Here is a 72089-nt window from a genome sequence, read left to right on the forward strand (position 1 = left end):
AAAAAACAAAAACCTGATCACACAATAAAAATCAATAACTAAATAATTAAAATTGAGTATTTGGTAGTTTGTAAAAAAAAATTACATAAATAAATAAATGTGATGTGGTCAGGAGAATTCCTTGGTGTAGCACTAGTTTGACATTGACACAAGTAGATAAAAATGAAGACAACACATGTATAAGGCTTCAATTGTCGACAACACTAAATAATAAACACAAATTCCAATAAAAGGAGTACTCCAAGAAAATTTTAAGGAAATAGCTGATCAGCTGTCATATTTAGACACTTTTGACGGTAGGTATTACCGTACATTTAGGGTGCATTCACACCAACTGACCGTTTGCTCTGAGAGTTTGCCTTGTTTTGACGGTGTGAACGCGCAAACGAAGTCTAGAGCGGATCAAACAAAATTCTTGAGTGATTGTTTCTGCCGTTCGCAGAGTTTCCAATCAAAGTCTAGAGCGATTAGGTTTGCCTTAAACACAACGGCGCTTGGCACAAAATAAAAACAGGACGTATAGGGGATGACATCGAGTGCACGGCATTGTGGGTGGTCAGGAGAACCGGAGCGAAACATGGCAATAAAACCACCAAAAGCACGGCAACGTGTTGCTGCTCCATTGTTGAATGTTGTGAACGAACAAACGGAGGAGGCAGAAGTTTCTGCGCACACTTAAGCGCTCGCTTTGACCCACTGTTGTGAGTCTCTTCTTCGGGTTTCTATTTTCCTGCTGAGAGAAGTCTCTACTGCAGTAATGCCGCACTCAAGCCATTAGCTCATGCAACTGCAGCAGAGGCTGTTTGGTGTGGATCAGATTATACGCTCTGAACGCAAACCGAGCCAAACTAAGGTAATAAAATGATCAGTTGTACTCCGTACTAAACCGGGGTGAACACACCCTTAGTGCTCTTGTGCCTTTGCGCGTACCACAACATTAACTTTTAGGTACTACATCATGGAAAGCACAACCAGTCTTAAATCAAGGTGTAAATGTGTTGTGTTGTACTATGTGATTATTATAACAGCTTATATAAAACAGCTACGTAAATAGACATGACACAACGTCCTTCATAATGAATAAAGCTGTTTTTCCCCCAGAACAGGTGTTTTTCTGGAAACACCTGTAAACATTTCCCACGTATACAAATTCCCTGTGGCATGTGTAAAGAAAAAAAAACAACACTCTGCCAATGCCTGGTTACCTTTTCTTATAATTTCATCAGCACAAACAAACACTCACTATGACAGTTTGTTTGTGAAAACAAAGATGCAATGGGAGACGTATTTATTTGCAGCAGATGAAACAATTAGGGCCAGCTGACAGGCAAATAAACACATTGAGGCAAAACATCTGGGGTTTTATTGTTGCTGTGTTGTTTGTGAGGGGGCTTGCTGTGTCTGCTCAGACGTGTTCTGTAATGGCAGGAAAACAAATAAAAGATCTGACACCTAATAATGCACTTGTTTGTGAAGGAATAAAAGAGCAATGGTTTTGAGTGAACTATAATGAAGCCTTGTTTTGCATCTGTTTGAGTGTTTTTCCCTTGTTGTTTCGTTGGTGTGTGTAAATGCGCGTGTGTGTGTGTGTGTGTGTGTGTGTGTGTGTGTGTGTGTGTGTGTGAGTAAAGCTTTGCCTGTCTGTCATGTTAACTCAATGTGAAGAGGCTGCACTGAGCAGGAAGTCGAGTCCAATACATGGCTGGTGTTTTTGTGACCTTGATCCGTGTTTTCTTTCCGCACTCAGGGAGTGAAGCGAATGGTGACTTTCTTTTTGTCTGGGTGGATTAAATACATATTCATACACATTTTTTTAATTTGTGCTTATTACCTCAGCAACGGATATCATATTTTCACCAGTGTTTATATATTTGTTTGTTTGTCTGTTATGAGGATTATGTCAAAAGTTTTAATGGATTTTGACAACATTTTAATTAAAGATAGACCTTAATTCCATACAATTTTGGAAGGAATCTTGATCAGTATACTGATTCTGGATCAATTTCAAATATGGAAAAATTCTTAGAAATCCATGTCTAGTTCGTAATTGATCGATATTCATGAGATTTTAGTCACTTATGTCAGGTTGGTTCCTCAAATACCCCACTGCATGTCATCGAGATCACATCCAGATTGTGTAATTCACCACGATTTTTCCCACAGAAAATGGGGGCGCCCATACGGACTTATACTGTATTGTTATTAATGGGGATATGAATGACTTCCAAGCCTTTAAAATGTGAAATATCATGGTACCATGATCAGGATCACTGATCACCTCTGGCAAAGAGGAAATTTGGATATTTGGCTGATTTGGAGGATATTTAGTTTGCTCTTTTGTTTTACTACATTTCAGTAGAGTAATAAGAAAAAAAGTAATTAAAGAAAAACAGAAGTAAACATTTCAACTGCAACACACAAACAGAAACCCATCTCTAAACACTGCTGTACATCCCCTCAATGGAACACATTAGTTGCCCAAACAAACTGGCAGCTACTCACTACATCTAAACAACTGCAGGCCAGTGGGTTTCCAGTTCGTTTAAGTGATGTTAAGAACAAACAATCAAAAGTGCCGCTCTGGAGGCCGCAACATGTCCACATCAGCGGATGACATGCAACGATGGTGACATCTAATTTATAGCTCAAGGAGCGTGTACAAGCAAATAAACAGGCATCCCCGATTCCACACGTCCCTCTCAATTTTCCTCTCCTACGGTCCATTGCCTTTCAGACGGAGAGGCAAAAAGAAAACAGAAGAGTTGAAAGTGCACAACTTGAAGCTGATGTCTTATTTCCAGCACCAAAACCCCTCTTTTACAGACATTTTCAGCAGATATCCAAAACGCACTTTAAAAAAAAAAAAAAACAACAAACGCACCACACATACCAAGACCTCTACTAAAACATTTCCCATTGCTTGTACAGTTCCACCATATCTGGGAGCAATGATGGTGGTTCTACGAGATCTTAAGGAAAGGAAACAGTTGATCTTTGTGTCTATTTTGCTGCTATCATTTCTGTCATCTTTGTGTTCTCTAAGGCAAATTTTGTAGCCGCCGTCTTCTTGTCAAACGGCGCATGGCAGAACCTTTGAACCTGACTGTGCCCCCATCCAGGGGTTTTTAAGCTCAGAGTCTCATGATCTCACTGAATGCTACGTTATCTTTGCAACACTGCGGTGATGCCTCCAGGTATCAAGGAGATTAGAAGGAGTCAAAGGCCCATGTATCACAGCAAAGCTTGAGCAAAAGGGGGTCTTTAAATATTTAAGGTGTAAGTACGATCGCATGTTGCTACCGTGCGAAGACGCAGAGACAAAGAACACAAATATACTAGGGAATCATTTACATACCCCCTGTGATCCACTTTTGGCCCAAGAAATTGTATGAATTTGAGAAGAAAAGCAGCATTAATAGCATTATTATAACTGTACATATCGGAAATAACAAAATCCATGACAAAGATAAAAGAAACAAACAATCTCTACAAAGCGAGAGAAGCCAACCTTCTTCGGCCTCTTGTCAGAGTCAATTAGAGTGCTCAGGTAATGACCCTATTTGCATTGTAAACCAGACCCATGTGTGAGAGGGCTAATGGGGCCACTACCTGAAGAGATTAATTGAAAGTGACATCAAGTGAACCCTCCTCTTTTTATTTTTGCACAGTTCTCTGAAACATCATCCCATCTTATTATAATGTCATGCCACTAGTCGAAACACTGAGGTCAAATCTTTGCCAAGGACACAGATTCCGATGTGTGCAAATCCTGCTTCATCTTTCTGCTTAAAATGTAATTCTCAAAATCTGCCAAGCAATTCTTTAAAAGGTTTAACAATGTAGATGTATCTTGGTTCAACAGTGACAAAGTATTGAAACAAATACCTGGAAAATATGTCTAAAGGTATAGTAAATTATATTTAAATTAATACAATATAATATATTTCCAGATAGAAGATGCACCTTAGTGTTTCTATTTATACACTTTACCCCTTAAAAGGTACATGTAGTGAAACATTATATGTTTAATATATTACAATAATATTTTACCCGGATATGACAAAGTTGTGGATTCCAATGCAGTGTTTACATGGGCTCTTCCCTGATTTGATTTTCCATTTTATTTAGGTTTTTGTGGTTCGTTTCCCCACATTTTCTTTGACATCAATGTATCTATTACTACAGACAACACAAGGATGTGTGTTGGAATTGTGTTGGAATTACTTTGGACGTGTATTAAACCTATCAATGTGAGCACTTGCTGCGCATCGTAGGAGCCACAGTTGGAAGTTAGCTGCACTGTATGCATATGAGACGCGACGGGATAGCGCTGCATGTCACCGGTGAGTAGGAAAGAGTGTGAACTTACTGTGGGATGAGTTTGGGAGGACAATGAAGCAATGTTTTTATATCAAAATAAAGCCTCTTAAAAGAAAACATTTTTTTGAGGCTTTTGCATGTCTTCCAAAAAAGGTTCAAGAACAGCCTCAAAAGTAGTGTTTTGCTTTTTTCAGCATTCATTCTTTATCTCTGTTGATGTCCTCCACACATACAGTATGCACACACATGGCCAACAAGTGTACAGTAATGTGTACTGGTTTAGAGGTTGGCTTCAATAAATCTATGCCAAAGGACACAAATGTGACCAGTTTTTTTTTTTTAGATTTTTTAAAGAAAAAAGCATGTCTGGAATAACGGTCTGCTATGATATTCAAATGGAGGGTCTGTTATTCTGGAGAGATGGTGGATATTAAATAAGTTTAACTCCGCCAGGGAAAACCCTGTTTGTCTTAAACATGTACTTCAGGTTTTGAAAGGTGTGGCCATCAAGATATTTGGGGAAATTCTTCCAAGACATACCAGCATCCAGGACTATGCTTAGCTATTTCTGCCTACTCAAAGTCTTTCGAAATGCATGTGTTCAAAAAATAGCCAAGGAAGACATTTAACAATGTGTTTGGCAAGAATCTAAATCATATTCCAAAATGTCCACATTTTACTTTTGTTGCAGAGATGTTTGATTCCAAAGTTATTCCGGTACCTGGGTGAGAAAGGGTGCTGTATTTTCTACTTTGAAAACTCTTTGAATTGGTGTTCCATATTTAATGTACACCCTCTGTTGCCCTTTTTATTTTATTGTTTAATTAGAATCATATAAGCATTATCACTTCAACATTATATCACACTGAGGTCTACCCTTAATATGTAATTACAAGAAACTAGAAACACCATTACGCGCTCATCTGTTTTTCGTTCTTTAAATCAACCAGAGAAAAAAACTGCAGCAATTTGTTCTTGTGGCCAAGGGCAGGCGACTTTCATTTTCTGAGTGAAAGAATATCCAACTCAATTGAACAGGAAGACGAGACAGCCGGTTGGACAGCTGGATAGATGAGCACAGTCAGTGGAAAGAAGCGACTGCGGCCACGCTCTGATTTACTTAATAATGTAAAAGAAATGACCTTGAGATCAGAGGAGAGCAGAAATGTTCCCCAGACGGCAAACAGAAACAATTGAGCAGTCCTAATTGTGACATTATAATCCAGCACAGGAGGTGATCAGAGGGGGATTGATTAGGAGTGGAAAGGTGGAAGACTTTGTGAAAAGGTCATCGCACACTCCACCTACACTATCTCGGCAAAGGTGGAAGAATCAAAGGAAAAGTTAAGAAAAACTATAACTACCGCATGATTACAGACTTTCAGGCTTGATATTTTCTTCTATGACATTAGTCAAATAAGATGGTGATTTCTCCATAGCTGAGGTGTACCCAGGCAGAAAGTAATAAAGGGAAATAAAGGCAGAATAGACACTCGGAGTGTTCTCGGGCAGAGGGACTGATGTGGAGGTTAATTGAAGGGCGTTGGTGAAAGGTCAGGTTGCTGTTCCTGCCAGCAGGAGGTCCTTGCTCCCTGATGGCCTTACTGAGTGTTGTTGGCCTTGTTCCCATGTTAATGCTGATTCAGTTCCTCTGTTAGCAGCCTGTCTGATAGGAAAATGAGCAGCGGAAGAAAAAGACTTTAAAACACAAGACATGAGGTGAGGGCAGAAGTTACAGATGTGCCAATCACGATCCTTCTAACTTCCTCTAATAATATTGAAAAGACAACATGAATAAACTATTCTCAGAAAGGAAAGGTGGAACTAAGAGGGGAAATCAACTTAAAAATACATCAAGTCAAATACATCAATGTAAATCTCGGGTTAAATTATGGAAAAGCCAAACAGATTAAATAAAGTAAAACCATCTGCAAAGTCAAAAGAACATACAAAACACAAATAATGGATACATATATAGATAAAGAGCAATATTAACTATATTAAACGAGTAATATACAATGTATATTTGTATATAAATAGCCTATAATTTACTAGTTACTGTATATATAGAACCATGTGTCCCTGTGTAGATGGTGAGTGATGTAAATGTTATGGAGAAATTAAACTGGATTGTAATGTAAGAAAGGGTTTATGTAAGTATATGTAAACTTTCTTCTATTTGTTTTTCTTGTATTATTTTTTACACATGGGCAACTGTGTTACATTTATGGTGACTTTTTAATTTTTTAAAATAAGGAAATTCAATTCTGCTGTTTCAATATGAACAAGTCCAAAGAAAGGCGATATTGTTTGCTAGTAAAGTTTGTTACAACATGTAACTTGCTTTATTTATGTAGACACGCCTAACCAAGGACCAACTTACCTTGAGCCACAAGAGGAATTTAGTTTCAACTGGTACCAATTATGACACATGAAATACACATGAGCGCCAAAGACTGAAGTGACAGAGACAGTTTGGAATACAAATACAAAACACATTTCAGTTTGATGATTTTTTTAATTTTTTTAATTTTAGAGCTGCTTTTAATCTTTAAGGATAATGTACAATACTAATACAATAATTGAAACACTAAAGCAAGCAACACTGAGAAAAATGCAAGCGATCAAGTCTCAAGAACAGAGTGGACAAAGCAGACCGTTATAACACAAAAATATACATTCTTCACATTATCTATATAGTAATTCATGACACACTGTTGTGTTGTTTGAGTCAGAAAATGGGTTTGGCTTTTTGTGCATTTTCAAAACTTTTGACTAGGAATGTACCGATACAACTTTTTCACTTCCGATACGACGCCGATACCGATATTGCAGCCTTGGGTATTGGTCGATTCTGGTATTGATCCGATACAATATCGGCACGAATCACACATACTTTCATTACTTATTTTGTAGCGTGGAATGTTAGAAAAGGCTTGATCAAGTGATGTTACTCAAACAGAGAACAATAGTCAACAATTCAAGTTCACTTCAGTTATTTTTTACTGTCAGTATATGGTGGGAACAACTAAGGGCGGGGTCAAAAACAACAAAAACTTATCAAAGCGCTTATATCGGAAATTTTAGATGCTGTCCGATAAAATCCGATATTCGTTTTCTGGCTGATATCGGACCGATATCAATATCGGATCACCCCTACTTTTTACATATAAAAGAGTGTAACAGATGGGCTGCACATGACGGCACAATATCGTAAATGGCATTAGGATGGGACGGTTTGTTCTTATCATTTAGTAAGCAGTGCTCATGAGGGCCATCAATAAGCATCAAATGAAAAAACATCAAAAACTATTTCAAAGACAAGCAATGAATTTATTTCACCAATAAGTCATTATGCAATACACAGAATTAAAGGGGGGAAAGTAAGAGTAAAGCAGCTTCTCCCTGCATTATTTTACTGCATGACAGCTAATGGCGCCTTTATGATATTGTGAGTCACTAGGCTTGATATCCAGAATCCACTTAAATAGAATGTAATTCCTTATCACAGCCCAGGTGAACTGAGTGCAGTTCATGCATCTACAGCACGGGATTGAAGTAGTATAGAGTAAGAACCTGAATCTAACTTTAGGAGCATGTACTACGAAGCTGGATTTCCTCATATTGCGCCAAATTTTGGGATTTATTCTGTGTGCTGTACTACGACTATGTTAATTTACGTTGAACGGCTAACTTGATCAGGAGTAGGTCTTCTTCTGGCTAAGATCTGAGCGAGTATAAAAGCACCATCTCCTGACCAATCAGTTCTCCTAGAAAATGACCTGTCCAAACAGTGTTATTTTAGTCTGAATTATGAATTTTAATTCTTCCTATTTCCCAAGAATTGATCCTCATGACTCTGTAACTTCAAATGTTTAGTTAAAAGAAGCCCACTAATGGAGAGACATCCTTGCTTCGTAGTACAGGCCCTAAGGGAGGGCTTTTGTGAAAACATCGGCATCCTTTGTACACATTATATATCTTCAGGCAAATCATTGAACACTAAGCTGGTTAACATTCTTGTTTGCAAGTCTGTGCAAAAGTAATCAACTTCCAGTAAATGCTTGATTTAAAAAGAAATCATATCAGGAGGTGTGAGATGAGATTAAAGAGAAAAAACACAGACTTCATAAAAATTCCAGCAAGTTCATATAACCAGTCTATTCCATAAATTTGTGCAACTGATACTTATAACTATGTGCTACATCTATATGAATAATAAAAATATACATTTCTACAAATAAGCCTTACTTTGGAGAAAGAAAAGCAAAACACATTGTGGTCTTGAGTCACCTTCAGTCATTTCACCAGTTGAAACTGTTTTACAACACTACAGTAGTTACATCTGATTGGAAGTCTGCTGCAAAACAGTATGGAAAGAGGAATGTTTGGAAACTATCACATAATCTGTTTACAGTGTTGTACAGAAGCTAGAAGCAAACTTCAGTTTAAAGGAATAAAAAACAAATCAAAGTCCAGGAACCAACAACAGTATAGTTATCTATGTTTAAATTCAGCATGGCACAGAAGACACCAGTTATGTAACGTAGTTAAAAACACTATGGGGATGTAAGCACAACTGGATGGATTCATATACACCAGTCAGCCTTTAGATTTTGACTAACAGCCCAGAGAACGGAACACTTTAATATTACCTCAGCTTGTCTTCATGCAACTGGGCATCATGGTACCATGTAGAGGAAACCCATGTGACAGCATTCCCAAGACTAATCACTGCAGACAAGGTGCAAACCATAAACGGTGCAGTTTTGTAGATACTAGGGGTGTAACGATTCGATTTGAATCACAATGCATTGTCGCCGATTCAATTCATGGATATTGGTTAATTAAGAAAGATTTGATCCGAAACAATTCAGTGACTTTAAATCGATTCAGTAACTTTTTTAGCCAAAATAATAATTCAACCAGTTTGAATGCATGAATACTGGACAGTGCATGTGAGCTTTCCTAGATTCCTGTTTATTGTAAGAGAATAGTCTATCAATTAAACAACACTTAAGCTTAAACTAACAGGATGTTAACTTGTCGGCTTTTATTGTCAATAAGTTTTCAATAGAAATACATATTAGGTTTACCTAATATGTATAGGTGTAACATAAAAATAATACAATATTAAGATAAAAAATGTAGTATGTAACTATGACCTAGACAGCAAAAAAAATAATAATTTTGAAATCAAAAGCCGGGTCTCAGTGTTGTTTTTGTAATTTTATAGAAGGAAACTAATGTTGAGGTGTCACTAAAGCAAAAAAAAAAAAAAAATGCTTTAAAGTCACTTCAAAGTTTTTCAGAAAAAGCCTTTTTTTCAGCTTTCTGTCACAAACTGGCGATTAAGTCTGCTGTGCTTAAATCTAATGAGTTATTTCTTTGTCGATACAATCAACTGATTACCTTTTTAAAATTATTTTTGATCAATTAGTGTCAACCAGAAGGCCAACCTGCAGAGCATGGATCGATGTAGTTGAATAAAAATCAATTAATTGATCTAATGGATCAATCATTACACCCTTAGTAGACACTAATCCTGTCATCTAGCCTTCCTTAGGCTCTAACTTAACCGTAACCTAGTAAAAACATCTTCTAGCAGGTACCATACCAGATTTTTAGATGCGTTACTAACCATTATTTCTCAAGTCCTGCTGGGCTGATGCTGGTGGAGAAGCCCAAAGTCTTAACATTTTGTAAAAAGCATGCAATACGTTACTTCACAATGAAAAGGTCTGACACAATTAATGACCTTCACAAACGGATGTGAATCACACCGTCTAAAATCTATGTAGGGAAGCAGATGCCGCAGCACTCCATGCAGATTTCCAGGCAATCTGAGGACTCGCAGCACGCGTCCATGATCCCACAGTCCATGTCGTCACACGAGCAGTTGCAGTCCTCGCCCATGTCGTCAGTGCAGCAGCAACAGCAGCAAGCCTCCGACGTGCAGGCGCCGCATGAGGCCTGTGTCACCACCATGTTGCACAACGTCAGGAACTCACAGAAAAGGCAGGCCAGGATGCAGTGAACGCAGCAGTCTAAGAATAGGTGTCGGGTTGCACAGTTGGCAAAATGAATATTAGATTACCAGAGAAGAAATGCTCAAAAAAGGTACACAGTTTTATAAACACTTCCTAAAGTTTTTTTTTTTTTTTTTTTATGCAAGATGATGAATCAAAGTATATTTCTATTAAACATTAGTATAGCGGAATGCAGAGCGAGTTAGTGGGTAAGACATGCTCAGCAAGAGATGGTTGGACCAGTCAGTGTGCTGCAAAAAAAACAGACAGGAGGTCTGAAGGAAACAAAGGATTCAGTGATGACTTCCTCTCCTGCAGGTTTGATTAAAATCATTAAATAATTGTGACATCGTCATCACCATCAAAACTGGAAAGTTTATCAAACCGAGAGCATTTCCCAGGTCTAATTGTCACTCTTCATCAAAAACCGGAATAACGCTGCTAGTGCTTACATCTTCGATTACCATTTATTGTTGCTGACCTCCTGCAGATATTCATATAGCTGCTAACTTGCTGGTTGTGAACACAGAAATGAAATAGAAGGTCAAATGTTTACCCACATTGTTTAATTCAGTGTTGACTTAAATTATGCCTACACGTTACTGTTTTAATATTTCACCATTCAGTTTATAAATTGAATTTGATCTTTTCATCTGTATCATTATTACACAGCAAGTACAATGTTTAGGATGGAAGTAAAACTGGTTAGAGTGAGGTCATCCTTGTCTCCTGAGTTTTGCTAAGATTAGCTTTAGCTGAGGATCAAATTATCTCATCATAGCACTTTAAAAATAAAATACTAGAGTTGCAAAGGGAATAGGAGACTGGCTTTGAATTATTTTTGGTTTGTTAGGTAATGTAGCCTTGGCCAAAATGTTTAAAACCTTTTGTAAATTTAAGCTTTATTGAATACTTCAGAACTAAGTTAGCCTTATTTTTCATCAAGAATTCTTAGATTTTCAGTAATATATCAGGTGTTGCTATGTTGGTGTTAAAGTGGAAAATGGTGATGTTTTACAGCATTACTAGAAAGATTAAATTACCAGGGTAAATGGTAAGATTATCAAAAATTACTTTAGTAAGTGCAGATTAATAGTAGATATTTAACTTCCTCAAAAACTGTCCACCAACCGCTTCACACCCCAACTTTTGTGAACCCCCATCACTAACATTCACAGTTAAGTGCACCTGGCGTGCGGCTCCTTGCATCTGTCTCCTTTTGAACCAAGACAAGAGCACCGCTGCTATGGCGTGTTAAAGAGACATGATGTGGATGGATGCAGGAAAATAGCATTACAAATATGGGCACATTTGCATAACTTTCATCACCCCATCTGCAGCCTTCAGAGGGGGCTGTTACTGATTGGGTTAGAGGGGAAGCGAACTGAGCAGAGTGTGGAGGATGGAAAGGGAAGGCAAGCTGAGGGTCGCTGGATGCTCATGTTTGATTAATCAAAGTACAGACGGTGCTTTTTTTTTTCTTCCTCTCTCCTAATTTTACAGTTCTGAAGGCTGAGAATCTGACCAGAAGGGCTTACTGACTGATACAAACAAGATGGAGCTCTACATTAAACAGGTCAGCTTGTACATACACAAGTGTGTGTGTGAGTGCCTCAAGTTTGAAGGCATTTCATCCTCCTTATCAAAGAGGCCATAACATAAGCAGAATGACCCTTTAATCACTGAACTTCTGAAATGGATGAGATTCAGTGGCTTTCAAAACATTTCCCTGTTTACAGTGAAACTCGCAGGAAAGTGTGTCCATCAAAAGGCCCAGTGAGATCACGGAGCTCAGCCTGATGTGCAAAACCTCAAAGTCCAGCCTAACAAACTCTGAAGGACCCAGAGGGTAAAGCCATGGCAGCATTGGAGAATGTAACAGCACGCTGTGAATAGCATATAAACACAGTACACAGGCATTAAGCAATGGCCAGCACTATCAACTATTCACTTAGATGTATAATTCAACAACAGCGATTAGTCTGGATCATACAGAAGCCAGTAAAGGGGGGGTGGGGGCTGGACTTAAGGCACATCGCCATAAAAACACAGCGAGATGGACAGAGAGGCCGACAGAGACAGAGACGGAGTGAATCCAACCAACAGACAGACTGAGCAGTGTGCGCTGACAATGCTCCTGTTTAATGTCAGCGTGCACAGATGAAGCCCAGAGTTTGCGCTCCAAAAAACGCGTTGGGGCCGTCTCTCAGGAAATAGTGTGAGACATCTGGAAGTCTAACATAAAAAATAAAATAGAAAAAACAAGGAAGGGGCATGACACAAAACAAGCAGGATGGGCCTCAGAGCAGCAAGCTGTACAAAACATTCACACTCAAAAAACGAGGGTGAGAGGAGGCGAGACAGCTAGTCAGTCAAAGATGAAAAGAGAGAGAGAGGGGGGGGATGGAGGAGTGGACTGATCAGACAAATCCATGGTGGCTACGGCAATGCACAGAGGACGCAGGGGTAAAGAGGGCAGAGGATGTGGGCTGGATGCTGAAGGTCCACCACATGCACTTAAAAGGATGTCTGTTTATAATGTATGACTGAGGAAAAGCTCATCACACACACAGACAGAACACACACACACAAGCACACCGAGGTTTTTTGGCTGTAGGCAAAGACCTAACAATGTGCTCACTGCTCAACTTGAAGTCTTTCAATGAAGCTAAAAAGGCCTTAATTGATTACACGTGATTAAAACAAGGATGCAAACTAGATGACAAGCATAAAACAATCCACCCTAGCAGAACAAAAGCAGTGTGATGAATGCCTTCCTCTGTAGCTGTGCCTTTATCACAGATTGGCTATGGTGCCAATGGCACGTGCCAAGAAACACAGACAGCTCCCCAGAGCTAGCTCCTGCTAGTTTATGCCTTTTTATTCCATGTGTTTAGGGGCCTGTTTAGGAGGCTAATTTCACAGGCAAACAGATTATGTTAATCCGTGTAAACATTCAAACACAACAGCTTGGCTGTTTTCCGAGGGGAGATAAAAAATTGTTGAGAGCGAACATATTGATTCAGAGAGCTCTCGCATCTGCAAATAAGCAACAAAAAGGCTGTAAACGAGGCTTGTTGAAGAGGCTGCTTTCATGCACTCTTTACTGATTAAGATGTCAAAAAAAATAACACGTAGAATATCTCAGGTGGGTGTATCACCTTCTACTGCAAAATGATGGGGGAAATGCAGTATCTTGTTTTGTTGAGTTCTTGGTTTAACTGCCTGTTTATTTTGTCTCGTTTTGTACTGCAGCAACAACAACAACAAAAAAAACACCTGCAAGCAAGACTTTCATTCTATTCAGCATTGAAATAAACTAACTTAACATCTATATGATGTAAAAGTTGACTTACCAACAAAATCTTAAAGGACATACCATGAAAATAACTGGCAGAAGTTGACTGTTTACAAAGAAGCAATGTCAACAGTTAACTGGATCCCTTGAGAATGACTAAGAAGGAAAATGCACTGAGGAAATGCCCCTGAAAATGTTAACCTTTTGTTAAATTATTGTTTGTTTCTTTTTGTTCATGTTTTCTTTTTTACATTTGTAATTTGTTGTGTATGTATGTTATAAGTTGCAAATAAAATAAAAAACAAAGCAACTGTAACTAAGACTTTTTTAAACTTGGAACACATTGGTGAGTGACAAACAAGAGCCTTGGTTGGAATAGGAAATATTGCTCATTTTACTTGAATGTTAATGCAGAAACTGCTCAAAGGGAGGTATGAGGGAAAGAAAGCAGAAGCAATTGCACAAACACATGCACAGTGGTTGGAAGATAAGGCCATATGGCACCTCTAATGAGGGCCAAAGCAGTGCTGACGGGGTGTAGGGAAAAAGCCAAAAGGGCCCAGAGAGGTGTGAGGGTCTGTGTGGGGCCCAAAAAAGGCTGGTCACGACTTTTAATAGGCACCCCATGCTCTCAGGCCTTGTTAGATGGTTAAAGCCATCTCCCCGACTGAAAGGAACCGGCAAACTGTCTTCATTACAGACCTCACCTCGGCCTTACACCTGACAAAGTGACGGCTTCCCTGCATGGCAAACAGACCATCTGACTTGTTGTTAAAGAAAATAAAAGCCACAGGGGCGAGATGAGACATCATTTGCTTGACGGGAGTGATAAATATGATAGGTCATCCACTGCTATCATTAAAAGGTGAGAGACGGAAAAAATATATCATCAAATGGTACTATTTCAAGACCAAGCCTTTAGAAGATTACGGTTTGTAATTTTATCTTCATTGATTTTTCTGCACAACATCTCAAGTCACACGAGATATATACGATAATGTATGCATTTCACTATAAAATACTACAGTATTCAAGTCAAAGGTATTCTTTGATTATTGTTCATTTGATATAACCTGAATCTTGAGAGAAACCAATGTTTATAGATGTAAAAATCAGTGGTTCTCACTGGGACACAATATGATCCTCAAAATATGTGTGAATGTTGCAGTTTTAGCCTAAACCTTAAGACATTGAAAGAGTTTGATGATATACCTGAATTCTTTGAGGAAGATAATCTCATTTTACACAACATTTTAATTCAAACTAAATAAAGCACTCTATCTGTATGTACATTATGCATGTATGTTGTCTAGAAATGCAAACGAGAGGTACTGCCCCCCTGCTACCTGTGTGCCGGTGTAGTTAGCATCTGGTGATACCTAATGATGCGTTCACACCAAACGTGACTGTAACGACTGCAGTCACTTCAATCGCCCATGATGAGTCGCTTGAACATAGTGGTGCTTTTTGGTCACTCCATGACTTCATCTCTCCAGTGACGTGATGACCACGGAACAGTGTGTGTGTGTGTGTGTGTGTCTGCAGAGCCAGTGACAGGAGAGAGAGGGTTGATCACTTTTTCTCCAGCCGTACATTTAAAGCACTTATCATAGACAGCGCCGCTTTTAGGGTTTAAATGATGAACTTACAGAGTTTCTAAAGGATGAGTCAACCCAGAATGTAGGCTCATTCAAGAAATTAACTGCTTTAATCTTGCCCCGGTAAGTTGAGGAAGTGTACAGCCTCCCGCTACAGCCGTCTCTCTGTAGCGGGAGGGAGGGGCTGCTGCTTTGGCACTACAGACAGTGACGGCCAGGGGAGTTGTCGCTTGAAGTCCCTTTAAAAGTTCAAATTTTTCAACTTTGAGCAACTAGGTCACGCAGGACCTAATCGCTGGAATTGCGCAAGTCGGGTCGCTTGAGATCGCGTTGTTTACATTGATTTGAATGTAATTTAGTCGCTTCAGTCACGTTCGGTGTGAACGCACCTTCAGTGTTCCACAGAACGGCCCTGAAGATCTTTAATTCCGGCAGCAGTCCATTATTTAATGAAAGCCTGTGAAATTGTTGCTACATCTGTTCTGTGGAAACTATTAATATTGTCAATAGCATTTGGTATTTGTATGAACTGTTAATGTCATGTTGTGGCCTGTATGTGTGAACCGTGCGACTTGGTGGCAAATGAGTTTCCCCATCAGGGATTAATAAAGTTTCTCTGTTCTAATCTAATTGCAAAATCAGTCTTAATTCATCTATACAGTGAGGTGGTCTTCCTGCAAGATCCAAATATTTGTTTTTATTTTCCCAACCAACCAGGTGAAATTCCCCACCTTAGATGACCCTGGTTAAATTTGGCCAGCTTTACAACAGTTCAGTGATGAATTAGTGCCACAAAGACTCAAAGCTGTGACAAATTCATGCCAGAAAAATTAGTAAGCGCCCGATCCAAGTGTTAGTGCTTCTAGTAACGGTCTGTGATACTGTGATGTCAGGTGGTGTTACTCACCCTCAGGTAAAGGAGACTTCTGTGAACCTGTAGAGCTGCCTTTGCTGCGTCGGCTGATGTCGCTGTTGACCGACAAGCTCGACCGCAGCTTCTTTTGCATCCTCTGTGACACGGGCATGGACGTCTGCTTCTTGGGTTGGTCAGTGGTCGATGAAGCTGCTCTCGAGCCAACGGCCATCCCACTGGAGGCGGAGGTTGAATTGGCACCACAGGAGCATGTGCACTTGGCCTCGGCTCCTCCAATGACAGGGTGAACTCCGTTGCTGGTAGTCAAACGAGTTGGGCCTATGTTGGAACAGTGCAAGCCCTTTTGGTCTTTAGTGGAGTCTCCCTCAACATTTTCTGATGGCAGCGGCTTTAGGACCAAGTCAGATTGAGGTTGTGCTATAAGGAAATTCAGAAAAGACAAAAAAAAAATGTTTTTAAATAAAAATTCAGTAACAAAAAAAAAAAACTGTAAAAAGCAATTTATCTCGTATTTGTATTTTTTAAATAATGTTTTGGCTTGACAATCGGATAAATCAATCTTAAAATTGGAATTTCGAAAGTAAACAACTGATGAGAAAAAAAAAAATACTATTATAAGTTAACATTTCTCTTTACATCAATATTCCTAAAATAATGAATGTAAAAAGTAAAACTCACGAGTATTGTTGAACAATTACATATTTTGTTAAAGTCTTAAAATATATAATTCCAGCAAGTTCATTTTGTCTTCTTTTTTGAAATAATATGTTCAGGTTTCAACTTTTTTCAGGAAATGTACTTTGATCTCCTGACATATTTTGACTGCCAACTGTCAGGATACATCAAAGCAATCAGTGGATGCCTCTGAGGAAAACTTATGAGTTATTTACTAAGGGAAGCATCTACTGATCGTTTTTCATGTGTCCTTATGAGAACTCTCAGTTTAGCCACGCCCAGAAATAACTCCTAGAGAGACAGCAAGGCAATCAGTAGATGCCTCTGAGGAAGACTGAATGCTGGCAGTCAAAACAGGAGATCAAAGTAAATTTCACAGTAAATTTCCTAAAAATAGTTGTCTGAATAAATGAAACCATAACATACCTTTTAAAATATGATTATATTTATCCATGTAATTTAAAACATTTGTGTGTAAATAGGATATTTTTTTCTTTATAAAGGAAAACCGGAATACAATGAACTCTGTTTTATAGCTTTTTCATGTGAACTTAAACCAGACTGCTAAACTTGTATTAGGTAAAAAAAAAAAAAAGCATGTAGCTAGTCAGTATAAACTTCCAACTGAAGAAACTTTATCTGCACCCGAAATTCGACATGTTCAATATCAAGTCAATGTTGCCTGTGATGTTTCACAACAGCAGACACGTCAAGTTAAGGCAAATCAATGTCAGCAAATCGCATTACGATTTCAACATTATATTATTGATCGTGTGGGGAACAAAAGACAGAGGCGGCTCATATTTGACTGGATCAAAAGTCGTTGCTGTAGGCCTACTGACAAGTACGTGAAGAGTCCTGAAAGAGAGATTATTAATGCGAAAAGAGAACAAGTGCCTGCAATAGGGTACGTTTTCAAAATGGCTGCAGTCTGCAAGTGCAATGATCGTTTTCTTCTTAAAGAGAGTGAGTGAGTGCTCCGCAATGGTCTGAACAAGAATTATAAGTGCATGTGTGACAGGAACAGAAAGTAAGGAGACAGCGACCTGTCTGATAAGAAAGAGGAAAGGGATGCAAGTGAGTAAAGGAGGTGGTGTTTTCCTGAGAGGAACACCTGCACATTCAGCTCTACTGGGACCTACTCCTGCTTTACCTTCCCTCCACATCAGAGCCACGGTGCACGTGCACAGGCTGCCAGCTTCTCTGAATTATTCATCTTTTCTCAACTTCGTCTGTGAACCACGCTTATTTTTTTCTCTGTTTCAATACCTTCTGTTTCCAGCTTCCAACATACAATATAGCGTCTTCACAACCAAACTTGAACCGTACCTTATTTAGCAGTTGCTACTAGGTTAAAAAACTCTGCAAGCTACTTTCAGTCAGTCATTCACAGCAGTCCAAAACCTCATGAAGCTTATAATGTTGCCCCATCCACAAATGCATTTACCGTTAATAAGAGAGATGGGGAAGGAGTTGGGATTCAGGCCTTGCACTTAACACACACATCACCCTGGGAAAGACTAGACAAGAACGTGGATGTAAAACAATGCAATTAAATGCACGCAATAGGCTTTTCTTTTTCCCTCATGCTGCTTTGATAAACAAATACAGACAGTCGAGATCCAGACTGTATGCATTTTGAATTAAACAACTGGGTAGCACACAATCAAATTAATTATGCAGAGATTTAAGCACTGGTTGGTGGATTTGCTTCGCCAAAAGAAAACACTATGCGAGAGGCGAGAGTTTATGGATTAACAAGGATGCTCAGCGGGGCCTATATGCTCACAATGTTATGTTTAATCTTTTATAGACTTTAAAACAACATGTGTGTACACAATTCTTTTAGTGGGTGGCAAATAAGGTTTAGTTATAGTGTGTCACTATTTGATTAGGGTTAGAATACCTGGAGTGATCTAAAGTATGTAGATACAGTCACATCATCAACAACATGCAAATAAGTTTGTTTCCTGAATCATTTTGAGTCAAAACCAATCAGAAACCTAATACCTACATATATACATACATATACATATATATATATATATATATATATATATATATAAAAATATATATTTATTTATTTTATGCCTGGGATTTAAAGGTATTTGTATTAAAGTTCCTGATCATGATACCGTGATCATTCACACTTTAAAGGCTTGTAATGAATGGGGATAGAAATTTCTTCCGATACAATAGGTCCAAATGAATCGGTACCCCATTGAAAAAAAAAAAAGTGGTAGAAATAGTTCTGCCTACATACACACCTGTAATCTGATTGTGCTACTTACTTACTGCCTCTCACTAAAATACAGACATGTCAAAGTACAGTCAGTCACCCTGGCCATTTAATGCATCAGCATGAATTGATATCTAATGATTAGTGATTCAAAGTCTGTCTCATTACTCAGTCAAAAAACTGTTTCACGGAGTGCTGCATGGGTTTCTTGTGCTAGGAAGTTGCTTGAAAAAATGTGTTGTCTCCCTGGTGCTCTTCAGTTCTGGGATCCAACTTAGAGTTTCAAAAAGATCTGATGCACTCGGAGAGAGCGTAGTTAAAAAGCCTTTATTCCATGAGGGCTATTTAATCATAAAAACCATGCTAACATGTTTCAGCCTAACAGGCCTTCATCAGGGCAGTGACAAAATGGCTGCCGAGCTACTTCCTTTAAAGATTTTCAACAGGTCACATGAACAAGTGAAAGGCTACACAATTACAATCTGTAGAGCAGTTCATTCAGTGATGTTTAAGAACATGAAAAATGCATTATACAGGATTGATACATAGAGATGTTCTAAACATGTATTAAATTAGAGCCCAGAAAAAGCTGTAAAAGAAAAGCCACAAAAAAGGAGAGAAGTCCAGTTCACCATTTAGACCTGGAAATTGTGTTGCTTTTAATGTATATATCCAGAAAGACTCTTTGGAGGAGCGATTTATGGCTACCATGATTAGCCTCTTTGTAATGTATAGCCATAGGATATTGTGGGTTTTCTGTTTTAATGGGTGGGTTTTCGGTTTTCTGTTTTTCTGTTTATGTTCAGCCAATCTTACTTTTAGTTGACGCTTAGTTCTCCCGACGTAGAAACACCCACAGGGACATTGGAGTCTGTAAACTACATAACAAGTGTTGCAGTTTGTAAAATGATTGCAATTTCCACATTTATGATAACCTACTCGAGAGTCAGTCCGTCTCATTACTGTTGGATTTTGTGATTTGATATAAGATAATCGTGATACATATCTTTGGTTACTTTAATGAATGGATACAGATGCATATACCCTGTTTAAAAGCATGAAACAGCCACAAAGTGAGGAAATAAAAAAGACTGTTGATATCGTAATAATCGTTGATTAATCAAATCGTAGCACCCTGAATCAAAATTTAATCGAATGGTCAGGTCTCATAGATGGCACACCCCTAAAGGTAAGGTAGTACCAAAGAGAAAAAAACAACTTTAGCTTTAGTTCACTAATTTTGGCCCTCCAAGAGTTCCGCGCCGGCAGTTGCCCGTGCGCCACGCCCCCTATGCTGTGAAAAATTCCTGGTGAGAACACATCAAATAATAATCAAGCAGCATACAAAAAATTACTAAATATTAAAGAACAATAAAAAGAAAACTGGATGCACGATTATTCACATGAATATCACTATTCATATAATGTTTTTATATATTTATATACTAACTATTTTCCTGAGTTGTCTTTCGATGTGATGAAGAGAAACACTAGCTGACAATATCCGGCATCCATTCAAGCAACAACTAATTACCCCACGGGGATAAATAAATTTTTTCTGATTTTGATTTGTGAACCAAACCTTTCATTGTCTTTGTTGTGAAAAGCCATCTGCATGTTTGGAGTATTTTACTGTTAAATAATCAGAGTAACATGCCTATTAAGAATCACTTGAACTCACTTTAAGTTACACAAGATATTCAAGTGGACTGTCAACATTTAAACACATGCACCCATAGTAGGCCTATTGGACTAAAGTAGACTGCAAGGCATAATTACTTTTCCTTTTGAGAAGGTCAAGCTTTCAATTTGCTAGTTATGGAACCACAACGTAAAATCCCAGTATATATGCGGTTATTGGGGTTGCTGCTCCAAAAGTGAAAAAGAGACAACGTGCACTTTAATGGCAGGTTCTTTGATCGCCTTTATTTTTAAACTTGGTCACATGGTGACCAAGATTAATGGACACTGTGAAGTAGTATTCATAATCATTGATCATAATAATGATGTTTCTGTCAGAGATGGCAATGACAGACTCGTACAGTCACTAAAAGACAAATGAAAAGATAATGAGCTAAAGACGAAATACATCATATCGTGTACGAATGTAAGCAGAGCGCAAAAACTCTTATCGAGCATGTTCAGGATCTACTGCAATCCTACATTCAAAAAGGACCCGAACCTAATCACAAAAGTAAAAGCAGATATCCTGCTGAAAAATAAAGTATCCATGCCATTTCCTTTGATAATTTCATAAAGTTATTCAGTAATGAAGTTTTGCCCGACTCCCTACGTGAGAATAAATCTGATTTATGCAAATAAGAGCTCAGCCTGATGATAAATCCTGACAGAGCCACTGCTACTATAATGTTCCTATAACACAGCAGGAAACACGGACAGCATCGAAATATTGTATTTGGAAAAAAACAACAAGTTTTGTGGTTGTTAAGATGACTGTACGCAGCCCTGACAGGTTGCATTAAAACACCACAGTGTGGAAGCAGTACTAGACATTGCAGTTCAAATTGAACTTATTAAGGCCCTACTTCTAGCACATCAACAACTGTTGAGAGTGTACATCTGTAGTTGAATAAAACATTGAATTTCCCTACACACGCTGTCACACACATCACAGGAGAAACTAGGGGGTGAGTGGTTCTTGACTGTCTAAGCAGCATCCCAATTTGGTCCCAGCTACTAGTAGCTGACAGCCTGAAATATCTGGGGAGCATTTTAAAAGGCCAGTGTTTGATGGTTTCATGAAGAACACACAAATATAATTGCCATTTGTCACCGAGTCTTCAGTGGCTGCGCCACCCAGGGACCGAGCGGCAGAGTGCCTGGAGAGAGCCGGAGCTGCACCAGAGCTGTGCAGGGATCGCTCTGTATGTAAAACGGAGTATATAAACACCTTCAATTTTTGTCATTGAAAATAGGTCCTACAGGAGGGAAGTGGAAATTGCACCCCAAAGACCGAGAGAAGAAAAGGGAGGGTGCATAGCACACATAAATTTAGGCAGACCTGCCAGGACAAAATATGCATACATGCATGTGAACTAAAACAAAGCTGTATCAACAAGACATCTAAAATAGCCTGGAACATGAAAATAGAACACAAAGGTCAAACAGGGCACGAGGAATGTACTCATTTACACACAAATGCATCAAGAGTCACAGGTAAAGCACGAAGCGGAGTGAACTACCACACAAACTCAGCATTTACAAAGCTCACTCCTTTTTAATATTAATGCTCATGAAACACGAGAAACAGGAAGAAGAGAGACAAAAGGTGTTTACCCAGGCTTATTAGAATGTCCATCATGGAGAGCATACAGTTATTCAAATGTCATATCAATCCCACCAAACAAACAATCAAGATCTGCTAGCCATCCCCTAATAGCGATCATTACACAAAGCAGTGAATTTGTGAGTTAACATCCGAATGTTAAAACGTGACAGAAGATACAAGTTTAATTTCATCATAATCCACAAAGATGCTGAATACTCCGTGGCAGTAACAGACATAGCCTCTGCTTTGTTTATCTTTTTGTGCCTCGTATCAGGGAAACATGTATATTTTCTGCTCAACTGGCCATGTACCTGCATGATTGAAATGCTAATTTGCAAATGTGCAATGACCTAGCCACGCTCCTCTTCCCACCTCCACCACTCGCTCCTCTTGCTGCCAAAACAGCCCCAGGTATCATCTTTCCTCCTAACAAACAGCAGAGTGTGGAGCAGCTCCTGCCTTTCAATCCAAAGGGATATATTTTCTCATTAGAAATTGTACATATTCCCTGTCCATATTTATATATGCAAAACCAGGAGCATAATACTACTGAGAAAGTGAGAGGAACATACAGAGAGAGAGAGAGAGAGAGAGAGAGAGAGAAGGAGAAAAGTACAAAAATGTTATTACAAAAGAATGCGATTCCTTGGACATATCATAGGCTTCGGCCCAGTTACCATTTGACCTTCTGAAATACTTTCTATATTGTCAAGGTTTTGGTGTGTATATTCAGTCACCCATTTATTGGGTGGAAAATATTGTTGGGATGTGCAACATTGTCCCAAAACATATCGTTGGGGGTCAAGTCTGTCATATAAGAGTAGCAATTTCAAATTTGTAGGGCTAAATTTTGTAGTGAGATTTTGTGCGCGATTACACATTTCAGCCTAATTGATACTCATCCTATCAGCCTGTTACACCAGAAAAGAATTGTAGAAATGTGAGATTTTGTCCTTAAATGTGCATGTGAGGGTATATTCAGTGTCCTATTGATGTTTCATGTTTCAGGAAGTTAATTCCATATTTTCCATTTTTTTCTCCGTTTTCTATGATCACAGAAAATTTGAGGCCCGAGACCAGCAGTGGGCTTAGGGAAAGAGAAGAGAGCTGAAGGCTAGCAGATGAGCTAGGTGGGAGTAGATATGAAGAATGAACTCCATGTATACATTTAAATGTGTGACTAAAGAGGAAACTTAAATAACACAAAGATGCTAATTAAGGAGGAGTGGCTCCCAAGGTTGAGTATTGCACATATCTTATAAAGTTACCTATCCTGTAAAATATACATCCACAAGGGGACATATTGTGCTATTTTTCACCCATTTCCATTTGTTATAAGAACCCCAAAAACATAGTATTTGAGGTTTATTTTCCCAAACTCACCTTTTTCCCCAGAGTTTTAGCCTCTGAAAAGTGACTTTCTGAGCAGTAGGCTTAACACTGATCAGATCGGCTATATCGGATTGGCCGATATTATGCATTTTATGCAATTAATGGATCGGCTGTAATGTCTTAATTTGCTGATCCGATAAATTACGTCATTGTCGTGATTAAACTTTCTGTAGACAGTCCCACTGCATTGTTTCATTGTCTCATTTACACCAAAGAGTTGTTTGCTTTACGTGACAGCTTTATTTCACTCGTGTGTGCACAAAAGTGAAACTCTATGAGCAAACGACAAAAATGTCTCTGGTTGGAGCAAAGCGGCTGAGCGCCCAGACTTATTCCCCAGTCTACTGGCTCTGAAAGCAGGGACCGCGTCTACGGTTAGCGCCTGTGTGTTTTTGTATTGCTTATTCAGCGCGAGTATGTTAAAAGTGAGAGTCCTAAAGCAGAGCGATGTGCTCCCATTTACTTTCGCTTTCATAGCAGGCACTTCTGTCCATTTCAGGGCAGTGGTGGACACAAAAGCATGTGCGTGCGAGCCCCACCCCCGCTGTGCACCTGTGAATACCAACTATAAGCAACCGCAGGTTTTGCGATGCCACAGTCAGTAAATATGCATTTGCTGCTAATGGAGGCTTCACGTAGTTCCAGTGTGGTCTGCCTCAACAGCATTATCTCCATCTCCCTTATAATTGTTTCACAGCAGTCAATGAGTATGACATCATGGGACTCCAGTTTAATTCAACAGCTGCAACGTTTATTTTGCTAATCACTAAAAACGAAATACAGCCTATAATTGATCTGCTCCGGTCTCACACGCTCCCTCACTCCGTACATGGTCGAGCGACTCGGGCATTAATTCGCTGTTATAGGGCCATGCACCCAAAGACACACAACAAATGTTAAGTTCAAGTCCTGCATGGAAATTCTTCAACTCTTCCACTCCACACAGTCACAAGGCTGCGTTTAGGTCTCGAAAAATGGTATCGTTTGATTTTAAGTGAATCTGTATCAGGTAGTAGCAAAGGAATTCAGTCGGTACCTTAAAAAAAACACCCTGAATTCATATGATCACACCGGTGATGGGTTTTTTTAAACTCAATGATTGGGGATTGGCCCAAAAATCCTGATCGTGTAAAGCCTACTGAGCAGTTCCGCAATCAGGCTGTTTAGGGTGCTACTTATGCATATTCATAAGTGGGCGTGTCTATAGACGCTAACTTGCCTGCATGCCTCGCTCTTTTACGAGGGGGATCAGTGATCACCAAAGCAATTTTATTGTGCTATCCACACAGTTTTGTTATTGTTTTCAGCCAAAAAACTGCACATTACGGTAAAACACGGATATTTAAGCGGCTATTGTTATTGTGAGTCCATCTCAGCGTTTCAGGGTCGGTGTTTATCCCAGCAGCAGCTGTCATTCAAACTCTCAGCGAACTCTACAGGAATACTGGATTTAATTTAATAATCATTTGTTTTGTCCAACCGCTGTGTCGCAACGTGTCAAACATGTCAGATCAGCGATACGAGGCGATAGAACAGGTACTAAAAATATGTCTGCTCCCTGGTGCTACACCAAACCACAAGATGCGCTGGAAACCACAAGAGCGGAGTATATCTCTGCATGAACAAATAGTGCTTACACTACAGTGTACATTCATTGTGGAGGCACAGTACCGGCAGCAGGCAAGTTGTGTATTTAGTCTCACAGGTAGCCATCACTCCTTCGCTAGCGAGAAAAACAATGGCGGACTTTCGCAAAAGTTTTCATCAGGTTGGGTGTGGAGTCCATGGGTGAAGATACCAGCAAAGGGGAGGGTATTTTCTTTCCTGATTTCACTTGTGACGTCACAAATGTAGAAAATTTGTGCTCAGACCACAAAGAAAGAACTTCATAGATTTATTTCACATTTTGTGTGCTGTCCGGAAACTCATGTTACCTCATTTGTGTTCAAAAAGACTGCAAAAGTGGATTTTTCATAATATGTCCCCTTTCATTAAACAGGCAAAAGAACCCAGTGTTCTTAAAAAGATATTTTCCTGATTATTTAAAGTAACTAAAAGCAGCACAAATTGTCATTTTGAGTGAAAAAGCTGCAAAATGATCTAAAAAGCAGGCTGAATGCTTCACTAAAAAAGAAAACAATGGGATGTTTACAGGAAAACGGGTTTGTGTGTCATCAATCACGCAGTCAAATTTTTAAAAGGTAATAAAACAAATACGGTGCAAAATAATGCATTTTGTTTGGCATAGATCTTCTAATAAGGACATTTCAAAAAATTTAGGCAACATTTGTAAAAACAGTGGACGATCATTTTAATATTCAGACACGTCATTAGTGTTAAGGTTTTGCAGCCATTGTCTGATCCATGTGTTGTTTGTGTATCCAAACATCTCCCAACTGTAAACCATGATGCAAATCAGTTCCAACAATTAGTGTCAGTCATATTTACTAAAGTGGCAAAAAGGGCAAAGCGAAAAAGGGCAAAGCGTTTAGGCTTCTGCATCCAAGCAGTGTAGATGCAATGCAAATAAAAAAAATTTAAAAAAAATCATTGGGCTCATCTTACGCGTTTACACAGAGTGGATGGCAACCTGACACGAGCTAACAGAAATGTCATTTGTTCCGCCAGATACAAAAAAAAAAAAAATGATTGTGGACATCGCAAAGCAATCTCCGTCCTGTCAGTTCATACACAGACACACAATGTTTTGTATTTATTCAAGATAAATGGTGATGATGATGTCTGCATCCATAATGATGGCTGTTGAAGTAAAGCCAAATTACCCGCTTTGATATTGGATCCTCATCAGCAGAAGTGACATGATCTGTATGTGTGTGTGTGTGGGGGTGTGTGTTATGGAAGCGTGCAACAGAACTCTATTAACTGTCTTCACCTGTCAGGGCTGATCATAATGCATTGCATCTCATTTAAAAAGGAAACATCACATTCTAGGCTGTTGTTCAGCTGCTTGTCCAGGTGCACTTCATTCACTGTCTGTTTTAATTCTCCATGACAGTGATTCAAATGTGACTTCTTTAACCTAATAAAAGAGGAAGTGGCAGCTCAAAAAAGTAGTTTATGTTATTTTCCCACGTTCTCCCATTTGCAGCTAACTAAAAATGAATAGGTCTATTCAAGATATACCAGTTTAAATTTTTACAGCTGAATGGGAGCTAAAAATAACACCCCGTAACCTTGTTCTCTTTACAAGACAAGCGCTTGATTTGATGGCCTGAACCGCTCGGTGCAAGTGAGAAAAAGGAGATTTTATTTATGGAATCATCTGCGATTGAAATTAACAATTCTAATGAGATGAAACATTCTCTTACATGAATTATATTGAGGATAGAGCTAAGCGATATGGACCAAAATTAATAATAATTTAATTTTTTTCTCAAAATGGCGATATACGATATAAATCTTGATAATGACTCAAAGTCTTACAAGAAAGACAATTCCAGGTCAAATTAAAATAAAAACCACCACACAGTCACATTTATTAACAAATAGGTGCACAATATGTGCCACTTTTGGCTTTTTCTCCTATGAGGGGCAGTATGTGTGAGTGAGTTCTGTAGTGTGGCTTGTTTAGGAGGAAGTCTGGGTTCAGACACACTCCATCAAACTGAGCTTTTCATGTTGTTCTGAGAAGTAGTGAAAGCAGCAGAAATACAAATTACGGATATACTGTAGGCAATAATGCAATTTTCGCCAAGATTGAGAACTCGATACATCTTCCATCTCGATATATTGCCCAGGCCTAGTTCAGTGACAGTTATTTACCCTCATCAAGTCTCCACTGCAGTGTGAAATTTAGCGCGTTGCTAATTTGAGTGCTGATAACGTAACAGAACACAAGGAGTGTCCAAAACCTCGCCTCCAGACGACTACAAGATAGAATAAACGTCATTTTCGACCCAAAATGTACTCATTTCTAACATTAAGATGTACGATACCATTTCTGCATTAGGTCTTGTTGAGTGTCTGTCATTCCCCTTCATCTGTTTCTTATCATCCAGGCAAGGAAAGAGGGTGTATTTTTAAAGGCAACCAAATGCAAGTGACTTTTTTTAAAAGCTGCACATCTTGCCTGAGTTTAGATTGCTAGCTACCACAATTTCTAGAAAGATCAATTATGACGTGACTCAAAGCAGGCCTGAGGGAGCTGCCAGGCTTCATACGCCCAAAAGTCCTGCTCCACCCTCTCCTCGCTGACGCCTCAAAACAAAAACGAAGCAACAGAGCGGCAGCGAACAGGAGGGGAAGGAGAGGGAGAAAGTGAGAGAGAAGGCGGGGAGTGCGGGTATTTTCAGTTTCAGTTACATCGATGACTCAAATATTCCACAGGCTTCAAAAATCTCCCTCCAAAGTTCCACAGGAAGCTTCGTTGTTTGAAATTCAGCGGCAGGAGTGCAGACGTGCACATGCGCACACGTTAATGAAAGCACACACATGCAAAACAGCAGACAGAAAACTTCTCAAACAGTGCATTATGTGTGCTACTGCAGATGATCCACTCAGTCAGGTATGAGGATCATGGAGTGACCCACGACTCCCTAAAACCTGCCCATGTGTCACAGCGGGGATCGACAGTCTATCAAAACACCCCCACACTGAGTTCCTATATTTGCTCAGTATCAATCTCAGCATTACCCTCTGCTAATGGGACAGCTGTGGGTCAGCGCCTCACGTCTTCGGGATGCCAATCAAGGCCTTAAGCTAAGAGATCAGCCTTTGGGACAGAGGTGCTCGTCTGCCTCTGAGTGGCTTTTAAAACACAGAGACGCCTGTATCGATTTTAGCTCTAGCCTGAAACGGGGGGGGGGGCAGGTGCTGGTTATGTCAGCCACGGCTGTCTGTGTGTCTGGAAAGGAGCCAGCCTCTGGTCTCTGGTCACCCTCCACTGATCAGGAGGACTTGACAGAATGACCTAGCAGAGGGGCTTTGAACCTGCAAACACGAAGAGGGCAAGCAGTTGGAAGCTCATGGGGTTCAGGGCTAGTGAGGGCAACATCAGCACAGATCTCAGTAATAGAAAAGGGTTTTAACCTTAATGTTGAAGCCAAAACCCTGTTAGAGGCCAAGTAATCCCCCTGCGCCTCTCTCATTTGAACTTACTGATTTTTTTTTTTCTTCTTTCAATGCTTTTTTTTTTTTTTTTTTTTTTTTTATAGAGTGGCCTGTGAAAGACACCCACACTGAGATGTGTGACACTGGTTAGTGAAGCGGTAGGAATGGACTGAGCAGTACAACCTCATAGAAAGTAGATATTATGGTCAGGTAGAAATAAGAAAATATAGATATACAGTGTTACAATGCTGATGATTTTGTAGCTCAACGCCTAAATCTGAAACTTCATACCGTCCTGAGACTTAAACATAATAATAATACATTTATCAACCAGCAATAAAGCACATGCAAAGGTCAACTTTGACAAAATAAATATGATCTGGGTATTACGCTCCCACTTCTCATTCACAAGCAGTTGTAAAATGTTTTTAAGTCAATTGAGACATACTGTATATTGCTGTTTTGTAGTTTGTTTTTTAAAAAGAAAGAAAGACAAAAAGAAGAAAGAGGAGGAAAGATGTATTTTGTATTTGTTTTACTTTGTATTGTGTGCTTCACTTTTCAGGACTTCAAGTATTTGAAAAAAATGTATCCATCAGCAAAAAAAAAGTCAAGTTTCAAATCAAATGGCATTTGCTTTAGACAAATAATTAAAACAAAACACATGTAAATGTCACATCTAAGAAAAAAATAGACAGTCAAGAAATTTGACATTTTTGGCCAATCATTTTCACAGTGCTTTTTTATTACAGCAGCTACTTAAAATATGTACGGAAGAGTATTAAGGCCACAGAAGAAGAAAATAAATTTGGAGGCTAAAAAAACCAAAAACAAACTCATGCACTTCAGAAAAAAAGTCAAAAATCAAAGTTGAGATATTTTTGGAGGTAAAAAAAAAAAAAAGTCAAAAATCAATAGTGCCTGTCATGCGAGAGATCGTTGTTCAATTCCCCAACAGGGAGATTACATCTTATTTCGTCCTGTGCTTTTTTTACATTTATAGAACATATAATTTGTTTGGATTACCTTTCCAAGAACTAACAGTGTTTTAGTCTGATTCAGTCTGACGTGTTAATTATGTTTTTGCAAATGCAATTTAAAAATCTGCAAAATGGTGACTTGTACCTGCAAGCAGACCGTACAAAAATGGAGAAAATTTAGGATGTCTAATTGTGTCCTGGTTTACAAAATCCATAATGGATAGAATAATGGAAAGTATAGTTTAACCAGTTCCTCAAACTGCCTGCTTGGCATTTTGTACAAGCAGTCAACTTTTTTCTTGAAGTGCAAGAGTTTTCTTTTCTTTTTTTTTTCTGTGGCTCTAATACTCTTCTGGAAATATGTGTTGTCCCTCGACAGTGTGCTAAAAACTACATTCTAATAATTTTCTATACAAACAAAAGAAACCCTCATCTCTTACATCCACAAGTGTGGATTTATAGTTTGTACTTAAGACAACAGTCCATGAATTGAGGTGTGCATATCTAATCAATTGGCTCAAGTATTTTGAATATCTTAAAAAAAAATTAACAGTGAACTGTTCAGGGCACTTTAGGCAAAATATGCTAATTAACCCACTTCATATTTCCCTTATGAAATCTATCTGCACCAAGACAATGAGGAAATAATTACAACAGAGCTAGAATTACAATGGCTATTTTAATCAACCTCTACACTAGCATTTCACCCCATTTATACAGTTTTTGATTTCGTGACCCACTGCTAAGTAATCACTCGAAAATTATGGTTCAGTTTATAATAGGTCTACACGTTACACGCGTTTCTGCAGGGACAGAGCTTTGAGGATTACAACAAAGATACGAATCTTGCATGACAACAATAACCATTCAGTTGCTATTGAGTAAAAAAGAACATTCCAGGAGAGGAGAACTTGACAAAAAAAGGTTCAAAAGTCTTAAAGTACTTGGGGTGTTGATTTCACACTTAAGTAGAAAAAAAAAAAGAAAATCAGTGATAGGAATGGCAATGATAAAACTGGCCTTTGTTTTATCTCTGCTAAAATTCTACCCATGTTAAGACAAATTTATAGTTTTAATGGTTGAATATTATGAGCCAGGTCAAGAAATTGTTACAATAAAACAATATCTTTAGCACATTTGCCTCACAAACCACACAAACATTACATTCAAGAGTCAATTTCTGCCCACAGGTAATAGCAATGATGTTCCCAACTAAAGAGCCAAACTGGGAATCCACACAAAAGCGGCGTTAAGGTCTTTTCTTAAAAGTAGGAAGTCAAGTGACTTGACCTTCATTTCTCCTGACAGACTTTTGCAAAGATAAAAAGCAGACCTGTTCGACAGGTCATTTTTATCGACAGCCGCATTAAAAAACTATTTGACAATCTGGTGAAGAACTTGATTAAACTTCTAAAAACCAGTGCTGGGAAGCAATTTCATTTTAGTGTGTGTGTGTGTGTTAGGGGGGGGTCGAGCTTTGGCTAAGGAGGAAAAAGACCCATTTGTTGAAGATATGAAAACGCCGAATAATCTCCGGAGTCTTGAGGAGAAGTTCTTAACTTCTGGGTCGAAATTCAAAAGTAGCTTGTGGGCATTTGCTCGCCCCAATAAAAGTTTTCCTTTTATTTATTTTATCAGTAATTTAAATTTACATTGTTTTCTTTGAAATATTTGCAACACTTATACTTAGGTTTTGGTTCAAATCTGCCATGTTTGTTTATAATGAATTTACTTTTTGTATGTAGCCAAACAGGAATATTCACCATCATATTGGAGTCACCTCTCCTTCTCATTCAATAATGTTTGAAATCATTTTGTGTGGAGGCTTGTTATCAGAAGCCAATGGTGGATCAATAGAATCTGAGCTAAAAAGCAATGGTTATGTTCTGCTACAGTGTTGACAATGCGTTATAAAACCACTGTCATGTTTCTGTTGCTGTAGAAGACCAAACAAATTAAACTGTAAACTTGTCAAACCAATGTTATCCCAACTTAAACATGATGTACAATGAGCTTCCTGTTGTGAAAAAGACCGTCTTCACATACTGTAAACATTCTTTAGAACACACACTCTGAAGGGGTGAAAAATGGGATGTAAGCAGGCAGATGATTCCTTATTGATTTCCTGTTTTTCTGCAGAGACTGCCTCTCAATTTCCCCTTCCTGAGACCACACGCTTCCACTAAACTAACCCACAGTGAGGCTATGGGGGTTAAAGGAAATAAACACATAAGCTATGCAACACTACCATATCTATTAGGTCAAAATAAATAGTCTCATAAGTACAATACCACAGAGCCAGGTAGGACATACTGTACTTTTTAACTCCTTTTATAAAACTTTACTAAAACACACCACAGCAAGCAAATTAGGTAAACACACAACTTTTCACAGCACTTTGCTATGGCTTTTTTAACACTGTCGAAACAAAAGGTCTGTTGTTAACAACAAAGTCAAATGAAACCACATTTCTTATTATTGTAAGGCATGGATTGATGCAATCAGTTAATATTAGCCCATGATGACACATCTCTCTCAGCTTTGGAACAAGTGAACACAAAGCTTTTAGTCCTTGTTTTTGTGACACGCAATCTGCATCTCTGTATCAAGTCAAATTACTGAACAGGAGTGCATCTCGCTTCAAAGGTGCAGTCGGTAACTTGGAGGAGAGAGAGGACTTTAAATTTAAACAACAACTTTCAGATCCCTCCCCCTCCTGCCCTGCCCCCAAAGTCCCTCATCCCAGAGGAGGCTGGCGTGAATATTCTGAGTGAACTCAACCTTTAGTAACTCCATAAGTTGATCATTTAAACCGTAAAAGCAGAGCTGTCTATGATAAGTGCTGTAAACACACGGCCGGAGAAGAAGTGAACAACCCTCTCTCTCCCCTGTCACGGGCTACACAACACACCCCCCCATCAGGGGTGATTGAAGTGACTGCAATCGGTACAGTCACGTTCGGTGTGAACGAACCTTTGCCAAGTAAGCCGTTAGGGATGTAACGATTCACTCAACTCCCGATACGATTCAATTCACGATACTGGGTTCACGATACAATTTTCTCACGATTTATTTTACAAAATGGGAATGTTGACAAATGACTGAAAATATTCCTTTATTTTTTTGGGGAAAATACTGTACTATTTTCCTTTTATTTTTCATTGTCAAAAGAATCCCTTGATAAACTATTCAAAATGATGCAATTTAACTAAAAATAAATCTTGAATGAAATAAATAAAGGAATAATATAAATGAAGAAGAAACCTATTCATTTAAATTCTGGTTCTATAGTAAACAGTTCAAAACTGCATAATAGTTATTTTTCTTTTTAAAAGTGCAACTGAAAATGTATTTTGTACCTTAACAATTGGACTTTAAAAAAAAAAAAAAAAACCATACATTGCACTGTATTTACGTCAGATATTTGTTTAGACCAGCAGAGGGCGCTGGTAACCCAGTGGTCGGTTGGCATGCAGTTATTCCACCAGTGAAGAAGAGAAGCTGTGCTAGCAGACAGAGCTAATAGAAAAACCTGACTTTTACAGATATTCACGTAATATTACAGATATTCTTTCGGTGCTAAAGGGGTAAAGAATCATTTATGAGCATGTTTAACAGTAAATGGCGGCCAGAAAGAAAATAGTAGCAGATTCCGCCCGTCACGGCCGCTTCTGGAAGGATTACTATATAGCGCACTCTGCTGTTTAAAAAAAGTACTGCGATTCAATTTTCAGAGCATCGATGCGAACCGTGGTACCTATGAATCGATTTTTAACTGCCTTACGATTAATCGTTACATCCCTATAAGCCGTTGATGCTAACACTAGCTGAGGAGGAAGGGGGCGGGAGCTGTGATCAACAGGTGTCAGAAAGTCCATCAAACACAGTCCTGGCTCTGATTGGTTCTTTTTGCTCAGCCGCGGTGGATTCTAGCAATTTGCCGTAGGAGCAGTAGGGGGGACTTAATGAGCCTATTTTTTTGTTTCTTTGTACAGATTACTAGTTTCATGTAATGCTGTCTTTACATAGTGACAGTTTTAGCAAATATGAAGGAAAAAAAAAATCACTTTTATAAGAGTTACCAAAAGAACCTTTAATTAGGCCTGCTAATGACTCAAGCAGCTCAATGGAAAATAATTGTTTCGTTAAAAAAAACAAAAAAAAAAAAACATTCCATTCCATTCAAGTAACACAAGTATTGATGATTCCTGCTAATATTGTATCGGAATGATAATGGTATTGATCAATACTCAAGACTGCAATTTCAGTATTGTATTTTAAGTGAAAAAGTTGGATTAAGACACCTCTAATTTAAGCGTTTGTGCTTCCTCCACAAGTTAAAAGTGAAACCAAGAAAACCTGATAAAGATGGTTTCAAAACATGGAGCTGAAGTCATTGAGGGCATAGGGATTTAGTACTGAGCCATGTCATTTGTAAGAGCATGTGTAAATTAATCTAAAGGACCTTTGTGTTTCCTCCATGTCACTATATTTGAAAATATTAAGCGTAATAATCTAGTTAATCCTCCACAACGGTGCTTGTCAGAGGAAGCCCGTTTTTAAACAAGATGAAATGATCATTAATTAGGTGTTTTACACATAAAGCAGTGAACATTAACAATCTGACTAAGCAAGCAAATCTCATTATCTCATTCTCCACTTCAAAGCTTCATTGTTGTTTGTGATTAAAAATAACGCTAAGATGTCCCGCTGTCCGCCCACACTTTTCCCACGTCGTTAAAACTTACTTCTTACAGGCCCGCGATAATTAGGCTTCTCCTTGGTCATGTGACTTTGTTCTTTATTGGCTGGTTTCCTGGGAAACGATGTCCTTCTTGATTCAGTGTCACAAGCATCTGTGGGTCACAGGAAATGATTGTTAAATAGTGCCTGGTACGATAAAGCTGAAGCACACAAATCCAAGGGAAAAAAAGTAACAACTTGCAAATTGTTTTACATTTGGGGAAAGTTCACAAAAGACACTTTGGACACCAACAGTGACAGATTTTGAGACATTGAACATGAATAAATTTAGATAAACAAACAAATCCCTTATTGTAAACTATACACAACAATGTATGATGGGATGACATCACAAACATAATAAGTATGGACAAAACTTTGCAAATACACCAGGTTTATGGATTTTCATCTTAAAATGGTCCAAAAGTACATTTTCGGTTTTCGGCTAAAAGACTTTCATCGTGGAAATACGACCAAATGATGATGACGCGAGCAAAACTGCGACTTGCATGCGCTTGTCTGGATACGAGCCATTCCATTCGGTGCATCCCTAATATTGGCAGAGGTGAATGAGAAATAAGGGAGTATTCAACTCTTCATTAAATATAATCAAACATGAAATCTTTAAGTCAATTTGACCTTGCTCTGCAAACAAATCCCAGAGATATCTCATTTTCACTTTGTTTACCAGATTTAAACACATTGGTGAAATAAGATGACTAGCAACACTGTTTTTTAGTGTAAAAAAAGGGGGGATTAAGCTTTAAAATAACTTCCTTCTTACCTTGCTTCTGCCTAAAATTAAGTTCTAAAACTAAGTTTCCTTAATATGTTAATTAGGTCATGTCCTTGGGTGATTTATTTTGTTAACAGTTAGCTTTGTTATTAACCACTGGTCACTAACTGATGGAACGGAATGTGATTTTTTTTAATATTGCAGCTGTCCTGGCTGCGTTTCACTGCATTCTGGCATCCTACTGTGTGAATATAACCAACCCAATGTATTTTATTAGTTTTTCAGATTGACAGCTGGATAATAATTTAAAAGATCACTAAAATCATAATCACAGTGATGCTCCTCAAAGTTCAAATGTAATGCATTGAATAGCAGTAACAGTAAGAGTTATGCCAAACTTGCTGTTTTCACAAAGAAATAAAAAAGAAGAAACACTGGCACAAAATAATGTCTCCAGGTGAAGGCTTTCCAGAGCTCAAGATCCTTTTCTCTCTCCTGGGTGTGCTTCACTATGCCCAGGCTTATTTTACTGCCATAAAGGCAATTAACCAATCTGCAAAAACCATGTGGGCAAACACCCTGGAGCTGATAGCAGTGAAAAGTCATGGGAAACATTTTTACTTATCTCTCCATGCATGATCTGATTATTAAACATTGCTGCTTTTGTTCAGTAAATAAACACAATAACTTTATTCAATGTTCTGATGACAGAGAATATTTCAATATAAATAAAGCTTGAGGCACTTTTGCTGCCAGTCTATAAGAATCCCAGTAAAAACTCATTCCTCACAAACACATTTACTCACAACACCCATGTGTTTGTAAGCAGCAACGACTGGAAGAGAACGGTGGAAACCAAGAGCTTTGGACAGATATGGAATATCTCTGCAGTAGCTGTGTGATGCATCGCAGTATTTAGTGATCACACTTTGAAATAAATTGCTCTATTCTCAGTACATCTACAGTCCCCTGGGAGGGGAAATCTAGTCTTAACTGCGAGTCTCTTTGAAGGTCCAGCACAAATCCATTCACAATCCACCAGCCCCAGTGATTGCTTACTTTGTCCTACTTTACTAGTTTTTGACAGTGCTGTAATGATGCTTGGTATAAATAGGGTGGTTAACGGTTCATTGCTTGTTTGAAGAAAAATGAAAGAGGGATTGGGGGGGCTAGCTTTTTTTACATGTGATAATCTGAGAGGCAACTAGGAAGTTAATTAAAACTATAATTGACTGTGGTTGCTTTTAATAGTCGCCTGGGCGTTCCTACAGACTTTCTTTAGGAAAAAAGAAGCACAAACATTATCGAGGATTAACAACTGGAGTAAAGATACTGATGTGCACTAAAATTCACATGAATCTATTTTTTTAAATGTAAAATTTGGATTATCCCAAGCAGGTGGGGAAAAAAAGACTGATAATCTCTAAACACATTCAGTGACTCATTGTCTATATTTGGTTTTCAGAATGTCAAGTTCATGTTTTACAGTTTAACATAAACGCATTCTTGGCCAAATAAGTCACTGGTATTTATAAACCAGCTTCTTTACTGGTGCATTTACAGTAATGAGGAAAAAAAAAAGTTGATAGTTAAAGTTACAGTTAATGTTTGACCCTACTTGTACAGTTTGTCATGTTGTATTGTGTAGAACTCCAAAATAACAGTAAATGATTAATAGGATGTGACAGATCACCAACTTCGATAATGTCTTGGTAACGTTTACATCTATCCAAGTGTTCACATCGTAAAGTTAATGTTTGCAACACAAAACATTGTTATATGTAGCCAAACTACGTGACAATCAGTCTATTAAAATATATTGGTTTCATTTAAAATCAATTAAGCTCTCAAATTTTGATTGACAAAAAAAAAAAAAAAAAAAAATTGTCCTATGTTGACAAACTGTCATTCTCATCAAATCAAGATATTTAGTTGAATCACTGTGTATTGTCAATTACATTTTGGCAAATACACCATTCTTGCAATTTTGACAAATAACTTAAAATAAATCAAGTGTAAATGTCAACAGAATGATGACTGATGTGCATTTAAAATAATGCATGTGGCGAAACCCCACATTAAGCTATTAGGCTAAGGTTATTAACTGGTTTAAAAAAAAAACATTGAGATACGTAAACCCGATTGAAAGCCGAAACCAGATATGGGAAAATGGCGGCCCCAAAGGAAATGTAAAAAATAACAAAAATACACAAAAAACAACAGCAAAAGTACACATTATGCCAACAAACATGTAACATACAATAGAATGTCAAGAATGACTTGCAAAGCACACAAGACAACTACAAAATCACAAGAAATGACAGAAGATTTTTTACAAAATCATAAACAAAAATATGCATAATGACTCAAAAAATACAAAATGACAAGAAAAAAAAACAAAAATGAATCCAAACACAATGACAACAAGCACTCAGAAAATAAGAAAAAATATACACAAAATTACTCCAAAACAACACACACAAAGTAAGACAGAAATACAGAAAATGGCAACAAAAACACTAAGAAAGTCTTTCTTTCCCGTATTAATGCTCAGATTGGTCATTATTCTAAATGCTGACATGAATGTTGATAATATGACCCTTGGGGCTACATTTTTGTAGCCCCCACTGTTATAAAAATGGTCCATCTCTGACCTAAACAGTCACCTGAGCTAACCACTTTGAATAATTACATAAATTCATTTGATTGAATTGAATGGGAAGGTGGACTCATTTATAATCTGACTGGTGTTGGATCTGTAACCAGCACATTAGAACCACTGTGTTTATCTTCTTTGTATGTGACTAAAGATCTTCAATCTTCTATGATGTGAAACACCATACAATCATCACTGACTGAATTACATTATTGTCCCCTATTGTAAACAAGACGATCTGATAACGACTGTAAATAGGACAATATCTAATCGAACTGATCACAGGAAGATGATATTTTAGATTATAAAAAGATCATGCATGAGGTGATATTTAATAACTACTATAAACAACATCTGTACCTCATCCCATATACACAACATGTCCATTTTATATACGTCAGTAACACGTTACTTTAATATGACCCCTTTTTTTTTTACTTTGTCTGCACATGCTGTTGAAGGTCAACACTACAAGAAGTGCAGTTCAGCCAGTCTGATGGCAAGTGTGGAGCTTAAGTATAATGCAGTGGCGGTGAACAGAGGGAAGGAGTGAGTGGTAATACCTAAAACTGGTATTTGACATCAACGTGTCTAAGGTTAAGCCCAGTACGAGTTTATGCCAGTGCATTGTAGACCAATGTTTGTGCAAGAACCGCTACTGCCAACCCAAGTACCGCCCCGGGCCCGAAGGTCCAGCCAGGCCAGCAGAAAGAGCGGGGCCAAGGAGCCCTAGGCCACCCCCCATGTCTGAGCAGCCCCCCAGACGCCCCCAAGATCCCAAGTCGAGAGGCAGCCACTGCCCCCCACACACACACCTGAGAAAGCCTCAAGGAGCTCAGGACCCAGCGCACCCCACAAACGACCCCAATCCCCAACCCCAAGGACCCCAGCACCAAACCCCATTGGATGAGGGCCCAGAGAGCCCCCCGCCTGAGACTCTAGCGGAGGAGCAAAGGCCCAAGCCCAGTAGACGGCCAGAGTCACACCAAACAGGTAGCCAGCGGGCGCCCGCCGGCGGGCTCAAAGCCAGCAGAGACCAGACCCCAGGCCAGAAGAACAGAAACAGAATCAGCACCGGCAGCAGCCCACCCAGGTATGACGGCCGCATTCCCAGCCTCCTGGGGGACCAAGGGGAAGCTGCAAGTCACCCCACCGGCCCCCAGGCGCACTAGCCAAGCCCCCTAAAGCGCCCTAGATCACACTTCATTGATACCACCCCTCCAAGGGTCCCATCCAGAGCGGCATACCGGTATGCGGCGCGCACAGTCCAGAGGTGGCAGAGCCACACCTGCGGGCACGCAAGGGCGCGGGCTGCGCTGCCCGCCCCGTAAGACCTCCACCAAGACCAGGGCTAAGGTCGACGGAACCCAAGGGCAAGCATCTGGGTGAAACCCCCGGTGGAGAGCCCCATATGCCACCATATGACCCCTTTTTTCAGTAACGAGTAATCTAACATGTTACTATTTTCATTTACAAAACCAGTAATTAGATTAAAGTTACTTATCCAAATCACGGTGAGTTACTTTTTATGTCATTTCCCTCACACAACTCACTTTTTCAGCATGAGCTCAACTCACGTGTTACATGCTTAGACAAAACATGACAGGTACAAAGACTGCAAAAAATGTTTTACATTTTTTAATTAAATTGTTATTTTTTTATATTTTTTTACATTTTATTTTTAAAAGTATTGATATAAAGTGATGTCAAGAAAGACGTATTTGGTTTGTGTTGACAACTGCTGCTTAATGTAACTAATAAAGTGAATTGTAATTTGTTTAGTTACATTTATGATCAAGTGATCAGTAAAGTAACTCAATTAGCTACTTTTCAGAGCAGTAATCAGTAGTCAGATTACTACAGAAGAGGATTAGGGCCAATTTTGATGAAGTTGGGTTTAATAAATAAATTATTCTTTAGCTCATAAACACACACATTGTAATCTATTTAAGGAATAACTTTATTCTCGAAATTCCAACTTAAATCTCAACATTTCAACTTTATTCTTGATTTGCCCAAAATTATCTTCTCACACATTCACACCTTGTTTGGCCTTTTCAAAAATTATTTTTTAAACAGCAGGGAAAATATAGAGATAATTCATATATTTTGGCACCAGAAAAACAGTTTCCCCATAATAAAAAACATGCAATTTTTGTTTTTTTTGTCCTCTGGTATTTCTGATTTTTAAATTCAGGAACAAAAATTGAAAATCAACCATTTTTTAAATTATCCCTACTTGACCCTGAAGAAGAAATATGCCTTTAATTTAAATTTTAGTTTTTCAATTTGAAAACGGAAATAAAATAACCACTCGTATTTTGTTTTTCAATATCTTTTTCTATTCATACAGTAGCCATACAGACAACAATTGGTGCTATTCGCACGTTTATCAAAGTACAAGTACGTAGCGTTTTAGGGTTAGGCTACGTAAGAATATCACAACAATTCATAAATACGTAGCATGTCCGTAACATACAGAAGTACAAGGAGTGCTACAATATCTTGATATGGCGATATATCGATCGATTATCGATATGCTCGCGAAGTATCGATTTTATTTATTTATTTTATTTTATTTTTCAAAACCTTTTCTGCTTTTTCACCAAATGTGCAGGTAGGTCTTCACAGAAATTTTGTCACTGTTTGTTGAAGGAACCAATATATTGTTTACTGGAATATTGCACTATAATGATGTCACTGGTAAGAAAGACCCTATTTTTTGTTTACAGAAAGCACTATTAGAGATACTTATTTGTTGACATTGGTATGTTGACACTTATTTACAGAAATGTTGCACTAAAATAGTGTCACTGTTCATAGGACACTTTTTCAATGTATTGTCTTTCAGAGATAGAATTTTTTTTTTTTCACTTAATCTAATTTTTCTTGTCATGTCATAGATTATATCGTAGATTGATTTCTGACCAACATATCAATAATCGCAGTATCGTCATATTGTGAGATGATCGTTATCGTGAGCGCTGTATCCGTATCATATCACGAGGTACCCAGAGGTTCCCACCCCTAGTACGTAGTGTCTTAGTCACGTGACCTAAACTGGCCAATGAGGGGCGCTACGTACGGATAGAACGTTGGTGTATGTATATATATATATATATATATATATATATATATATATATATATATATATATATATATATATATATCAATTACCAAAACACAAACACTGACCATTTTGACAATGTAAACATGTTTTATGTACTGCTGGCATGACACACTCGTAAAAGAGATTAAAGGCTAATTAAAAAAAAGAAAAAAAAAAAAACATTGAAAAATGAGTTCCAACGTTGGTAAATTCCTCCTACCTATTCTCCATGGGCTGTGGTCTTACCTTGAGAGGGGGACAGTAGCAGGCTTGTCTGTGGTCTGGAGCCTTGTCCAGGCCCTGCCGGCCCATCCGGAGGAAGGACGGTCTCTTTGGACATGAGACAGGCGTCTTTACTCTGGAACACTCACACTACTGAAGACGTTCCTCCTTTAACCTCAGCCTCGCCTGCTGGGAAAACAGAAATGTCTCACCATATTACAGACACAGAGCACAAAAGAGAAAAAAACATGCTGGACATGACTGAAGTGAGAGAGAGTAGCCTGCCTATTCACACAGCCAAAATGTGACGTGAAAGCTTAGTGGAAAATTCCCCCCTCTCGAGTTTTTTCTTTTTTTCTCTCTTTTTTTTTAAAAAAAACAAACTTGCTGAAAGCTTCCACGTGTAAACACTCTACAAACGCACACTTAGTTAAAGTTATTTTATTTAGACAAACTTACCTTCCTAACATGACAACTCCCTCACTTTAAACCAGGATAATTCCCATCCTTTCCTCTTCTTCTTCTTCTTCTTCTTCTTCTTCTTCTTCTACTTTTTCAGAAACAAAACAGTGGCTGTAAGGGAGAAGTTCGCGTCCCAAAAAAAACCAGTATCCACAACTTTAGTCGCAGTTGTATCCCGTTCCAGATGTTGTTGACGAAGAAAGTCCAACAATAACATCAGTGATACTGCGTCGCCTTCGACGTCCAGCTGCAGAAGTTTTACTGCGGACAGTGGAGACTTAAAACATTTTCATCATATCCGGATTCCAGCAGAGTCAGTGAACGCACCACTCCGCTTCCCTTGGCGGTAGAGAAGAGCAGAGAACCTCCCATATCCTCCATTCCTCCCAAAATACAGAAAAACAGCCGTATAAACACACATTTATGTACTTTGTAACGTAATACACTGGTGTTTTGAAGAGAGAGAAAACATTACCACCGTTACAAACAGAACACAAACGCATACAACTATTAAAAAGGGCATTCAGAAAAAATCTCAAATTAAATCTCAGACACAGGTGTGAAACATCATGCCTAAATGGCCCCACTTCAACACACAAACACATGTTCCACACCTACTTTTTTATTTTTTCACTTGCTTTCACATGGACTGACCTGATGGGTGGAGAACAGCTGACGTTTGTATCACCTGATTGTAAAATCATTTTTTTTTTTTTTTTTTTTTTAGTGATTAGTCAGAGTGTAACTGGTGGCCCAGGAGCCACATGCGGCCCTCGCTCAAATTTTGTGCGGCCCCCAAAACTTACTTCACAAAATGACAAAAAAACAAAACAAAACATGATATTGACAGGAAAAGACATAAAATGTACTAAAGATGAATACAAAAATACAGAAAATGACACACAAAATCACAAAAACAATACAAATTGACTCCAGAAACACAGGAAATTACAGGAAAATATACATAAGCATAACTAAAGTAAGGAAAGTGACTCCAAAAACACAAGAAACACCGAAATAAAAGAAAAATACAACTACCAGTAGACACACTAAAAATGAAAAATCACACAAATGACAACAAAAATACAGAAAAAACAAAAAAATACAGAAAACAGAAAAATACGCAAACATTACAGGAATATATACAAACCAACCTGTTTCTTACCTGTATTAATGCTTAAATTGACATGAACATTGATAATGCAGCCCTCTCTGGATTACACCATCGTTGGTTTCAGGTGTGTTGATGCAGGGCTGTACTTTAGTGTACCCCACCTGGTACAGGGTTTAAATATAATGCAGTATATTCTAGCTAACATTGGACAGACAAGTTGAGAGCATTCTTGTATGATTTAAAAACACGACCCTTTACAATTATACGCAGCAATATAAAAACAAAATACAAAAAATAAACATGAATCAATGAGGATTTTCACCTTATGTTTTTTAATAAAATGGAAACCATCAGACAAAGTTTGAATTATTATTATGATGGAAATTAAAAAAAAAAAAAAAGAAATACTTTGACATTTTTTACAAAACTACAGAAAATGTGGGAAATTATACCATAGAGAGCAGAAAATAAATTTTGATAGATTTAGAGTAATTTTAAAGATGAAACAGCAGTTGTGACCAGACAGACCACCATAACCATAAACTTATTGTTGGCTCCCAGTTTACGTTTGATAAGGCTTCTTATTCTCTGTGGCTATATTGACAACTTGAAACCAGGTCAAACTAAATTATTTTGTTCAGTATTGATTAAGTGTTTGATTAAGTGTATCAAGGATAAATTCACACGCTTCTGGGTTAGATGATCAACTCAAAGTATCCTGAGTCAGCACAACAATGAAGACAGAGAAAACGAGTAAATTTTCAGATGCTAAACGATTAAAGTTGCATTCTTCTGAATAGAAACGGTCACACTTTACTGGGTTTTATACATAAAGGCTGACATTACGCTGTCATTATTATGACTTGACATCTGTCATTAGCATGAATAAGGTGTCATGAGGCTGTCATTAATTGTCGTTTGTAACCCTAACCCTTCATTACCCTAACCCCTAACCCCTAATCACAAACCCTAACCCTACCCAACCCTACTAGATCCCTCCACCTCAACCAAACAATGCCAACATAGCTCCAAAGCATACGCTGAGTTTGCGGGGGGCTGGGGGGGCATGATCAAAAGTTGTCATTTAAGTTTTCTCAAATTTATTTAAAGACATTTTTTTTTTAAATATAATGTACATAATATACGCATATATTAAGTGCCAAAAACACAGCGACTCGGAAATGATAAAAATGGCGATATAAAATGAAATGGTTTAAAAAATAAAACCAAGTAAAAAGTTTCAAAGTACCAGCAGCCAATGACATTTGCCCCTCCTATAGCAGCTCAGAGCTTTGTTTGTTGAAAGTGTCTATTTGTACGGTTGCCGTACAGACAACCCCTGGTGCTATTGGTACGGTTACCAAAGTACAAGTATGTAGCGTCTCAGGGTTAGGTTAGGTGTATATTGATACGGCAACCGTACGGATAGCCTCTGCCTTGTTTGTTTACAACATGGCGGATACCGTGGGTGATCTTTGGACCCATAAGTCTGTTATTTGTAGTGATGCACAGAGAAAACAAGTGGCTGGAACAGAGAACGAGCAAACCCTGCCTCAGTGCACACGTGTCTGGATATAAAGCGGTGGATTGAACGGTGTTGTGATAATCTACTTGCCCGCCTCCCCGTGACAAAATCGGCATCCACCGGCCACGGAAGCACATAGACAATCAGCGAAGGTAGAGTAACGTTGTTAGAGACTTCAAATGCCATAATCTACGTTGTTGAACTTTTAATTGCTTTTCATCCATATGGATCCTTTTATTCGCTCCTACCTGTTGTTTAACTTAATGATTTACAACTGACAGCAAGTCCATCCCTTCATGTTAAAGTGTATCTCCCATATTAAAGCACATGTATCGAGTGTTGTATATGTCATGTAGAACATAATACATAATAACACTGTTTAATTTGAGCAACTTTACTCTCTCATTCTTTAAGTTACAGTGGGTGTTGAACATTTCAAGCTGCGTTTTTGATTTATTTTGGCAGGTCCATAAAATAGCTTGCAAAACTTATGTTACAGAAATGAAAATTAATAATAATAAAAACAGTTAGATTGGTACATTTGTTTTCACTCCTTTTTTGTTAAGCAAAACTCGAGATGTTCTATATATTCATTTATTTTATTTTTATTTATTTTTTGCTGCCCCTGCTGGCAAGAATCTCAAACTCCGCCTATGCTCCAAAGGTGTCATGATTTAGTGAACAACACTTAATGACAGCTTTCATGACACCTTATTCATGCTAATAACAGACTTAATGTCAGACTTATCTATAAAATGTTGAGTAAAGTGTTACCCTAGAAACTTTAGCAAATCAAATCAAAAGTATCACTTCTTAAATTTACCAAAACTCTTGCATTAAGTCAGTCTTAAAGTTCAACAATACATCTGAAACTATGAATCATATCATCCAATCAGGCAGCACAACCTTTTAAGAGCTAACTTTGATTCTTTCCTGTTTTGAATCATTCATAATGTACTTAGAATAAATGCCAGTGGTCCCCTGTGCCGTGTCCTGCGTAGTCAGTGGGGCTTTTGTTAGTGCAGTCCTGCTGATTGCCATCATTGCCGTTGAACCCTATTGGTAACAGTATAAGGGAGATTTAAGCCTGGGTAACATGAGAGTGTGGAGGTGATTGATGTGAAATATGCCCTCCCTCATTGACTGGATGAACTCCATTTTCTGCTCCTAATGCAGAAATCACTCCGGGTTCACCAGCATAATGATTTACGATGAATCTGTGTCAATGTTGAACTCGGCAAACCCCACGTAATCCATCTTGCAGATATACCTTAGCTATCCCGCCCCACCTTGCCGTCTCTCGCCCGCCCGTCCCCTGCCTTGGTGATGGGAAGGTGAGGAACACGTCTCCCCCCTCTCTTTACGTCTGTAAGTGTTGAATCCATTACAGAGCTGATGTGTAATCACAGTGGACCTCTGTGCCCCCTCCGACTGTAATTACCTGGATACAGATACTCCCTCACTCCATCCCCTAGAGCTGCTCAAAAACTAAGAACTTCATTAACCAGCATGCAGTGCTTTCAGCCTGGCCCTATCTGGGTGGGAATGCAGTGGTACATGTTGAGAGATGAGGCCTGTGGGAACAAAAAGTAATAGGATTCCGGCCTCGCAGTGTGTAATGCGGTGTGCTCACCTCGGAGATTGAATCATGAGCAGAGTAAAGCATGCACTAAAAGGTTCGTCACTTCCACATATGGAAAAATCTTCTGAGAACAAACTGAACTGCAGCGTGAAATCAACCCCTGTTGTCACTCGTTGTCTCTCTTACGCAGTGGCACCACTTTAGCTGCTGACAAACATTATCTTGTGTGTGATCATGTGCATAGTGTCACCCACGTCGCCCTCCCCTTCTCTTCCCTTTTCTGTTTTTTTTCTTCTCCAAAATAAGTCAAAGCGGAGCTGACTGTGTAGACCCAGTAGGATGTCACACTGTGTCAAGCGCTGGTGTCAGCGTTGCATCTGTTGCAGTCACATCTGAGAAGACACACAAAAAAACGTCTCTGTTGACTTCATCTGTTTGTTTGGCAGCCTGCCTGATTGTTGGAGTGTGTAGTGGTGAAGAGGAGCGTTGGCACAGTCAGTGCGCCCAACGCAGCCCAGCTTAATCCTCCTTCCTCAGAAAAGAAAAGCAGGAGGGGGGGGATTCCAAACAAACAGTGCAAGCTCCCATGTATTCTTTCTCTCCCAGGCATAGAAAAACAAGAAGAGAATTTGGTGTTTTCCACATAAACAAAATTCCTACTCCATAGTCAATGGAAGAATTACAATAATACATGAAGGTGGTACACATTTGATACCACAGTTAGCTCTTTATTTACAACCATTGGCAGAGTTTGAGATTCTTACCAGGGGGGGCAAAATAAAAAATAGAATTAGATATATAAACCGTCTCGAGATTTGCGCCAACCACAATATGTGTAACACATACAATGATGCAAACATGATTAGTAACATAACTGATAATGTTGACCTCGACGCGTCGTTTAATGTTGTAAATTTGTGATAAAATCAGCCAGGGCGCAGTGTCATCTCAACATTTATATTGTGAAGAAGAGTTGCACAACAGAAGAAGAACCAACCTAAAGTCTCAAAAGTTTGGGACCATTTCACTGAAAACTTATACTACACACCTGAGGGAGAACTAACATCTGTGAAATAAAACTAACAGCAATATGTGAGAATCAAAGCAGCAGAAAACTATTTAATAGAAAACAATAAAAAAAAAAGAAAAAATGAATTTGGGAAATTGTAATGAAAACTTTTGACCACTAGGGGAGCAATCCTCCCCTTCGCAACCTCTTGGTATGTTTACACCCATTTTGTCTTTCATTTCTAACTATTTTAAGGGGGATACAATTACAACAAGAGCAGTCACAGAGAGCAAACCTCTGCCAAGCACCAAATATTGTCTTTGCCAAACATTGGTAGTTATCTGGATCAGAGATCCTGATCATGATCATTCACACTTTAAAGGCTTGGAAGAAATTTAAATCCCAATTAATAATCATACAGTAGGTCCAAATATATGGACAATCACATTTTGTTGAAAGATCATAATGAAATGCGCAATCCGGATCCGATGCAGACAAACTTCAGTGGGGTAAATGAGGAACCAATGTGACATAACTGAGTCCAATTTCAGAAAGATTGGTCAATTACAAACCGAGATTTGAAATTTTGTTAATGATGAGAGATGGTTTATTTTTTGATTGTTCCGAATTCCCACCAAAATGTAATGGAATCTTCCATGGCCGAAGGTCTATCTATATTTGGTTAAAATTTTGTCACAATCTGTTAAGTAGTTATGACAAAATCCTGCTAAGAGAAAAACAAACAAATAAATAATTTCTAGTTAAAATAATACTTTACATTTTGTTTGGATTTAAGGTACTCTGGGGTTTTAGCTTATCAGCACTACTTAATAGTTAGCACAATTAGCATAGCTACAATTAAACGTTCTTCTTTGTCTACGTCAGAGTGAAACCTGCCACAGGCAAATGGGTTTACTTGTCTTCTCCTTCTTCAGGTGTGAAGAAACTACCATAGTTTGGTTGGTTTAAAACAAGCTCAGTAGCAAAGTAGTAATGCTAATGGTATGTTCTCTCATAATGGGTTAAATAAAGTTGAACTATTGTGTATTTTGCATTACTGTAATTATAAAGTTTTTTTTTTTTTTTTTAATGTAGATTTACTTTACTCATTACTAAAAGAGAAATGTTCAACCCTGTTTAGTGACTTTGCTGGATTCCAGATGTGCAGCTACACATCTTGACTTGAATTTTTCGAGAAAGCCACATAATTGAGAGCAAATGTTCAAAGGGAAACCCCAGCATTCATACATATGCATTCATCAGATAAAGAAAGTGAACAGCAGACGATGGAAAGTGACGTTAAAAAAACAAAACAAAGGAGACCATTTTATGGCCTATCACAATAACTTGGGACAAGCGACGCAAACACAAAATGTGAAGAAGATGCACTGCAGATGTAGAGAAGATTGGAGATGGCCTGGGCTGATTCATCAAAGAATATTTGATCCAATCTGACACCCATCTGTGATTCATTCAACCTCATTGACAACCCAAAGCCTCTGAGACAGCAGCTCTGTTTGACCTGTCACTCAGCCTCGTTGCCTCACCATATGCTGATGTAGTGATGAGATGTGGAAACCAATGAAAACTGGAATCTGATGTGTACCCTCAGGACAGAATGCAGTATGCTGGATGCAATGGTCATGAATACGTGGCTTGCTGATAAACTCATGACAAGTCCATATTCCCTCCTTATTAGCCACCTCTTTGTTTCTCCAGCATCCTCAACCACAGTAAGCTTTTTCTTTGACAGTGAGCAACAACACGACTTTGTATCACATATATGCCAGTCAGGCTTACACAGAGAGTTGCTAATCAAACCCCAGTGTGACAATTCAGTATGATGAGTTTTGACAGGAATGACTTGCAGCTGCTTATGTAAACTGAATCCCTCAGACTCCTGTTTGGTGATGATAATCACAGCAACGGCAAATCAAAAACAGAAGCTAAGATGCTTTCACAAAACTGTCACTCTTCCTGCTTTGTTTGGCTGATTTCTGTCCCAATATCCGAGTAAGGGAATGAATTTAAAACTTCATAGTGGAGAAGGAATAAGAAAACAGGACTTAGTGCAACAAATTTAGTAAAAGATGTCAAATTACAGTGTAAGTGTAACCATCGATTTGAAGGATTTGTGTGAGATCACAAATGGAAAATCAAAGTGTGAGTGTTTTCTATATTCAAAGTTTAGTTTATGTTAACATATTTAGCAGATTGTACTGTCCGTAATCATCTACTGTTTACAAAGGGTGTCCTGATACGACTTTTTCACTTCCAATACCATAGTGATGTTGCAGCCTCGGGTATTAGTGGATGTTGGTATTGATCTGATGTCAGCACTACTCATACATACTGTTGTGGCGATTTGGATGAATGAGAGGGAGTCCAGCTTTAGGGTTGCTGGTCAGATGCGGACACATGGTTTATTATGTCAAAGCTTTTTGGGGAACAGACTGGTCTGGTCTCGGGGTAATGTATGTTGCTGATAGCCATAGTCATAACATAGCGGACCCTTTCAAGAAGAGACCTTGGTGAATGCTATCAGTGTACAATGGTATCTGGCCTGCTTAGGGCAGTCTGGCCAGAACTGACTAGGAGAGAATTCTGTAATTACATATCACATCATTTTTTTTTTAAAACTTTTTTTGTAGTATGGAATGTTAGAAAAGTCTTAATCAAGTGATATTGCTCAATCACAGTAGGTATAAGGAAAACTGACTCATTTATTAACCAATGGGTTAGGAATACTCTACAATTAAATAAAGTAAAACCAATGAAATTAATAAATTATATTTTTTGTGTAAAATAACCGCTAGCTTAACTTCAACATAAGCACATTCGATATTTGAACAGAGTAAATATATTTTTATTATTAATTGGAAGACCCTGAAAAAAGTTCAATAAATAAAATTCTATCAAAGAGTTCAGACGCAGGTTGATATAATCCGATCGGACCGATACCAGTATTGGATTGGGAGGCCCTTACCGATGATGCACTTAACCTGCTTGATAAATCGAACAAGTGCATTGAGTCAATGGTCCCCTCTCCCAACCTGCCAGATAACCAGTTCATCATCGGAAGACAACAAAGTCTTAGTCTGAACCAATGTTTGAGTTTCCTCCAGTGTTTTAAAAGTGTTGTATCTTCATTGTCCAGTAGAGTCTTTGCTATCTGTTGCAATGGTGATCAAAATGATCAAACTGAATTCCTGTGATCACAGATTTAAAAAGAACAGCAATAATAAGAGTAGCTAAAGCAACCTTGGCCACAATCACAGTGGGATTTTCTCTTGATGCCTCATGCTCCATCTACCCTACGTTGAGCATCCTCACATGATGCCAGCAGTTAGCCAAAGACCCCCCCTCCCCGGGGTGGAGGTAGATCACATTTTACACACAGGCACGCACAACCACCCACAAGGACACAAACGCACGGTAGATGCACAAATAAAGCACAATAAATGCTCTCATATTCATGCAAAAACACTCTCCATGTCTCACACACAACCCCCTGCATGCACACATTCCACTACACACAAGTGCACAAATGTATATTAGAAAAAAAATGTCTTGATTGATTGGATGCCCTTCCCTAAGCTCCCTAAATTATGCTTTGACATAGGTAATGATTAAATAAGGCAAATTCAGGCAGTGCAGGAAATCTCTCATTTTCTGAGCAGAAACATGAGTTTTAATTTACCTCACACAGAGAGAAGCTGTGGTCACCTGCAGAGAGCATATTCACCGTGCATGCTCAGTGGATGATGTCTGACTTGGACAGAATGCTTCATTAAAACAAAACCCCCAATGCCAATTTTTTGAAATAGCACTCAAATATTTACCGAGTTGATGAGCTGGACTGTGTGTTCCTCCCTGATAATAATTAAAGGCAAACCCCAGCTAAAGGTGAGCTGTAGCCATGGCATCTTCTCCAATGACCCCGCAGAGAAATGAGGAGGAGACACACCGTAAAAGTGCTGCTCTTTGTTATTACAAGAGAGTGACTTTAAGTTAACTTTTTGTTTGTTCCTGTTTGTGAAAGCAGATGCATCCTGGGTAAACATTTAAATGTCAGTTTATCCAAACTAACTTTTCCAACAGCTGTGCTGGAAATAAACAGTGGAAATATATATTTTTTGTAAAAAAAGATTGTGGTCAGTTCATCATAACAAAAACATAGAAGCACAGGGTGTATTTGCCATTGTGATGAGTAAAAAGAACATAGCAAATCATTTTCCTTTTAAACACATTCAAAATGTATTGAAACACAGAAATGATCAAATCTACTAAAGCACATAATTTATACACACTCCTTGAAATATTCCAAATCAATTACTCTCCTCTGTTGATTAAAAAAACACAATTTTGATTTATATTTAATTAACCAAAATGAATTGATTCTGTTTTCATTTAATTTGCACCTAAACACCTAAAGCCTCTAATGGCATTTATTTAGTTACTATTAAATACATAAAAATGTACCCCTTTGTTCTTTAACACACTTCACAGTAAATCCTTAAAGTGTACGTACACCCTAAAACTACTTTTTTGGTTGAATGTATATATAATTTGGTATTAAGTAATGTAATTTACTGATCCTAGTCCCATTCTTTACATTTAGTTACATTTAGTTTAGTATTTAAATTAAGCGTTTTTTTGTTGTAAATGCCCTCTATGGGTTGAACACCAGCTATTGCAATTTAATTTTGCTATTGGCTGACCTCTGAACCTGGTTCTGCTGGAGATTTCTTCCTGTTAAAAGGGAGTTGTTTCTTCCCACAGTCGCTAAATGCTGGTTCATGTGGATCTTGTTGGGTTTTCTCTTTCTTATTATGAATTTTATATTTTGATAAGCACATTGAGATGACTCTGTTGTAAATTGCGCTTTACAAATAAAGTTGAATTGAATTGAAAAGTTGAAAAGATGAAAGGAGGGACTGTTTTCCTTGTGTCGTGCATGAATAGCTTTGTGTAAGGAGTATCTGATGACAGAAAAAAAAACATGAAAATAAAAAAATGTTTACTTAAAAGAATGTCTGTTTAGAAAAATAATCAAAGTGGTTACACAAGGAAAATACCTAAAAGTTTAAAACATTTGAAAAACCTAATTATGGGCGGGGGGTCCTGGAGCAGTTAAGACACGCCCAGTCTATACTATAAAATATCCAATCTATGCTAAGCTAACTTCCTACTCAGTACTCACTATAGCTCTCTAATCACAATTCTCTCAGTCCAACCTACAACCCCAAGCTTACACAGACAACAGATGCTAGTTTTTATGGAAGGGGCGGGACTAACAGTGATGTCAGAAGCCACTATAAACAGCCATTCTCAGTCAATGGCAAAGTTCAATTTTAATAGCTTGGTTTCAACCCATAGAGGTGAGGGATATTTTGGGACATTGTTTACACACTACACTTCACATAAAGCAAGTCATGTAACTCTGCAACACACCCGTCCCAGACACATTGATCACTGACACAGGCTGGAAAAATAGCATATCACTCACACGTAAATGGTATCTGTAATAAAAGGTGTTAAATCCATTCCTTGAGTTCATCTTCATTATAAGTGTACGATTATAGATGTGTGTCCTCCTCCAGCATTAAAGAACAGGGTGAGTTTCAGCTCTGGTCGGCATTGTAGATCCTCTAGGGACTGGACCAGAGCACATGTAAAGAATATAACCCATAGAGGGCAGTTACTTTTAAATTTTTACAAGAAAATACGCAGCAAATTGAAACAATTGGACGACATGTTGGACAAGAACAAATTAAAAACACTACTTCATACCAAATACATTTGTTTTCAGCAGTTTTGGGGTTTAGTTACTTCTGAACTTTTCATCTAGAGAATAAAAGTTCTCCAACTTGACAAATTCACACAAACAAACTTCAAAAGGAGTACATGTGTGTTTATACATTTTTATCTGCTTTTTATTTCCACTATGAAACCTGTTGAGATGTTGCATGAACGGTGTGTAGTATGTATTGCTGTGTGCCGAGGGAAAGGCCTGTTCTGAGAGCTGGGCTTTCTCAGACAGGATCACAGTCTGTGTGTGTCCTTTCCAATGAACAATGCTGGGCACCCTGGGATAACAAGAGCGGACGGCTCTGAAAATCAATAAACTTGTGGAGCTCTCCTTAGTCTGGCTCATAGAGAAATAACAGCACTGAGTCCATCTGTGTCTCTTTATTTTCCCCTCTGTCTGTTTTAATACTTCTCTCTCTCTTCAGCTTTTGTTTTCATATCAACACTCAAAAAAGAAAGAAAAAAAAAACAAAAAAAAGTGACGTGAGCTCAGGAAAAATCCACACAATAGACACATTTATCTTCTCAGTGCTGCATGTGGACATGTTTTCTGTATATTCCGTGGCTTAATATGCTTCTATAAATGTCACACTTAATCCTTAGTCTTGCAGAAATAACGTACAAAAAAAAGAAAAGAAAAACGAGTCAGGATGTAAGTAAGTAAAGGAGATTGTGTAAATCTCCCATCAAAGACGTCTAATTATGTTAATGAAAGATTCTTCAAATGTCAGAGGATGAGGTTGGAAGCGAGGATCCTGTGACTGATGACACAACCAATCAGCTGGGCAACAATGACTGTGATGACAATTAAATAAAGTGTGACACACAGAAGAGGCGGGATCAATGTGCTGGCACACTCCAAGTGAAGTAGCCACATGAAATGATATCAAGAACTAATTAAAAGCTATAGTTAAATAATGGTTTTACATGGAATCTGAATATGTTACCCTGCGTTTTAGAAAATTAAGAGGGAAAATGAGGGATATTTGCAGGAAAATAATCAGTAAGGTCAAAGATGAGTCTTCTTTTTCAGAGCTTAGATGATATACAAGTTTAAATGAGTCGCTTAAAGCTAATAATCCAGAGTTTCTGAGAGGACTTCTAGATGTCCCGCCCTAAACAGCCTCACTTCCTCCCCCTGCCTCTGTAATCAACCAGAAGCCACGCCTCTTCTTTTCTGCATGCGCATCTCGCGTAACATAACAAGGTCACATCGGGTCGCATTGATATACAGTAGGTCTATGAATCATATTTACATGTTTGCTGTTGTGCACAGTTCCGCATTCACTTTGATTGACAGTCTCAAAAACAGGAAGTTGAAGCCTATTGGCTGGATGTACTCAGCGATAGTTACCATTTGCATAGGGGTCTATAGGACGAAGGAGGGACTTTGACCATATAGTAAAAGTTAGGTATTTTTTCGCATTTCAAAATTTCTCAGAAACTCTGTATATCAGCTTTAAGGAGTCCATGTGAGGTTCTCAATTGAATTCAGTTTATTTTCAGTGCAATAATGTGGGGATGAATGTGAAAATGTTTTACCTACTTTTCTTATTCCAATAAAACAAAAAAAAAAGCGAAGTTCTATTTATTTTTCTGTGAATATTGATAATTTTTTTTACCATTATTTTCATGGTCTGACCAAATTCAATAACTCACTTCAACTCAGAACTAAATTTTATTTATTTGTTTTTTCATTTTTTTGAGCTGCTTCTTCCTGTACTCGAGGTTGTGGTGGTCCGCTGGTGCCCGCACCATAAAGTTATACCTTTGAATGAAAAAACCTTAGACTTTTATCGCAATATTGAATTTTTTGGGACATTTTTATTTGATCTTGACATTTCGACTATATTTGCAACATTTCAACTTTAATCTCGACATTTCGACTTTATTCGCAACATTTCGACTTTATTCTTGATTTGCTCAAAATTATTTTCTGCATCACAATCCACTTTTGTAAAGGACAGAAAGCACAGAGAATAATTAATAACCACCATTAACCAAAAGTTTATAATTGTATCTATATGTAACGGTACAGTTTTTTTTTAAGGTTATTTGCATTTCAAAAACTTGTCTTTGCACTTTAACAGGCTGCTTCTTTTTCATTTCTACTCCCCCTCTGTCTTACAGTCGGTGCTTTCTCTGTCTAGTTTGTCTTTTCCTGCAGGCATCCTGAGTTTAGAACTGAGGATTCCCAAATATGGTACATATTCCCAACTGCGGTGCATACATAAGGATTCACCCAGCTCATCACAATATTTACAAACTGGTCTTACGAACCCTAATTCAGTAGAAGCGAATGATTTCTTTGTTTTAAAGTCACGTTTTTCATCTTTGCATTCCACTTTGGTCTTTTTTTTACATATCCAATCCAATCCAATCCAACTTTAAAAACCCAGGAAGAGGGGGACAAAGTGCTGTACAAAAGTGACAAAAGTGCAAACACTATAAGACAAACAATGAAACAAAACAAAATATAAAATAACAGTGTACATAAAATCAATGCAATTTAAAAACCATACGCTAAAGTTAAAAGATGCGTTTTTAAAAGAGATATAAAAACAGGCAGAGATAAAGCCTCCGTAATATGAAGTGGCAAAGCATTCCACAGCTTCGGACCCGCAACTGCAAAAGCCTCTGAGCTTTTATCTGTTGTCTGGCGCCCTTAGCAGTCGCTGGTCAGCTGATCTAAGTGCCTGAGCAGGGACATAGGGGTGAAGAAGGTCTGCCAGGTGTTTGCGTGCAAGGCCATGCAATGATTTAAAAACAAATGAAAGGAGTTTAAAACCTATCATAAAATGAGCTGGTGCTCAAATTTCCTTGTACCAGTTGAAAGCCGTGCAACAGCGTTCTGTACCATCTGGAGACGAAAGATGGAGGATTTACTAATCCCCACATATAGTGCATTATGGTAGTCCAGTCGAGAGGTAATAAAAGCATGGATTACTGTCTCAAAATGTTGCTGAGTAAGCACTGCTTTGATTTTGGCCAGTTGCTGTAAATAAAAACAGCTTGATTTGATAACTTTGATCTGGCTATCAAAAGTGAGGGTGTTATCTATTAAATTCAATAAAATTCAAATTTATTTGTATAGCGCAAATTGCAACAAAGTCATCTCAATGCACTTATGAAAATATAAAATTCATAATAAAAAAGAAAAAAAAACCAACAAGATCCACATGAACAAGCATTTAGCGACAGTGGGAAAGAACAACTGCCCTTTAACAGAATCTCCAGCAGAACCAGGTTAGGAGGTGGCAGCAGCCATCTGCTGTGACTGTTAGTGGACAGAAGGACCAACAGAACAGGATAGGAGAGGAGAAGGCACTGACTGCAGAAAAACATGATACAGTATTATCAAGTCAGCCTGCCTTGGCCTTGGGCCTCACTCCCAGTGGCCTCGTCAATACTTATTATTCCCTTTTTATTGGTAAGCTAACAGCGACTCCAAGGTCTGTGAATGCGACGAGCCCAAGCCCGCTCTAGTAGTTAGGATATGTTATGATTCAGTCCTGCTTAAACAGAAGGTTTGTGACACTCGTTTTCACATGAGGACCAATGGAACTCACGAGGTCACAGTTAAAAGCAATGACCTGTTTTCCTTTGATTCAAATGTAGAAAATTTAGGGACATCCAAGCCCTTATGTCCACCAAACATTCTGTTAGACTTTTAAAACACTGGGCGTTTTTTCTAACAGGGAGATATACTTACAAGTCATCCACGTAACAAAGAAAAGTCATGTTGTGTTTTCTAAATATGGAGCCCAGGGGTAGGAGGTAGAGGGCAAATAGAAGGGGGCTCAAAACTGAACCCTGGGGGACCCCACATGATAGAATAGCCTTGGAGGACACAGTCCCCAAGAAAAACACAAAAGGTTCTGTTTGTCAGATGAGACTAGAACCACTAAAGAGCTAATCATTTCACCCCTACCCAAGCGAGAGATCAGGATGTCATGGTCCACAGAGTCAGTTGCTAAAAACACATCATTTGAAACTTTTAAGGGTGCAGTTTCAGTGCTGTGCAGAGGTTTAAAACCAGATTGGAGAGTTTCAAGCAGATCATTATTTACAATGAAGTACAACAACTGAGTATGGACGATCTTTTAAAAACATTTTGAGAGAAATGTTAGTTTTGAGATGGGCCTGAAGTTTGCCAAGTCTGAAGTGTCCAGACTGGGTTTTTTGAGGAGTGGTTGAACAATTGCATGTTTGCAATTTTCTGGCACCATACCTGCAGACAGGCTAATATTTATCAGTGTTACAAAGAGAAGGTCCTAAGACTGAAAAAACCTCCTTAAAGAGCCGTGAGGGGACAGGATCATTGGGAGAAACTGAGGCCTTCATATTTCTGACTCTCTCTTGCAAGGAAAGTATGGTCACTGCCTCAAAATGATCAAAAGAAACTTTGCATGAGAAATTAACTGATTGATTATACCCTGGAGCTGTGATTAAAGCCCTGGTATCAGTGATTTTTTGCAATAAAATGCTTTAAAAAAAAAAAAAAGTTTTCACAGGCAACAGCAGAGACGTCAGGATAAAGAGTCTGTGGTGGATTGAGAGCTGCATCAATAACTTTAAATTATACACGCGGCTTGTGAGAATTTGAGCAGATCATTTGTGAGAAATATTTCCATACCTTGCAGTTCAGTAAGTTTCATATGACTTTTTCCATTTGCTATAAGTGACATAAGATAATTGTGTGTTATTATTATTGCTTTGTGATAAAGATGCAATCATTCTTTAAATTTAAGCCAAGAAAGCAACATTCTATTATTACTATAGAATAAAGCTATAAATAAAAACGCCTTCCAAGCTCTAATAACGACTGCAAACACAGATGCGACATGTCACTTAAAGGAAGCGTTTGTTCCCTTTAGAAATAAACTATTAATGAGCAAATCAAACCCTTAGCTTCACCGTGTGCATAAATGGCAGACGTTGAAAAACAAGCGCGCTGTTTATTGTGTTTGCAGTAATTAGATCTTTAACAGCGGGAGACTTTCTGCCTCTGATTCTCTAATTTGATACAGTATCGTCTCGTGGATGTGCCACAGGTTAACCACACAGGGAGAAGACATTCATCTAATCTAACACTTCATTCCAAACTCCAGGGGGATCTCCACTAAGTGCCGCGATCTGCAGCTATTAAATTAGTGTTGTTGTTTGTTTCGCGACGGAACAAATAGGATGCGCTTGGTGAATTAGCCGGCTCACTAAAGACCATTAAACCACGCTCAGCACTGGGCTGTAAAGTTTCATTTCCACTGGTAGCACTGTAGGGAGCTGCAAAGTGGCTTTAAAATACTGTGTTGTCACTTCATTTCAGTATTTATATAATTTGTTCAAGTGAAACGTTCTGAGCCCTGGAGCTTTTCTGGGATATAAATTCAATTCACAGACACATGAATAATTTGTTACATATAGTGCCAGCACATTATTGTAATTGTTAATTGTAACACAGCTGATCAAAGCTCATTTTACATGCATTTTAAGTGTAAATGGGTAAAAATGTCGACTCCAAGCCTAAAAGAGTGAACCAATTTAATGAAAAGGAGTCAGATTCACTGTAAACTTTCTGGCATGCATTCTTTAGCTCAGATAATTCCCAGAACTCTTTGGGATGGGCTTGATATGGAAGACATTACACTCTATTTGCATGTCATTAGAAAAATGGAAGCCACCTCCCCCCTGTGGGTTTAACCCTTTATAAATATATTTAAATATATAAATATCATGAATACATTAATTGACATTGGCAACCACTAAAAGCTCAGAGAGGTCCCACTGCGGAGCTGCTTTGTCTGCTTTTTGGACAAGACGTGAGTACACACACACACACACACACACACACACACACACACACACACACACACGCACACACACACACACACACACACACACACACACACACACACACACACACACGAGCACGCACGCACACACACACACACTGTTATAAAATTGATGTTTTCCCACTGTTTCCAGTCTTTTCCATTCAAGCTAAGGAATTTAAAAATGGTCAAATTCAGTATGATAAATTGGTTTTGATTTCTGTGACCCTGCCGTGGACTGGGCACCAGTCATTTAGTTTTCAAGTGAGTTTCACACTTCTTAGTAACACTTGTGATACGCCTCCCCTACTCTAATGATTATTATTTAGTACACGTGTCCGAGCAGCCAAATCCGGCCCTTTAGACCAGTGGTTCTGAAACTTTTTTTTGCTCAAGTACCCCCTCTCTCTTATTTCTGTTTTCATGTACTCCCTTTGTCCGATTACAACATTTTGCTCAGAATTCAGTGAAAAAACAATTATAGAGCATAACATTGGAATGAATGAGTGATGACACATTTGAAAGAATCTGGTTTTTTAAATAAGTGGAATTAAATAGTATTTAATGCCCTCTGAATAGATTGATTTTGTTATATATTTAGTTTTTATAATTTCCTGTCACTCCCTCCTGATGTGGGACCAAGACTGACCCTAGTGTATTTTCAATTCCTTTTCTAATCAAGACCATTTCTATCATCATTTTGTGTGTTTTTGTGTCATTTTGTGTATGTTGTTGTTGTTTGTTTCTTCTTTTTATTATTCAGGATATTTTTTTAATCTTATTTTGTTTGTTTTTGTTGTCATTTGTGTGTTGTTGGTATTGTTTGAAATAATCTCTCTCAGTGTGTGTGTTCTTGGTGTCGTTTGGTTGTTTCTTATGTCGTTTCATATGTTTCTTTGTTATTTTCGTGTATTTTTCTCTCATCTAGTGTGTCTTTGTTGTCGTTTTGTGGGTTGCTGGTGATATTAATTATCATTTTTAACTAAAAATAAACATTGTAAAACCCCATATTTTTTATGCTTTCATTTGTTCATTTTCCACTTCCTATCTCCCAAGTACCCCCTATAGTTCCACCGTGTACCCCCATTTGAGATACACTGCTTTTGAGCATCCAATCCGGCCCACAAGAGAAAGTAAAAATGACAGTGAAAACATGAAACATTGTGTACATTACCAACAGTTACCATTCGGTTGTAGATATTTCAGTCCACACACACACACACACACACACAAATAATGAGCACCTCGCCTTTCATTTCTTCCAACTTCCTCCTGACCTTCTCATAAACACACGCCCTGTGTAAAAAGACTCACATGTTTTTCCCCACACAATCCCAACCAGTTTCTCATGGCGTCCCCTTTGTCTTTTTTCAACGTTCCCCCCTTTTTTCCCCTTCTCTCGCCTTTTCTCTCTGTTTTCATGGATCAGCGGAGAGAGCAATTACATCAGAGTCGGTCTGGCGGGCCGAAGATGAAGAGCTATGGGCAAACACCTGGCCATGGTTAGAGGAGCAGAAGGAGAAGGGGGCGGAGGAGGAGGAGATGCCGGGGCAGACAGATGTGCTGCAGGTTCTCTGAGCTGTGGGGAGGCCTGCGAGCAACATGTACATACATGTGTGTGTGTTTCGGGAGTGGTGAAGCACAAACCCACACTGTGCGTGTGTCTATTTGTAAATCAAGTGTGCGTCGACGAGTCAGTGGAGCCCTAAAACAACCCCTCCATCACAAGCAGTTACCATTACAATCCCTCACAGCCGTCATAACTCCACACCGCCAAAAGTTCGCGGATATCCATTCAGCGCACGAGTGCCTTTCTGCGTATTGACAGAGTCACAGCCATTTGCATTACAAAAGGAGACTCTTTGAAAATATGCACCAAAACATGTCATCGCTGATATGGCTTCAAAATGGCTCAAACGTGCCACAAAAAAAAAAACAAAAAAAAAACTGCAGCAGCGACCGTGAAGAGACGCAGAATTCATGCTAATCTGTCGTTTGTGGGTTTGTGACGCCATAGTGGGACTAAAACAGTGGTTGAATGTCTGAAGGAAAGGAAGGAGTAAGCGGCGTGGCGTGAGGATCACAGACGTGCTCTTTAACCTCGCTCTAACCCTCTGCAGACCTCAGACACACATGTGGCAAACATCTGGCCTGATTTACATTGCTATTATACCAGTTGATTTATTCTTAAATGTTACTGTTACATTTGGCTGCTATGGCTGATTTAGCTTTAGCTCCCTTTTTTCTATTAATGGAGTTGGTGTCATACAGTCTACCAATGTTCTTTATATTGTTTTCTGTTTTTAAGAGAGTTTAGTTGGAGTGTGCACCATGAATCTGACAATATGACACGTCACGATACAATATATCCTGAAATGCCCCAATACTAAACAGTACGATATACATCACAATATATCGCAATATCAACAATTACAAATTTACCTTTACAAGTAAAAAATGGTATGAAATACAATTTATTGAATTTTTTTTAAACTTGTGAGAACAAGTAGATGGAAACTAACTCTAATACAAGCACCAGTGTCAAAAACAAGAGGTAGGTTTAATTTACATTTTTCAAAAAAGTTTAACTTTTGTTTCTACAACAGATTCGGATTCTGTTAAGTTTTTTTTTTAATTCTTAAAAACAAACAAATAAATAAATAAATCAATAACCACAAACATCTATAAAGGTGCCCAGTATAGCTTATGAAAATAAAGTGCAATCAGCTTCCACACTAAAATACATTAAGAAGTGAGGTAGTTTAACAAGGTCTAACGTGGTTCACTGACACGTAGTGACCAGTTACGTGCTATGCATTCGTTAGCACAATTTATTCTTTTTTCTGTTAAAAAACATGATTCAAAAAATTGATTTGGACAATTTTTGGATGGATATGATAATGGCGCTGTAAAACATTGCGATAAATCACGAAATCAATTTTTTTCTTACACCCTTAGTATTTAGACTTTGCAAGCAGGTTCAATTTTGACAGAGAGCAGCGTCAAAGTTCCCAGCTGAAATGCATCATTCAATGGGAACTTTGATTTGTTCTAAATATTATTGACAGTGTTTTTTTTTTTTTTTTCACACAGGAGTTTCTTGTTTTGTTTTTATTTATTTTGTCTAATGAAAGCAGCTATAATACCAGTGTTGGGAAAGCCACTTGTAAAATATGGTGAGGTCATCTATCTACATTAAATTAAGCTTCATGTCACTAAAGGAACCCATTACAGATAGGTAGCAAGCTATGCTAAACTAAACTCCATCACTGCTATTTATTATTAACATTGAATAATTTAATTCCCAGTAATTGCTCGGCTATTAATCAATGAACGTGTGAGATGCACAGATTCATTCGTGCAAGTTCATTTCCCCTCTTTTTTGTAATTATATTTAAGGTTTCATTTATTCACTTTTTTTTCTCCAGTAAATTTCCTGAAAAAAGTTGTCTAAATAAATGAAAAGTTGCATATTTCACACAGATTAGATCAGTTAACTTGTTTATGAAAATAAAACAATACTGACAAATAAACAAAGTGTGTGTGCGTGTGCGTGCGTGCGTGCGTGTGTGTGTGTTTGTGTGTGTGTTTTCATTTATGATGATTTCTGATCATTTAAGTATAAGACATGGGTTGTATTATAAACTGCTACCAAATCACCTTGTATTTCAGTCTTTAGTTATAATAGTTTTATTGATTTATTTATTTTTTACTACCTCATTGTTTTGTGTCTTGATTATTGTTAGTGGCTAAATTAACCTGTTTATTTCCTTTCTGGTTAATAAAGCAGGTTAGTCCATCTGTGTTTGTTTAGTAATATATGTATGAGTCCCATTCTGCACCACTGCCATCTCCACAAATGTCCTTTTAAATTAACCATAACATAAATAGAGTAATGTAAACTAAAATTATACTTTTCAGGTTCTCTTGTTTTCTCCATTTTTCTTTTCACACACTTACACAGTGTTGTTCTTTAGCTGCCAAAAGACAGCATAGCTGGTGAATGTGGTGTTAACTTTAGGACATACCCGAATGTGTGTCCTTAAAGTTGTTTTAGATGTTTTGGTAAAAGTTAAATAATGATTATTTACATGGACAGAAGCTGGCAGCTGCTCTGCGTGGTTAGTCTGGAGTAAGATGGCCGCCTCAGTGGTGCCATCATGTCCATTCTCCTTTGTCCACACTTTGAGGACTGAACCACTCAATTTATTACACATATGTTATAATATTGTGCTTTAGAACCACTTATTGTATATCAATATAAATATGATATTGTCAGAAGTTTGAATTACAATTATTATTATTTTTATACAGACATAATTTGGTTTATTTTCAGTGCATTAAACACTACCTATTTCCAGAAGATGGTGCTACGAGAGTTGATGTTGAAGTTGATGTTGAAGCTCACAGCAGCTCACACTAGACCAGAGCATGTTAGGAATTAAGTGGACTATTGAGAGTGTCACAATGGTGAGATAAAACAATCAAAAAAATAGAGCAAGCGCTGACATTCTGCATGTCCGGGATGAGGAGGAAGTTGCGTGTGTGGAGAATGACGGGGGAGAGACTTGGAGGATGGCCAAAATATAGTAAGAAATCCTTTAACATAGATAATAAAAATAATGTTGCCATCAAAAGCCAGGTCTCAGTGTTGTTTTTGTAGTTGTATAGAAGGAAACCAATGTTGAGGTGTCACTAAAGCAAAAAAGAAAAAAATGCTTCAAAGTCACTAATAGATTTTTTCAGAAAAAAACATTTTTCTCAGCTTTTTGTTGCTGATTACGGAAGAACAAAACAAGCTAGAAACAAAATTATTTTTTCTGATGAAAGTAGAGAGTCTAACCTTTCAGAATCGGATTTCATATGTCAGATTGTCATAGTACAAAAAATTCTGTGGGTCTTTAAAAAATAGTCAAAATGCTCTAAAACGGCTGCGTAGAAGTTTTCCATGCGTAGTGCACCACCACCACCACCACCAAACAAACAGACCCTGACAAAAAAAGTAACTGAAAAGTTTGCAAAATGCGTTGAAAATTCTGAATCATTTGTCCAAAGGAATATTAAAATTAAATGCAAACAAATCAAAAGAAATTCACAAATACTGTAGAAGAAATAAAGTGCATATATAAAATTACTATAAAAAAAAAAACAAAAACAGAAAACAAAACAAAGTGAAAACAAAAAAGTAGAAATAAAAAAAAAAAACAAGATAAATTATAAATTATATAAATTTTGGGATGGTGGTGGTGTGGGGGGGTAATTTTTAATTCTATATGTAAACAATAAAAGAGAAATAACATAAATAAATAAAATAAATTACTCACGTCATGTGTGTTAAAGGTGAACTGGCCTCTTTGTCTGGAGTTTGCATGTTCTCCCTGAGCATATCGACATACATACCCAGGGATCTCCAGTTTATTCCCACTAAAACCAATACAACTATAAATAGATAAAAAAATAAATAAATGTAATAGGACTGGGACGATATGAATAACGATAATGGACCAAAAAACAATGCTATATTTTTGGAAAGGAAAAAAGACCCCAAAACATTGCTTTAACTCTGGAGATACATACTGGTATTATTCTGGGTATCATCTTTTCAATTCAACAGGAATAAATCTGACCACCCCATACATTTTAGACGTCAGATATAACATTTATCAAAAATAAGGGTGAGATACCAAAAATCGTCTCCCTGCTCATCTTTTGAAAGACGTCTTAATATTTCATATTTCTAGAAATAATGATAAAAATGAAAAACTCTTCCATTAAAGGCGTGAAATAAAAACGAGCTCAGATTGAAAGATGCTTGTGTTGTGTGAAAGTGTGCGGATGCTGATCTTTGTCCTGGTTTCCAGCTCAGAGGCACTTGTTGCAGCTTTCTCGCCAATTAACAGTAAAATCATCCCAAACAGATTTTCTGTTAATAAATCTTTAATGATACCAGGGATTTTACACAAATACACACTTGGCGGTGCTAATTTAAAGCAAATAGGAAGCTTGATTAAAAATTCCCCAGACATGGTGGTAGTAGTGTACGGGGGAGATAAATGTTTGAATAATTTATCAGATTTAATTGACACGACTGTGATGCTGTAAACAGAAATGTTTTGATGTTCCTAAAGCGTTCTGACAAGATGAAAATTTGAGATGTTAAAAAGAAAAAAACAGATGGGAAATAGACTCACAATGGACGAAGAGACACAGCCTTATCAGCCATAGAGGTGTAAAGAGTACTGATATATCCTACTCAACTGTTACTTGATTGAATTTGTACTCAAGTACAAGTAAATCCTACATAAAATACTTAAGTACAAGTAAAAAGTAGCTCAATTAAATAGTACTCAAAGCAGAAGTTACTAGATACTTTCACCCCCCCATGCTTATTTGTCCTGCTATGGTTCCCGTACATACAGTAAACATCTCATGTATAAAGTTAAAAAGGAAGAGAATAAATCTTGCACAATTGGATCCTAATTTATTTTCCACAAATGCATCTGTATAAAATAAAAGGTTTGTCAAAATGTGCAATTATTTAAAAAAAATAAAATAACACCAATGAATTTAATTCAAAATACAACAGAATTAACAGGTTCTACGTGCTCTACATTTATGAAAATAACCAGCATTCAATGCTGTCTTGGAGCGGTGCATTACGTTTAATCTGATTGGTCGGCTATGATGTGATGCCTTTGATTGTTGTCTGGTCATTTCATTTTGTGTAGTTTTACAATGTCTGTTGATGATTTTATTCAAGTAGACGAGGGGAGTTAGCCTGGCAAAGCCACACCCACTTCCTTACTTTTTGTAAGATAGTGTGTCTGGTAATGTTGCTGTTTCTGCTCACTTCCTCAATCCAGAGTAGATCAAGCCAAGAAGAGCAGAAGAGGAAAAAAACATCATATCCCCGGGCGACAAGCAGTATCAAAACAAACATGGCGGCCGACACGGAGAAGAGATTCAAAACTGTTCCCTCCTCTGTTCTAAAAGACCTGATATATTGTTGAAACCACAACAAGAAGTCTGTATCGTACTACATGCTCCTTTTTGTCTGCTGGCAGGGAAAAATAACTACGCTTGTCGTGTATTTGTCGTCAGGCCTGCTCATCGTTTGATTGGTTACTCTGCATGTGTTTGTCCCGCCCCGCTCAGCCTCCAAAGCTCAAACGCCAGGTGAGCGCTTAAAGACTAATCGCCCATATGAATAGTACAAGGAGATAAGGATGGATTCCAGGCTAAAGGGGAGTATGATTTGCCCGCGGAATTGAAATTTGGAAAGAGAAGATTCCGGACTACTTTGAAAAGCATGTGCATGTCAGTGTGTGGGGAATCCCTTTGGAACCGTCTTATATTTAACTTATATTTCTTATTTTTATCAGCACAACCACTAAACGTTGTTCCGGTGGAGTGTAGAATAAACTTACCGTGAAAGTTTCCTACGATTGACAATGGGACTGTCAATCAAAGTGAAGGCGGAGCTGTGCACGGAAACAAAGCCGTGCGTCACAACAGCAAACAGGTAAATATGATTTTGGCTCTTACCTGACCTATAGACCTATATCAATGTTCTGCGATGTGCGTGCAGAAAAGTAGAGGCGTGGCTTCTGGTAGATTGCAGAGGCAGTGGGAGGAAGTGAGGCTGTTTAGGGCGGGACATCGAGATGTTTTTTTTAGAAACTCCGCATGTCAGCTTTAAGTGAAGTACTGGTTTAGAAATAAACTCAAAAAAGTACAAGTATCTATAAAAGCAACTCAATTACAGTAACTTGAGTACTTGTAATCCATTGCTTTCACCTCTGTAGACTGTGTAGATTTGAAATGAAAAATAAATATCTCATGGACATGTAATGCAATGCAATGACACAGAAACCTGGGAGCGAGCCGAAGGCAACAACCCTTTGGAATGACCCTGGAAATGTGACACCAAACATGGATGTAAATCCATCTGAAAGAGGAATGTGTGGATCAGTACGGACAGCATTCATAGGCTGAGCACACCTGCTTGCACACACACACACACACGCACACACGCACACACGCACACACACACACGCACACACACGCACACACACGCACACACACACACACACACACACACACACACACACACACACACACACACACCAAGATCTGCAGCAATATTGTAAGTAAGCGTCAGGCTGGTGACAGAAAAACACAGCGATGGTGTCGTCCCTCTCTGGGGGGTTACGTGTCCATCAGACGCAGCGCCACCCACGGTCCGATAAGAAACTGATCTGCATGTGTCCGTCTCCACACATGGGGTGGGCAGGTAAACATCGCAGCTATCTGCAAACAAACTGAGTTTACGAGTCGCAAGGAATGAATACATCAAATTTTGATGGAACGACCGCAGAATGCATCTCTACAACATGATACCAGTGTACACCTGAATACATGAATAGCCAACAAGGAGGCCCTCACTGTTTGTAGGGGCAATGTTGACTGAATTTTTAAAAGATGTTATTTTGATATGACACGACTGGCGGCTCGGTGGAGAGAATGTATAAAACAGCCGGAGGAAGAGGCGGAAAATCACCCAGCGTATGCGGCTGTCTGTCAGGGGATGGAGAGGGATAAACAGCAAGCAGAGGAGGACAGAGACAAAACACTATCAGCCGGTTGAGGAAGAAAATCTCCATATCTGCTGTCATGGGAATGGACAGGATGTGAAGAGTGAAGGGAGAGGAGACAGGGATTTAGAAGACATAGCAGATAGACGGAGAGGACCTTCCACACACGATGTTTGTGAAAAACTGATATTTCTATGTTTAACCCTCTGTCCACAAGTAGGAAGGTTTTCAAGCAGAGGAAAGTGAGATTTTCAGAAATGGCAGACAGGAAAAGAGCAAGACCAGGCCTTAAATGCATTTGAAAACCTGAAAGTACCACAGAGTTATGCTGCACTCACATCGGACGCTGGGCACCATGCGAATGCTCCGCAGGATCGAAAAACGTTTTTCCCAAATTCGCTTCATGTGCACTTCTGAAGCAAATAAAAAAAGGCGCCAACCAGACTCCCTTTCTTTTCACCATCAACTATGGAGGACCCATGGGATGGGATGAAGCTTATTCTCCTCCTCAGTAAAAAAAAACAACTGACCATGTTGTAGAGCTCCGCATGGTCACACACCACCGCAAATAGAAAGGACTCTGATTGGCTTTCGCGGCTGTGGATCACACGAAACATTCCCTGAAGTTCAATATCAACATATCAAGGAAAAACGAAAGCGCGCATGCCACGACCAATGGTCTTGCCGCCCGAATCAAACCGTGACGACCAACAGGAGAAGACTTCGCCTGTTGTGAGGGTTCACATTGACTTTGTATGTAATCTGGTCACGCAAACATTATGCTCCGCGTCCGGTGTAAACGCAGCATTACACTTCCTGATGACTTAAAGGGTAAAAGCAGAAACACCAAATGTGGGGGCGTTAGAAAGACAGATACATATCAAAATGGGAGAAAGTTTAGAAACAAACCTTTCTCCACAGGAAAATACTTATATGGGTTGTTAGAATTACAGCAAGTTTTCGCATCGCTGCTCCACGAGGCACCAAGCACCGCACACACAGGTTTCCTGTTTTTAGCCATCTAGTCATCTTAACAGTTGCATGAGTTGAATCACTTTTGCTGGAGGGGTAAAAAATAAGGTTAATTCTGCGAGCTGTAGTTAACTAACATCTTCAAATGTGATCTTAACAAATTTGATAGAATTTGATGACGAATACAAATTTCATTGTCTGTGATATTTACATTTATTTTGAACAATCTTCCATTAAAATTGCCTTTCTGCTGTTGTTGACTAAACTGAGAACATAATTTAGTTTTATCAGTGTGTAAGACACTAAGAGTAAAGGTAAGACCATGAATACACCAGTTTTATTTTTATAGTATGAATTGTGGAATTGCAATGGCAAATTAAGAAAACAGTGAGGATGCAACGCAAATGCGCTCCTTCTCTGAAGCGCTACGAATATAATGTTCTTCCATGGTCAAATATGTCTGTGTGTGTGTAATAATGTTGATATGAAATATAAAACACAACCAGTAGTCATTGTGCTAGCTGCCAATTGAATGGTGAATTTAAACTACTCTGTAAATAGGTTCAAATATTTGTAAATCTGACTCACAAACCTCACCGTACGTCCCTGCACTACATGGTGGCCATGGAGGATGAGTTTGAAGCCCTGCTGGGAATGCCCACAGTAGACTGGAAAGACCCCTTCCAGACAACCTCATCCTAGGCTAGACGCAACCTGGGGATGCATTTACAGGATGAGGCTCTGGAGCAGGTGGAAGCTCTCATCATATCTTGTCTGAAAGATGTGAACGAGCAGGGGGAGGACGAAGTGAGAGGCGGAGACTCTGTTGGTTGATAAAATCTGAAAGAATTTTCTATTCTATTTTATTTTTATTTTTCAGTTTCCTTTCTTAAGAGATTGCAATATTATTGTGGTCAAGGGGTTTGCGTGCCTCAGTGACCTTAAGAGCTGCAGCAAGAGCTTAGTCTTCATGTAGAACACCCAAGTTGGACAGATCTGAAAGTAGAGGCCTAACTAAGTGCAATTCATTTCTCTAGGTTGGGGTTGGACACATGGCTAACAACACAATCCAATGAAGAAAACCCTGTTACTAGAAGTACAGGGGAAACAAAGTGCTGGAACATGATGTGTACATATGATGCCTCCTTAATATTTCTGACTGTCCCCTCATATATGCCTGCCTACATATATCCTACTGTATATCTGTGGTTAGAATGTTTCCTCCCTGCTGAAGGTAATAAATGTTTTACCATTTGTTTTAATCAAAGCAAACTTACTGAAATTGCAAAAATATGACTGCTATGACAGTCAAACTTTACATCATGTAATACAGTGACTAACAATATATATGTGAATAGGTTGGGATGCGCAAGAGTGCATTCAAATAATAGTTATTACCTCCAACAAAATAAATCAAAGGGAGAAAAAGTCAAATGCTTTGGATATGTCAGAATGCATTTACAAAATAAAAGAACCAACACAAAACGACAGCCAGATGTTAAGATTGAAAGAAAACCGCAGAGTAAAGTAACCTCCACTGCCTGCAGGTTCTCCTTTGTGTAATTGGCACCATTTGTTTTTTCCTTACACCTTGAATTTCCACTCCCCCCCCAACGATGACACTGGGAGAAAATAAAAACCACACACACAGGACTGCAAACACAATGCAGAAAAGCAGGCTAGGAGCAAAGCTGACATTACAACATGCGTATTTATGTTGCCTGACAAAGCATCGCTCCCACTTCAAAGGGGAAGTCTCAGGGAAGCTAAGAGGAAAATAAGCGGCAGACACTAGCTGGCTTTATTAACTCCCGATCAATAAACATGCTGTCGGTGGCGCGGTAATCAGGAAACGCCGGCAAATGTTCTGACAATGTATCAAAGCCAACGCTCCGAGGCAACGGCAGCAACTCTAACAAGCATTTTATTACCGGTAGCTGTTACTGACATTAGTAAAAAAAAAAAACCAAGAGAGATAAAATAGAATAAGGAATGCTGAGGCTGACGGAGTGGCTGAATGTGTGCACCTCCTGTGTTTGATAGCCACACGCCTTCTCTTTGATATGATAACAAATAGAAATTGTTTAAAGTCATCAAATACAAGCATCAAGACGGAGACAGACGCGCTGTGAAGGGTTTCTAGTTCAGGGCAGCGTCGTGATGCTTTTTCACGTACGCAGAATTACCCTCTGGCTGCGGGACTTTAAGGATGATTACACACATTTTAGTGATGTTTGCAAGAAAAGAACAAAGAAAAAGAAAGAAAAACACACGTCTTTTATGTTGAGGACTTCTTGCATTTCATTTTTTCTACCATCAAACTGTAAGTCCGCCCTAAACATAGGCGGAGTTTGAGATTCTTGTCAGAAGGGGCAGCAAAAAAAATGTAAAAATTAAAAATGAAATATGCAGAACATCTCCAGTTTCACTTCACAAATAAGGAATGAAAACAAATGTATCAATTTACCTGTTTATTATTTCTCATTTCTGTAACATACGTTTCTAAAGCTTATGGACCTGCTAAAATAATTCTAAAATGCAGCTTGAAATTTTCAATGTTGAATGACCTTAAAACCACTTTTTTCTGCTGAAAAACATATATAATTAGGTATCAAGTAATTTTTGTCCCACTCTTCACATTTTAGTGAACTAATTTAGTGTTTTTTAGTTGTAAAGTCTCAGAGTGACTGCCGTCTATGGGTTGAACGCTGGCTGTTGTAATAGAATTTTGCTATTGGCCGAGAATAAATCAGTGACGTCTTTTTGGATCGTTCACTGTTGGCCCCGCCCCTCCTGTAAAAGATGGGAGGAGGGATTAGGTTTCTTTCTCTCACAGCCCTCAGTGAGCATTGATTGACAGCTTGATGCGGAACTGTGCAACGCCGTGGGGGCAGGACTGCTGTGAATGGGCGTGTCTTAACTACTCTAGGAGTAACGCCCGTAATCAAGGCATTTTTTGAAATTTTCCTCTAGTGGCAAGTCAGCAAGAATCTTGGGGTGTACTTACACTATAAGTAGAAGTTTTTTGTTCGTGAATCCATTGTTACTATTTGCAACCTCCAACCCATAAACAATAAAATACTCTGGATGCAAAACACAGAATATTTGCTTTATATCTTTGTCAGTATTGACCCCCAAAAATGGTAAAAATAGGAATGCATTTCCTTATAAAAGGCTGTTCCAGCAAGTTCTTTTTGTCTTCTTTTGGATTAATATGTTTTGGTTTCATTAATTCAGACAAATTTTCTTTAGGAAATGTATTTTTTAAATACATTTATTATGTGGAAGACAAGTAAACATCAAAGCGATCAGCAGACGCCTCTGAAGAAGACTGGCAGTCGACAGTGGAAACATGTCAGGGGATGAAAATAAATGTGTCTGAATGAATTAAACCTTAACATATACTGACCAGCTGTTGTTTACTGTTTGGTGACATGATTTATTCAGACAAAGTTTTCTTCCTGAAGAAGTTGTCCGTGCTTAAATAACTGCCTGTTGTTGATCATCACATCCTTTCAAATCTTTCAGTCCTCGGGGGCTGCAATCCTGCATGTTTGAGAGGAAGAATTGTCCCAGCACACTTAATTAAAAGGGGGGTAGTAGATCATTATTAATCCCTCTGTGGGGGTGAATGATGAATCGCTTTCAGTGTTTTGTAGCATGGGGAACGTCTAAAAACGTGCTGGACTGGAGCCTTACGGGAATTGATTTTGAGATTTATTAAGAGAAGAAAACATAGATTTTAAAAATAAACAAATAAATAAAAAGTGTTTACCTTTGACAGTTTGTAAAGTGAAGGTGTAATGTGTGCGATAAAGTAGAAAAAGAACGACATTCCGGAGCTTGACACAGAATGAGAGAGTAATTCCGAACGTCTCACTCCTCCCGTCTTCATTTGTTTGTTTGGCTCTGGGCGGATAGTTGATCGTTTTAAAAGGAGATCCTGAGCAGCAGCGGTG

General features: G+C 38.4%; 1 protein-coding gene across 2 annotated transcripts; it reads right to left on the reverse strand.

Moving 5' to 3' along the window:
- Positions 1-9670: 9670 nt before the first annotated feature.
- Positions 9671-42239, reverse strand: mdfic (MyoD family inhibitor domain containing). 2 transcript variants are annotated; one of them, XM_028450863.1, is made up of 5 exons: positions 41690-42239; positions 41255-41416; positions 34513-34620; positions 16153-16536; positions 9671-10367 (listed from the first exon to the last, which is right to left on the reverse strand). In XM_028450863.1, the coding sequence occupies exons 2-5, from the start codon at positions 41346-41348 to the stop codon at positions 10114-10116; spliced, it is 840 nt and encodes a 279-aa protein (XP_028306664.1). In that variant the 5' UTR covers positions 41349-41416; positions 41690-42239; the 3' UTR covers positions 9671-10113. The 2 variants fall into 2 exon arrangements, with proteins under 2 accessions (XP_028306664.1, XP_028306663.1); XM_028450862.1 differs by having other exon boundaries at positions 41255-41419.
- Between the last annotated feature and the right edge of the window lie 29850 nt (positions 42240-72089).

The sequence above is a fragment of the Gouania willdenowi genome, chromosome 6 (genome assembly GCF_900634775.1).
Source record: "Gouania willdenowi chromosome 6, fGouWil2.1, whole genome shotgun sequence".
NCBI classification, from domain to species: domain Eukaryota; kingdom Metazoa; phylum Chordata; class Actinopteri; order Blenniiformes; family Gobiesocidae; genus Gouania; species Gouania willdenowi.

What these genes read in the sequence shown, in the direction of transcription:
- mdfic (XM_028450863.1), bottom strand. Translation starts at nt 41,348, where the DNA reads ATGTCCAAAGAGACCGTCCTTCCTCCGGATGGGCCGGCAGGGCCTGGA. An exon ending in GCTACTGTCCCCCTCTCAAG is followed by an intron (nt 34,621 to 41,254) that starts GTAAGACCACAG and finishes TGTGACCCACAG; the next exon opens with ATGCTTGTGACACTGAATCA. An exon ending in GAAGTCTCCTTTACCTGAGG is followed by an intron (nt 10,368 to 16,152) that starts GTGAGTAACACC and finishes ACCTATTCTTAG; the next exon opens with ACTGCTGCGTTCACTGCATC.